Consider the following 72,089-nt stretch of genomic DNA (forward strand, 5'->3'; position numbering starts at 1 on the left):
CTTCCATTGCAGCACACTTCTGAAGGACTCCACAGATTTAGCCACTTCAAAGCTTGGCACTGTGGTCACTGCACGATACAAGTGAAAATAATATTTTTTTCTGAACTATAGAATATTTTTACTTCTGACATAAGGAGAACTTAATACACATTCTGGGCATTATTTCCCCGAAACCTTTTTGCAGAGGTAAAATAACATCTGGTGGAAACTAATCATTAGAAAGATATTCTGTTACCTCTAAGATAACCAAAGACATCTCAGCATGATCACATTAGCAAACTGCAGCAATCATTGATACACTATACATACAAACAAACAAGCAAACAAAGATGAGCTACTTTAAAAACTGAATTCACAATGACATAAGTTGAAGAGCACTGCAGAGTCCTTTATGCTGTGCTGTTACTGCCACTGCCAAAAATACATAAATAATTACAAAAGTGTCTTTCCAACAAAATAACCAAATGAGTATCAATAATTATTAGTCCAAGAAACTGACGACGGTATAGATACATTACACAGACGCCCAAAGCAGCATTACAGAAGGAATCAACATCAGACCAACAAACTGCAGCATGTATGTATATATATATATATATATATATATATATATATATATATATATATATATATATATATATATACACACACACACACACACACACACACACACACACACACACACACACACACATCTATAAATCTGTATTGTGAATGCAGCTTCAAATGCAGTCATTTTAATTTCAAATCACTGCTTTTAGAAGCTGAATTTATGACAAATTTATTCCCCTTCTACATTACAAAAGTATTACATTCCAGCTAAATAAACAAAAAGAAAATGGAGAAAACTCTGTGCAAAAAAGGCACCAATAATCCAGAAAAGCACCAAAGCCATGCCAGAACAAGTCCCAGATGGATTTTTCTGAACCACTCAATTACAACATAAATGCTAAACTGTCACTGCATTTTTGTCTATAACTTCATCAGATGTAAAACTCCATTAATAAAAAAAAACAACTCTACAATAGGGTTAGCTACAATCGAAAACACAGTGATGGTTTAGCATTTATGTTTTAATTGATTGGGTCAATAAAATCATCCTGGGACTTGTTCCGGCATGGTTTGGTGCTTTTTTTGGATTATTGGATTCCAACTAAATAATCATTGATCAAAATAACAAATGAGGCATACATCAAAGATACATTAAACACACACTCACATTTTATAGTAATTTAGTTATTTTTCTACTAAATTAATGTACAAGTTAACAACTTGCACTAAATAAATAAAGCTTTTCAGAGGTGCTCCTGCGTACCTAGGCAGGCTAATCTGCTTGTCTCTTGTTTAGTACCTCTGAGCACTGGAATGCCACACCACTAACAGCCTACTCTCATCCTTACATTCAAGAGCATCTTCTGAAAAATCAAGTTAAAAACATAAGACAAATACACATATTTTAATGCTCACAAACCCAGAATGATAATAAGTTTTTCAAAGTTTCACAAATTGTCATTTCCTGAAAACTGTATCTAAACTTGTATTGTTAGCCAGACTTGAGCTTTCGTATGACAGCAAGATACTCTTCCAATTGCTTGTTTATGGAAATATATACAAAAACATGAAAAATATGCTAGTTTAGTTATCAATGTAAGTACTGAAAATATTTAAAGATGCACAACTAACAAATAAATGCCATGCAATAATTCTCAAGCCACTTGCATCTGGAAATATTGCAAATCCTCATGATTACTAACAAACAAATAGCAATATATTTAGTATAGTGTAGTATACTATAAAAACATTGACAATATGGTCTTCTTGTCTTCCACAGCTGGGTTTCATACTATGCCCCTGAACAAAATGCAGCTCTCCCAGAATATGAAAATAAGAACAAGTGACAAACATTTCTACATGTTATTCTTGATTAGTAATCCGAATGTAATTTTTTGCATATATCTTGCTTTATAATGCTACCTAGTATTAGTAATATTACTGTTATTAATTGGGAAGTTATTCAGTCAAGGAAGCTCCCCCCCCCACCTCAAAAAAAAAGGACTATTGTGGATGTCATTAGGAACTATGGGTGTTATCTGGCAGGAAAAGTTATAATTAACTTTCAAAATTCTAATCCACTTTTCTGTAGACAGAAAAAAGATGTTATCTAAACTCTTTTCTTTCCCTGACCCCCACTTGTAAGAAGAACACAACAGTAGCAGACAAAGCCACAAAAAGCTGTAACAGCAACACACAAACCTGACCTAACAACTTTAGAGTCCATTAATGATTAAAGAAAATTACCAACATTTCATAACCTTACAACAGACGCGAATGCGATAGAACCGGAAATGGCAATTCAAAAAGTTAATATTGCTTTATAAGCACAAGCAAGAGGGCTAATATATGAGCCACAACTCTGTTTAATGGAATAAAACATCCCAATACAGATGCAGTCTGCAGACACTAAGCAATGAAGTTACATACTGTTTGTGTCCTGCCCTCCATACATTCAGTATTGCTAACCCTTTGGATTTCCATGACATCTCACGTCTTGTCTGCTGCTCGCCTCCACTTTACAATGAAAACCAGATAATTTACCTCCGTTTCCCCAGGCAACAGATAGATTATAAATTAAAAGTCACGAACAGGGCTTACTTTTTTTCACAAAGCGCTAACTACTGGTCTGGTGTGAAAGTGAAAGTTGAATTTAGCATTTAGCCAACAGGTGCTGGAAAGGGAGGACTGACAAGAGCTTTAGCTTTATTTTTTTACCTTTTTTTATTGTAATTTAATTTGCTATCCTGACTGTCACAGATGTTCACAGGTACGGTAGCGTGCATAGCATATGCCTGTCGACATTCATGGGTACATTCTCTCAATTGTAACACTTTGGTGGGATTAATTCAAAGGCAGTTATAAATTAAAAAAAAATTACCTCACGGCCTCTGAACACTGCTGCTGTTTTGAGACTCTTACATTCAGGACAATCCAAATTGCTGGACCTTCACAATTAAACAAAACTTCGCTCTTTCAGCTTAGCCACTAGGATTAATTCAATAAATGGCAAAATGTAAAATTTAACATTGTTTTTTTTTTTTTTCCTTTCATACACAAAGTCTTTGCACTCTGGGCAGTCACCAAATCTGCCTTTTGTCAACTACAATTGAAAACGCAGTTGAAACAGCTATCCAGGACAGTAGAATTTGATCACCTAACGACAACCTCCTATCACAACTATTATGCATCCTTGACGTAACCATTATAAAAAAAAGAATGTGGATAAATTGGAATAGGAAAATGTACCACTTTGGCTGTACATTTTTCCAATTTCAATTAAAAAAAAACACTGCATTTTTTTAAGTGAGTCGACTTATACCACGGCTCTAAAAAGGGGAAGGCGCACGCCCCCGCGCCCAGGCTTAAATCCGCCACTGCTCCTTGAATTATGTTATGCACTTAATTCACTACTAAAAATCAAACTGTAAAATACATACTGTAAAATAAAAAATAGAAAATAGGTAGCCCACAGATTAGTTAAAATTAGTTTATAAGTCATTTGTTTTATGAAGTATTAAGTACATATGGAAATATTGTTTATTTTCATAACTACTAACAAACAACCAGTAATATCTCAGGTACAGTGTGATGCAAATGGATATTGACAATGAACTGGCAATGAATTTACATGTCTGTTACCATGGCATATTATACCACATACATCAATAACATGTAGAGCTTTCAGTTAAGAAAATATGAACATAAATATGAAAATATGAATAATAAGTGGCAACTAGTGAGCACTTTGTCTACTGCAGCCTATCCTTGGTTAACAGTCTAAGTGTCATTTTGTTGATACCGCCTTACTCTTTCGGATAATGCCTATTATTAACTTGTAAGTTGCATAGTTACAGAAGACATAAGGAGCTGTGGGAGTTAACTGGACATATACAAATATGGCATTGTAGGCTCAAATGAGTTAACTCCCTGAATTTGAGCAGCAAGCTGCCTCTGTTTTCATCTGCAGTCCATGAAAAAGTTACTCCACTGTTACAGAATATTCCAAAAGCAAAAAAAAGACTAGCTAAACTGCTGCACTGAACTTTTAACAAATTGACACATTGCTTGAAGAAATGTTAGAGGGTGTCCTGGAATGAAGCAGTACTATGAAATAATCAGTAGAGTTCATTCAAGCAAACATCCCGTTTGTTTTGATAAAGATGTTTTGGCCCCTCATTTCTGACCGAGTTAAAACCTTGAATGTAGATTAAATTTTCCAAAACAAAGTTGCTTAGATAGTCAAAAAGTTCCAACTCAACTAAGGTAATGCAGCTTTTGTCAGGAAAGTGCACTCTAGGGGGCTATAAGCTCTGCTAATATGTGTGTGTGTGTGTGTGTGTGTGTGTGTGTGTGTGTGTGTGTGTGTGTGTGTGTGTGTGTGTGTGTGTGTGTGTGTGTGTGTGTGTGTGTGTGTGTGTGTGTGTAAGTGTGTGTGTGAGACATATTCACTTGGCAAAGTTTTGATGCATTTCGACTACAAGCTTTTTACTGATTTTTGTGCTGTGTTCAACTTTGTTCATTTTGCTTTAATGTGAATTCTTAAAAAAAGAATCAACAGCTGTCTCTCAGAGCCGAGTGAGTAAAATAAGTAATATGATTTCCTTAGGTACACACAGGTGCAGACACTATGAAACTGTAGTTGAGAAAACCACAGCTATATCCCAGATATATAAGGGTTGGTCATCACTTGGTGTCAAACATGTTGCTGCCTACTTAAGTTTTTTTTACTTTCTGGTTAGTGATGCATGTATTCTGATACTGTATTATGTCTTGATATACTAGTCATTCTTAAAAAAATCAGTAAAAATCTTGTAGTCATACCTAGTTAGAATTAACGAGAGTCTGTTTATTTCACATACACATCTTAACACATCTGCTATGAAAACTTAACCTTAGTAATGTGACTTCTACTGTATATACTGTATATAGTTTTTAAAGTTTTGTTTTCTCACTTCTGTTTGTAGTTTTTTTTTTGTTAAATTTTTTTCTTTTTTTGTAACTGTTGATGTGAAGTTGTTCTATCTCGCCGTTCATTCTTACAGATGGGTTCAGAGCCGATCCTCGGCTCCGAGGCGACCTACTACAAAGCTCGAGGTCTTCAGACAGCTTAAGGCCAAGTCCCTATCCCATGATGCACCGTGAGTTACCTCAGATCTAGTTTGCCGCTGCAATAGATTGGAAGTTTCCCAGCACAGCTCGGGCCAGTATAGCTTATTTTCTAAAAATCTTCTAAAAATTTGTCTTAAATATAATACTTAGTGTTAGTTATTGATAGTTACAACTTGAATAGTTTAATAGTTTAATATTAGATAGTTCTCTGCTCCCTTTGGCCTTCGTTTTTCTATAGGCCTTTACTATTCCCTTCCCTTCTTTGGTGTGCCTTTATAAAATATTAGCATAGTTTTATATACCTTGTAGTGTTGAATAGGATTCTTTAAACGTTAGACATCATGTGTGAGTGTATTTAGATAGTCATAGTTTACATTTTTTCATATACAGCATATTTGTTGTTAAGGGCTAATTACTGTAGTTAAGTTTACTAAAATTTGTGTGTGTGTGTGTGTGTGTGTGTGTGTGTGTGTGTGTGTGTGTGTGTGTGTGTGTGTGTGTGTGTGTGTGTGTGTGCATTCTTTTTGATACTACAGTCTGTTATTGTACACTTAGATATTTTGGTACTGTAGGTTTCAATATGGCTGACCAGGAGAAAGACAAACATCCTAAGTCTGGCTTTAAAAAATGTCCAAAGTCTGGACAAAAGATGTCAGTGACAGTCACGTAAATTGTGTTTATTGTCTCGGAGCCTTGCACTTGCAAGGGAGCTGCTCCATTTGCCATTCTTTTTCTTCTAGAGTATTAAATGAAAGGAAACATAAACTCATTAATAGAGGACTTCTGAAGTCTTCTTTTCATGAAGCTTTGAGCGACCAGGATAAATCTAGATAGTCTCCCAAGTCTTCTAAGGCTTCTTCATCTGATGTGACAAAATCCAAAAAAAGTCGGTGTCAGCTCCACAGCCCTTGGAGTTGTGCGTCCTGTCTTTTCAAAGCTGGTCCCCAGTTCTGGAACCAGTCTCCGAAGTACTAAAGTCTCCTGTTCTCCAATTGGTACCATCCCCCATACATTCATCTTGGTCCTCGATTAGCCTATCCGATTTGGATGTGGATCATGTGGTGCAGAAGCTGCTACAGGTACCAACGTTTGCTAATTTTTTATCTGCTCTGACCCAAGTGGTTTCAGAACTTTAGACTGTTATGCAATCAACTTCTTTTCCTCCTCTGAGCCATCCCGGTCCATCGGAGCCAGAGGAGTTGGACCTCATGATTGTGGAGCCTTCGGAGCCGACACCTGCTCCAGTGCCATTGGTTCCGTTTACTCAGACTTCCTCGGTGCCCATCAAGGAGTCTAGGAGCTGACACTCTCCAGTCGGGTCAAGGAAGGATAGTCGGACTGACCTGTTGGTTCCAACTTTGCCTCTCGGGGCCTCGGCTCAGATGAGTTCGGCTCCTACCTCTGGTTCAGAGCCCACTGCTCCAGTGCCGAGGGGATCGGTTGTTTCTTCAGATCCAGTGGTCCCTTCTCATCAGAACAGAGGTGCCTTTGAAGCCATGAGGAGAGTAATGTCCCCCAGGAAATCTACAACTTCAGGACCAACTATCTCCTCCCCAAAAGCGCCTGTGTCCACTTCTGCCTCACAGATCCCTTTGAAGTGTAGAGACCCTGAGCCTTAGGAAGCCCCATTGGGTGGCCCCTGCTCTTCTGGGACCTCACCAGAAGTTCCCACTGATGAGGTTCCCAGGAAGAGAATTTGCAAGAGGAAGCACCTAGACTCCCTGCAGGAGTCTCTCATGTCTGACACCGACTTAGATGAATCAGAAGGGTCCCCACAGTCCCCTCTGAAGATATCTCATTTTTAGATAAATTAGAAATCCTTAAGCAGGGGGGTGGCTGGAAGTCCACCAACCCTACTGAAGATGAGTTGGTTCTCCTGGAGGCTTTTGGGTCTCAACCCTCCACCTCTTGGGTGTCTCCGCCCTTCGATGAGCTCATGGAGCTGGTCTCACGAAGAGCATGGGAGTTTCCGGACACCATGGAGCCTGTCCCTAGGAGGCCCAGTAAATTTATTTCTGCCCCCCAGGATAAATCCTTTCTCACTAAGGGAGTGTCGGTTGATGCCATGGTGGTGGTGGCAGCCACCAAAAAGGAAATGTCAGAAACTTGTTCCTCTATCCATCCTCCTAACAGAGACTCTAGGATCATGGATAGATACGGGAAGGCATGTATAGTTCAACAACTTTTGTCATGCATTCACTGAACTATCGTACACATTTCACAAGACTGCAAAGAGACCTCCTAAAAGAGCTTGGAGATACTCTTCAGGATACGGTAGCTGAAGGAGCTTCAGACAAAGTACCTCCCAGCTTGCTGCCCTTAATTCCATAGTGAACTCATCCATGCGTCTCATCTCATATGCAGCTGATGGAACAAGTAGGGCAGTGGGTACAGGAATTGCTCTCAGGAGACACTCCTGGATGTGCTTATGTTCCTTTGCAGAGCCCTTTAAGTCATCCTTTGTCAACACCCCTTTTGATGGCTCGTCCCTTTTTGGGCCCAAAGTTAAAGAAACTTTGACCAGATGTAAGGAGGAAGGAAGGACTCTGCCTGCCGTCAGAGTCCGTTTTTCCACCCCTACTAGACCCTTACCCAAGGGTTAAAGGGAAGGAAAGATGTGGTCCTGAAAAGTCCAAGTAGCCTTTCTGGACACACATGGTGAACCCCCCCCCCCCTCCAGGGGCAGAGGAGAGGCAATAATGGAAGACGCCATGCTCGCGACAGAGGGGGTCCACAAAAGCAGGGTGACAGAGACCAGTTCTTTGGGAAGCTCTACCAGCGTTCCTGAAAGGAGGCCCGACTGTCTTACTGTGGAAGCAGTCAGGGGTTACGTATCTTTGTATCCAGACTCCTGGCTCAAAATAACAAACAACAAATGGGTACAAAGTATAGTTTCCAGAGGATATGTTATTCCCTTTGCCATCCCCCTCCATTAACAACAAAAATCTCGGACATTCCACCCAGTTACAGGGAACAATAGAGGTCCAAATGTTGCTATGAAAAAGAGTCATCCGACTAGTCCCAGCAGACCAGACAGGATCTGGAACTTACTCAAGATTCTTTTTAATTCGAAAAAAGACAGGGGACTAGAGACCTACTTTTGACCTCAGCAGACTAAACAGACCTGTCAAGAAAGAGAAGTTCTGGATGGTCATGCTTCAGTCGATACTTCCCTTCTTAGGGAAAGACAATTGGATGTTCTCGATAGATCTTCAGGATGCGTACTACCATATAAAAATGGCCAGACCATCCAGGGTTCATCTGCGTTTCCGACTGGGAGCTAATCATTACCAGTTTCGAGCCCTGCCCTTTGGTCTCACTACTGCCCCCAGAGTGTTCACCAAATGTATGGCAGTGGTCATGGCTCACCTGAGGCGTTTAGGATTCCAGGCGTTTCTGTACTTAGACGATTTGCTCCTAACCGCCACCACCAGGCATCAACTAATACAAGCCAGGGATACCACTCTTACTCTGCAATCATCTAGGCATTACCATAAATTCAGAAAAATTTTCCTTGTCACCATCGCAACATATCGTTTTTATTGGAGCAGAATTGGATACCACCACCACCACTTTAAAACTTCCAGCAGAAAAGATATTACTACTTCGTCAGCAAATCCAAAACATCATATCCAGAGACAAGGCTCCAGCATCAGAAGTGCTAACGTTGTTAGGGATGATGGCAGCTGCAATAATAGCGATACCATTGGGTCGCATGCACATGCGGATTCTACAATGGCCTCTGTTCACTCAATGGTCTTATCAAGAGCTCCCAATGTCTCATCTCATTATAGTAACAAACACATGCAAAAAAGATCTCCGGTGGTGGTTGACCTCTCTTCAAGTAACGAAAGGTCGTCCTTTTATCCTACCTTCACCATCGGCAACAGTGACCACGGACGATTCCCTGATAGGGTGTGGAGGGGCATTTTCAGGGAAGAACAGCCCAAGGCACATGGACCAAACAAGAGATACATCTGCATATCAGTGTCCTGGAGATGAGAGTGATACTCTTGACGTTGCAATACTTTTCGGACTCTCTCCCTCTGGGGACAATTGTGATTCAGACAGACAACATGTCAGTGGTCTGGTACTTGAACAAACAGGGAGGAAAAAGGTCATATCCCCTTTGTCGAGAGGCCCTAAGTGTATGGCAATGGGCTACATCCACCCAGCATTTTCTGACAGCAACGCACATCCCAGGGAAATCCAAGGGATTGTAGACAAACTCAGCAGGGCGATTTTGTTGCCTCACGAGTGGTCCCTCAAAAAAGAGATAGCGGAGAGGATATTCCGTAGATGGGGCCAAGCTTGCTGCAGTCTTTTTGCTTCCCACATGAACACAAAGTGCAGAAACTACTTTACCCTGATTCCCCCTCCGGGAGATCCCCCAAGGGATGTACTCGTACATGATTGGCCTCCGGGTCTCCTCTATGCATTTCCACCAGTTCCCCTGATACCCAAAGTACTTCAGAAAGCAAAAGCCATGGGAAGGGCTATCATTCTAATAGCCCCTTATTAGCCTTGTCAGATTTGGTTCCCCTTCCTTCGACTTCATATATTGGTAAAGCCTTGGATTCTGGACCCAGGTCCAGATCTTCTGACGCATTCGTCGGGGGCTGTTCATCCCTCCCTTCAGTCCCTAAAATTGACAGCTTGGCTGCTCCAGTTTCCAACATAGCCAGGTTCCATAGCCTCTCAAATGAAATGTAGCATATTTTAATATCTTCTCATAATCCTCTACTAGGAAGTTGTACGAATGGAGGAGATTTTCTATATGGGCTTCTCAGAATAACATTGATCCCTACCAAGCCCCCATTTCCACTGTATTAGAATTTTTGACATGATTTTCAACAAGGGAGCGGTAGCAGCTACAGTTCTGTTTCAGCTTGCCACCATCTCTATTTTTTATCTTGGCTTTGAAGGATTGAACATAATGTCACACAAGCTATTCAAAGCTTTCCTTAAAGGGACCTTCCATCTCAGGCCACCAGTGAAATCCCCTTATACCCCATGGAACCTACATTTTATGTTGTCACGCATTATTCTCCCACCTTTTGAGCCAGCTTCCTCATGTGATTTGAAATTCTTGTCTTGGAAGAATATCTTTTTAATAGCCATCACATCTACCTGAAAAGTATCAGAACTACAGGCCTTGTCCATAAAACCTCCATATTTTGTTTTTCATGCCGACAGAGTGTCAGTACGAACAAATCCTTCTTTCTTACCTAAAGTTTGTACTGAAGCTAACCTTAACCAAATCACAGATTTACCAGTGTTTTTCCCCAAACACTACTTAGAGTATATGCTGCACAAACTTCATGTTCATAGACAGCTCAGATTTTATTTGGATAGAACCAAAGACTTCAGAAGATCAAAACAACTTTTTGTTTCCTTTTCAGATTCTAGGAAAGGTGTGTCAGTTGCAAAAACAACACTATTTAAATAGTTATCTGATTGTATCACTTTCACTTGGGCGGTCACGGTGGTGCAGCGGTTAGCATTGTCACCTCATAGCAAGAGGTTATCCGGTTCGATTCTCGGTTAGGGTGCCTTCTGTGCGGAGTCTGCATGTCCTCCCTGTGATCGCGTGGGTTTCCTCCGGGTGCTCCGGTTTCATCCCACATCCCAAAAGACATGCAGTAGGTGGATTGGACACTCTAAAATTGACCCTAGGTGTGAGTGTGTGCATGTGTGGCTTCTGTGGAAGGTTGGGTGCCGGGCTGGCAACTCAACACTGTAAAACTCCACTGCCAATCATGAGTGGACAGATGATCCGCTGTGGTGACCCCTAACCGGGAAAAGCCAAAAGAAGAAGAAGATTGTATTACTTTCACTTACTCAGCTGCCAATTTACCTTTACAACACAAAAGTGTCCACATCCTCTGCTTTTTCTGCTAAGCTTCCTATAGACAATATTTGTGCAGCAGCCACTTGGTCAAGGCCTCATACCTTTATCACTCATTACAAAGTTGATAGGGCCTCCAGGGACAGGGCCTCCTTTGGTTCTATTGTCCTGAAAAATATACACCCGTGAGCCACCTGAGAAAGATGGTGCTTGGGATGCTACCCTTCTGTAAGAATGAACGGCGAGACAGAACAACTTCACATAAAGAAGTTATGTACTCACCATAACATTTTATGTTAGTTGTTCATCACACCTTCATTCTTACTTCCCACCCTCCTAACCCCTCCAGGGTTTTTCAAGGGCCGAGATGCTAGTTTTATCATGGTTGTTTAGTCTTTCTATGGTTTTCCTTAAAAAATTGATAGAATGGCACTTGGTATTGTTAGAGTCAGCAAACAAGATTTGCGGTAACTCAAGGTGCATCATGGGATAGGGACTTGGCCTCGAGCTGTCTGAAGACCTCGAGCTTTGTAGTAGGCTGACTCGGAGCCGAGGATCGGCTCCGAACCCATCTGTAAGAATGAAGGTGAGATGAACAACTCACATGGAACGTTATGGTGAGTACATAACTTCTTTTTATATTCATTGATGCTAAATGTACTTTTGTTTTTCCTTTTATTTGACTGTATATAAAAAAAAGCTCAATAAAAAGATTTTTGAAAAAAAAAAAAGTACAGTCTCAGTTTTCTTATGTATTAATTTTCATATGGTCATCTGCATCTTTTTAAATTTCTTTGAAGAGCCATCTGTTAAAATTTAGTATGCATACTGTTCTTACGAGTAATCCATTATGGATCTCATGAAATATTTAGAGAGTATAAAAATGTGCATCCACTAAAGACCCAGGAAAGAAGGAATTCATAATGTGCCAAGGGCAGTAAACAAATGATATGCAAGAACTTGGTAATGGTATGCAGTGATGACCAAGTGGCCACAATACAAATGTCTACAGTGGACACATTCTTTAAGTGAAACACTGGAAGGAGTAAATTCTGTGGCTGTGTTGCCATTGATGGTACTGGCCAATAGCTAGTTTGACCACTAACAGTACACAATGTTGTTAAAGTTTGTTTAGATAAACATCTGCTTGTCCTAGCAGGCCACCCTTACATGGAACAAATAAGATGAGCAAGTAGTCGGCCTCCTGAACGAATATACTCTGTTTAGGTAAAACCATGATGAAGCATATACAAGATGCAAAGGGGTCTTTCACCCCTGGATTCCACTCCCTCAAAGAATACAGGGAGATGGATGTACCAATTAAAGGACAGAAACTTTGTTAGTCCTAAGTGTCACCCAGCCCTTCTGAAAGAAAAGTACTCTGTTCTCTATAGATAAAGACATACAGCCCAAATATATGTTAGGTGGAGCTAGTTGTCACTAAGAACAATGTATTTTGAGATACAAACTCCATGTCTACTGAGCCAGCTGGCACAAAAGGTGGACAGACATGCCTGTCCTGTGGAGGAGTCCAATCCTTAAAGGGTGGCTAGATATGGGGCTTCCTCTTCGGGAACTGCTTAAGAAGCTTGTGCTAAGCCAGAATTCTCATTCACAAGCTCATTATATTCTGAAATGCCAGAAATATAGACCTTGACAGTGTGCTAACTTAAATGCTGATCAGACATGCCTAACATAATACAAACAGACCTGCAAACTCATTGATTCTGCTGGGAGATGACACATTTCTACTTAAATGAAGAGGAATAAAGATAAGTTTTGGCAGAATATATCTGCATAGATGAAGGTTTTCTAGTTGTCTCTTACACCTACAAAAACATAACCAGCAGATTCAGTAGGACTAAAAGAGCTAGTGGAGCATTCAGATCCTAAGGTATACAGGATCCCTAGCTCAGGCCAGGATGGCCTGTGTAAGCAGACAGCATTAATTAGTGATTGTCCCATCCCCCCCCCCGAACTTGGCTAATGGATAGAAGTTTGTGGATGTTGCTGGAAAGGCATACGAGAAATGCCCCCTCCAGTTATAAGGAAAACAAGTCTTTTGCTAACTTTTCTGTGTCCCACTAAACAGAGCAGAGTTTGGATATATTATTTTTCCCTTGTTACAAATGAGTTTTGACCACTGGAGTGGCCTGCATGCAGAAGGCTTTCTCGATACAATGGTCCTTGATTCTTTAGGGGTGAAGTTGTGTCTCAGGTAGTCTTCTACTATACTACCACATTTACTTTTCTTGAGACTTAGACTGTCACCAAGAAAATTACTTTGCTAGCGACTCACAGCAAGACCTACATCAGCTTTCTGTACAGTATGTACAAGTGTGTCTCCTCATTTATTTATGTACTATGTCAAAGCATTGTTGTAATCGCCCACCAAAAAAGTTTAACAAGAACCCCTGCAGCTGCTGTTATCCTGCATTGACTGTTGAGCTCAGACCGGGGGGTTAGGAATGAGCAGTTGGAGATAGTCATGCATCCCAGATTGTCTGGTCCCTTTCATTGATGACAACTGATGGAGACTGTGCACCAAATCAAGCTGGTTGTTCTGATTTGCCAAGCTGTATATAGCACTGTAACTGTATTTGTGTACATGAGTAGAAGCTTACACGTGCCACTGGGCCAGCTTTGTAGCCTCCATTTCAGTGGCATATCTGTTAAAATGCAATAAGGAATGAGTTAGGCTGTCATCCAAGCAGACCAGGGATGACCATTCCTGTCTGTTGATTAGCTCCCTCCAGCCTGTAATTAGAAGAACCATAAAGAAAATCTCTCGAGAGAGAGGAGAGCCCCCATAGGATGTTGTAGGGTACTGTGATTGGAAGGACAGGTTGACAAAAGGGTTGATTTTTCAACAGAGACTGGGGTGATAGTTAGCAAGCTGAAGCCTGGTAAGAAAAAGAAAATTCCATTAGCTTAAGTAAGTTGATAGGAAACCCATATTCTCAGGCAGTCCACCATGAGTGACACAGTGTGGGCTTTCCAGCCTGCCAGTCAGTCATCCATTATTATTTTCTGTGAAAAATGTGGCAGCAGAATGGTATCCCCCCCCTTCTAGTTCAGACTGTTAGAAATAGTCTACTAAGTTAAGACATGGTATAAAGGTCTGACACAAAGAGAAACTCAGTGTAAGTATGGCAACTATGTAGCCATTTGAACTTCATAGTCCATTACAATACTCTCAATCAGAGTACAATACTCTCATTCAGAGGCATGCCTCTGGAACCATGAAAGTAACAGCTGCCATCAACCCCAAAAGTGCAAGTCTGCTCATGTCTAATTTTGTGCTTGGAATACCAAGACAGAGATCTCCGAAGCCCTTTCCTACATACTAATGACCTGCAGAGGAGAGTGCCCAACTTCACAGTGTTGAAAGTGACCCTGTACACTTGAGATTGAACAGACATTTACACTTTTATGATGATCCAGAGATAATGTAACCATGCCTGAGAGTTCTGTGAAGGAGTTGACAAGACCATTTTGCATATGGGAAGACCAAAAGACCTCTATCTTAAATAGTCTGTATCAACAGTGGCAATATCTTGGTAAAGACTATGAGTAAAAGAAGAGCCAGGTAGCATTCTGTAATTGAAGTGGTGTTGACCTATAAAGAAGTAAAGAAACTTATGCTGATTTGTCAGTGAGCTTCCATCATATTCAGCTGATCTTTAGCAGTTAGTTCAGAGGATCACGTCTGTAAGCTGTTAATGAGTTTCTTCCTGTGGTCCAGGGTTTGATTCCCTCAACTTCCATATGCCTGGCATATAACTTTGTATATGTCACTTAACCAGACAGTGCTCCCAGGCAAAGTCTGAAAAAGGTCCATGTAGATCAGTGTTCTGTCACAGTTAGCAAATATCAATCAATCAATCACTCTCTGTCTCCCTTCCAAAACATTCATCTTTCTGGCATAAGTACTTCCTTCTAATTTTTTCCTCCACTTTTAACAAGTGGCCAGTTTGAAACTCTAGCAGTTTATGTAGATTAAACTCCTTCAATGGTCCATGCTTGCTGTCATTTGATTTCAGGAATCATTTGAAGGTTTCATGTGCCTTTTCACTTTCAGATATGGGAGCTTTCCTATGAAGGATGTTATGATTGAAATGGAGCTTGTTTTGACATGATAGCACCACTACATGTATTGGCAGCGTCTGTGCATGTCCTGCATGCAGGAGCTAAAAATATTTGAAGGACTGTACAGAGTGGTGGTGCTGCGATAGCGCTGTCGCCTCACAATAAGACACTGTCCGGTTCGATTCTCAGCTAGAGCGTCTTCTGCGTGGAGACATGTATGAATGGGTGTACTTTTGTTGAAGGTTGTGCGTCAGAGCTGGTAACCCGGCACATAAAAATCAACTACCAATCATTAGCGGACCGGAGTTCCGCTGTGGAGACCCCTAACCAGGAAAAGCCGAAAGACACAAACAAACAGAGAGAGGACTTTCAGGGAGGACAGCTTATCTGTCACCTACTACAGAGGAACCTTGAAGACAATAAGAATAATTGGTCAACTAACAGTGGGCTTAGTGGCATAGGGGTTTTGGTCTTGAGTATGCCCTAGATGAGATGAATTCAGATAGCATTGCAGATGTAAGAGGAGATAGACAGGGAGAGAATGGGAGTGAAAAACTGATGCTGGCTTGCTTAGCCCAGAGGGAGCTGGCAGAGTCAAACTACAGGAGATTTGCCTTTTGAGGGAAGGCCTTTTGAAGTGCAGTTCTTGAAATGGTGACTCTGGGAAAGTGTAAGTCTACCAGGGAATGCACTGCATGTCATCTGAACCTTGTAGGTGAGCAGAAGTATGCACTTTCATTGGTTTAGGGTAATAGGTACTGCACAACCCTGTCTGGCCAACAGAGGGTGTTAGGAAAATGAACAAAATCATCTAACCCCCTTGCTTGATGATGGTCACATTCCACAGCTGTCACGTTCTCCCTCTCATCCAGTTTCATAAGATGATGTTTATTAGGTGGACTGAACTGGGCCAAAAACAGAAGTGAATGGAAATCTTGACCACTGTTCCTAGTATATTGAGTGTAATTTTAGTGGGATCCAGTATGTGTGTCAGCATGGAATGAGATGCTTGACAGCTGTCATTGCTTCACCAATGACAGTTTGCATCTTTCATTGTAAGGCTTCTGCGTACTGGCAAAAGCTTGTGTAGTCCCAGTTGTGCCTTTTTTAGGCAAGGTCCAGCTGATGAACCTCCTAGCCTAACCTCCAAAACAAATCAGTCACTGAAACATTTCAAGATGTTGACCATGAGGCCTTCCTACATTTAGGGCACATTCATTTATGTGTTGTTACAGGAGCCTAGTTTAAGTGCACAGAAAGCAATCCTCCAATGTCTGAGTTTTGTGATTACCATTCATTTAGACCTGATGGAAAAAGCGTTTGTGTGTTCATGTTTGTTAGAGACCACAGTACCTTGAGACAGATTCCTACAGACCCTCAGCTGGAGCTAATACAGATCCAAATCATGCTAAACAGTATCAGCTGCCAGTTCATAACAAGTTAAAAAAAAACATCCATGTCTCCAGAAAATCACACAATGTTTTTAAATATTCTGGATGAAATCCCCATAAGTAGGAACTCTGATATCCTCAGTGATTTTAATCACCCAGTTATTAACTGGAGGACTTATACCAGCAACGTAGGATATGCACAAAAATTCTTAGATTTTATAAACAAAAACTCCCCAGACTAGATTGTTAAAATAAATAGAGAGCAAAATGTACTTAACCTGGTCTTAGCAAACTTAGTATTTGTATGTACCATCTCCAAGACATCCTGCCACTGGTTAAGTCAGACTACAAAACAGTAATCTTGTCCATCAGAATTGGAAACAGTCACACACCGTATTGCTGGTTGCGACTCTCTAATGGCAGAGGAACTGTATACTGAAAGGCATAATAATGTGGCGAGCTTGTTACACTGGAGATTGTGCAAACATTATGGTATTGAAGTGGCTGAAAAACACTGGAAACATGAGCCACAGAGAATCATAGAAAATGATGAAGTTTACATCACATGGGATCACCCAATACCAACAGTCCAAAAGATAGATGCTAGAAAACTGGACACAGTTGTCCAAGAAAGAAGACAAAAGTAGCACTGATCATTGAAATCACCACACCTAGTGACTAAATTGTCTTGCATACAGAGACAGAAAGTCATAAAATACCTCGATCTGCAGGCAGAAACGAGAGCCATGTGGAAGAAAGATACCCAGACAGTTCCAATAGTAGTAGGAGCAACTGGTCTTATAAAAAAGAATTTACAATCATATTTAGATATGTTACCAATTCATGTAACACCATACGAATTGCAGAAGGAGTCATTACTGGGCACATTGCTGGTGCTGCGAAGAGCACTTTTGGCTAACATCAAAGAGTGAGACAATACTAATTTCATGAACTTTAATCGCACATTGACTTAGGAATGGGGTCCATTCCAGTCATGGTATTAGAAACCCAAAAGACATGGAGAAATTAAAAAGTCAGAAACAAATATCACAGAATTCAAGTATTTCAAATGTACAAATCTACTACAAGTTTTTGATGACATCTCTAAACTCGAGAATAGCAGTATTACCCATAAAGTTGATACTGCAAAGAATTACACAGAAAAGTTCTACTTGCACCTGGACAAATGTATTACATTGGCAGTTTCAACTAGATTAAAGCAAATGGTAAGTTTAAAATCAAACCAACATGGTGGTTATCAAGCATTAATAAACTATGCAATAAAAGGAAGAACCTCCTAAACCTGTAAAGCTCAACAAATAACCACCAAATTAAGGAGAACATCAAACAGCTAAATAAGAAACTAAAATAGGACTTAAGAAAAATTAAGCCACCCCATAAACTCAAGACTAGCTACAGAAGCCAAATACAACTACAAATCCTTCTTTAAGTAAGTCAAGAAAAGCAAGAAGTAACACCTAACATTGTTATGAACTTATTCATAATGGTGCTAACTACTCTTATCTAATTGATATTGCCAACTTGCTGACAAATTAATTTAGTGCCAAATTTACCCCAGAGGTATCTCTTTCAAACCAACGTAATGCCTGATGGAAGACCTGGCAGATGCATTCCTTCACCTCTTCAGTCTGAGTGCACAATGCTTGTGTGGTAATGCTACTCCACAAGGTGGTCCCACCGTAGTTCTCGGGAATTACAGAACCATCAACTTAATAAGTTTTATATGTAAAGCCATGGAAAGTGCATAACTGACATATTTAACTATGATATCAAAAATCTTATCAGACTTGAACAACAGCAGTTTGGCCTACTCAAGGGTAGATCCTGTCTTATGAAACTTGTAAACGTCTTTGAGAGGGTTACATGGGCCGTAGACTGTGGACAAGCTGTCCACACAGCGTAACTTGAGCTTGCCAAGGCATTTAGTATCATACTGTCTGCAAGTATAACAAGCAAGTTGAAGGCATTCCAAATTAAGCCATGGGTAGGTGAATAGCCAACTGGCTTACAACAAGACTCGTACAGTAAGACTAAGTGAACAATCTGATGAAACTGTTAAGTGAAGGTGCTTATTAATTTTTCTATGTTGTTGTGATATATTAACTATTAATCACTTCATATGTGGATGTCTGCTTGCTACTGATTTTTTTGGACTGTGTTTATTGTAGGCCGAGAATTGTGAGACATCCCTTTTCTTTTTGTCCATATAGAAGGTATTCACTGTGAAAGATAGCTATCCTGCCAACAGGTCCTATTTATGTTTCGGTGATAGTTTAGGTCTTGTCTATTGATATTTGGGCTTAGACTGTCTGTTACTGTGCTTTTTCTCAGAATATTACCACTCATTTACCTCTATAGTTAAAAGCTTCTCATCTGACTGTTGCCTAGGTTGTTATAGAGACTGTCCATCAGAGTCATACTGGAAACCTTGTAGCAGCAGTATACGTTGTAATGTATTAGGCAGTAAATCACACTTTACTTAACACCTCTTTGCCAGAAAGATCCAATTGTAATTATAATGAACTAAATGAATAGTAAAAACACTAGATAATTAAAACAGTGTAATGCAATAGCCCATTAAACAGGTAAAACAGTGATATTTTATACAGTGAAACAATGGCATGCTGATCAGTCCAAAGCTAATATGAAAGCTGAGTACCTTAACTTAATGTCCAGCAAAATCATGCTGAACATACTAAGGAGATCTGTGGGATTCATTGAATAGCAAACACCGATGGATGGCAGCCAACATGAATTTACTCATGGAATATTGTACTATATCACTTTAATTTAGCTGTCTGACTGTTTCACTGGGAAAAGGATGGGAGCAACCCATTTGATGTGGTCTGTGTGGACTTTAGTAAATCCTTTAAAAAGATGCTATATACAACATTGGTGAGAAGGCTGAGAAGGCTAAGGGTATGACTAAGATGGTGAGATGGCTACAGAGTTTTCTAAAAGGGAGAGTGCAAAGTATATCAGTTTGGAGTAAGTTTCCATCAACAAAAAGGACACTGGCAGGGAAGCACAGAGGGCATAATTGTACAATACCTGTTCCCAACATAACTTCTTCAGATAATGATGCTCCTGCCTCAGGACTCATATGTCCATTCAACTGTATGTGGAAAACTGTATTTTTCAGTAATCTTGTTTGTAAATGGGGAAGTAGTGCCCTCCAACACCCATATATGTGAGAGGGGAGTTAAGGGATGCCAGCCCCCTTTACAGATGGTATTGCTATAAACACTAGCCACCCCCTTTGCTAATGGCATTTCGTAAAATGTATTTTTGCTCATGTAGCTGCACTGACATGTAATGTGAACTTCTTGAGTTATGCTATCTATTTCAGTGGGCTAGGCATAATAAACATTTGCTTCACAGATGGTCCTTGTTAAGGGCAGGTATGGGACGTAATATCACAGGAGTGGCCAACATGGTATATCTATTTGCAGTTGGCTCCAAGTTGGAAACTGTGGTGCCTTGGGAAAATCAGACCCCAGTAGTATCTGCAGAGGCTGTTGGATTATGCAATAAAGTAGCAACCTTGCTTCAGTACCAGAACTTGTAGGGTGATACCCTACTGTAGAGGCAACCATATTATTAAGCATAAGTGGGAAAGGGTGGTACTAGAATAAACAGAGGAGGATATGCAGTTTAGAGTCAGAATCTCACCAAGGTTTAATCATGCTGAGTAAAGAAAAAAAGTGATGAAAGAAAAGCAAGGTGTAGTATCCACCTGCAGGGGAGTGAACTCCAAGGAAGCCAAAGTCATTTTGCCCTGGTGAGCCAACAACCATCTTTGTTTCTGGAGATCATTCTGTGAGGGAGCTGGGGATGATGGAGAGGTTCCAAGAAAGCTGCAAGAATTATCATGGAGAATTGATGGTGTGTTCTGGGATGAAATACAGTTAATTTCTACACACTTTATGAAGGGAAGCAAAGAGCAGGTATGAATACAGACACATGGGAGATGAAAGGGGAGGGGAAGAGTAGACCTATGGAGGAAGAATGGAATGAACTGATTGGCATGACTGGTGGTAGAAGGAACCCTACTGAAAATGGACATGAAAAACTGAGTTTTTTCAGTGACCGTCTACTTGATTTTTATTATTTTGTAAAACTAAGTGTTTACTTCTGAAGTTTTGGACTGCTGTTACTCTTGCAGAATGCTTGATTAAATGATTGCTGTGATTTTGGAATAAACAAACAAGTACAGACTGCTGGCTACATTCACAATGGTGTCAACTACTCTTCTTGCATCCCTATTTTTGTTTCTGTAACTTTTCAAATTTGCAAACAAGCATACAGTTTTACACAAAGAATAATCATAGTCTGGGTAGTCTGAATGTGTAGCTAGCTCTTATGCATCTGTCCCTCACCATCTTTGATTTATTACCCACCCATGGTGCCTTGAAGCTCTTTGTAGCCTTGATTTTCACCATGTCCTCTGGCAGTATATTCCTGTCTAGGAAACATAGCTTTTATTTAGTCATTAATAATGTGATGAAGTCCAGTTTATGAATGAAAGCGTTTATCATGACTGAGTAAAACTGAGTTTTTAGTGGCAAAATTTACTAAGTATTTACTTCTGAAATTTTGTACTGCTGTTAACTCTTGCTGAATTCTCAGTGTTTGTGATTGCTGTGATTTTAGACCAAACAAAAATGTATAGACTGCTGGCTACTCTCACGTTGGTGTCAATTATACTTACATCCCTGTTATTGTTTTAATTGCTCATCTTGTGACTTCAATTTTGGATGTACACAGGAGTCCTGGTTGTGAGGTTGATATATCAGAACCAGTGGTGATCTTTTTTTCTTTTAGTTTTGCATTTGAAAATTTGAGATTTTGGAGCTGTTTTAAACTTATTGACATTTTTGGTGATGCCTTGTGTGTAATGGTTTACAGAGTCTAAATCCACATTTTCCTCTGTTTTTGCTCCTGGATTTCCAGTGCTGCAGTAGCTTAGAGTATATATATTCACTCTTTTCAGAATTTCAGAACTGCAGGTGCTGCCACCCTTTCTGCTTTTTCATACCTTTCTAACCTCAGACAGGCTGTATATAACTTATGGTCCATGTCTTGTGCCAGACAGATCTGAAAAACAGATGCAGCCGTTTGGATGTTTGAGTCTTTCTTTCCTAGTTTCGTATCTACTATCACTTTTGCCAGCACACACAACAGAGCTAGAATTAATTTGTTATATAAAGTAACTGGAGTGAAGAATGATAAGATGCCTTAGATGGTATGACTTTTTGTACCAAAATTATTATCAGTAAAACAGACCACATAACAGAAGGACATGATTGGAGATTTGTATAAAAAAATGAGTATCTAGTCTGTATCAAAATAGGTAGGAGCCCCTTAAAATCATTGCATTCTGAAGGAGGAAGTGGGATCAGAATTTCAACCACTGCGCAGCTTCAGAATTCAGAGTGCACCAGTGGCATCTGCTAGTAATTTAACTAAAATGGAGAACAGTTTGTTTTCCACATCTAGTCAGTAAAGGACACTAGTGAATGGTTAAGCTACTGATCAAAGGGTACTTTATGTTACTCTTAAGTGTCCTCTGGCTGTTTGAAGATTAACAAAAGTGAGTGCATCATTCAAGGCCACTTAAAACAGAGCTGCTTTTATAGAAGTTTATCAGGTACTTTGCACTCTCTAGTTTATTCTTCAGTGATTTTCAGCATTAAAACTGTTAAACATTCTCACTGCCAACTGTGGACTTGCATAGTCTAATATGATAAACAAGCACAACATAATGATTTGTTTCACTTTTCACTGGTTTTGTTAAGTTGTATTTGTGATATGAGGTAATAGGTCTACAACCTGCCTAATATGAAAACTCATTTTAACTTCTTAAGACTCTCACCTTTGATTTATACCTCTTTTTTCAAATATGTTTTTTAGTGAATTTTATAGAAAGATATGTAACTATAAAACCATTTATGCCTTTTGCTTCTTAGCAGTAGTATTAGACTGCAGTATAGGAAGCTGCCTACACTGCAGTATTTCTAGGGCTGGTCTAAGTAAGCAATCATTTATAATCACCTGTACATTACAATTGTGTAATACAAACCCTTAGAGTGTCTTACCTTGCTTAAAAAATGGGCAAAGGTGACTAACAAAGTTAATGTGTGCCCTTTTTATTAAACAATAGTAATTCAGACCTAGCAGCCTGTCAGACTACTGACAAATGATTACCCGTTTCATACTGCTACCTCCTTGGCACTTAAGGGCAAGTAGAGGTGAATGTATAAACATACGAATATGCCATCAGAAGGAGACTAGCACGTCAGTTTCATCTGTCTGCTGCAGATAGCTCTTGCAGCTGACCCTTTCTTTTCACTAACATTTTTTCCATCTTCTACCTGCTAATTTAAAACCATCTTGTCCCAAGTTTCGTATCTTTTGGTATTGTGTTCCATTTACCACCATGCTCTCAGTAAATTAGTTTTTCCTTATAATCTTTCTAAATTTAGTTCCAACTATTAGCTACTCTTCAACTCTTCTCTTACTCCATCCTACCGATAAGCTATCATTATGCTTCACGTCCCCTCCTCTTGACTTTACTATAACTCTGTGTCATGTCTTGTCTTTCCTGTCTCTGCTTAGCCACATTAAACATTCCCATCCTCTTTTTATGATAACTGATTCATTCCTTATCATTTTTGGAAGTTTTTTACAGTTTTTTCCACTAGCTTATTTTCTTTTATCCTTTGTTATCTCTAAAACTCAACACACTGATCCAGTTTTAGTCTCACAAAAGCCTTGCACATTAGAATTATGACTTCATCGTACCTAGACTTCATGCATTCCAGCAGTCTGTTTGGCCATGTTATTTGATTTTTCACTATCCTTCTGTATAATAGTATAAATAATACTTCAGGACTCCCCTGAAAAGGGGCCTCTAGCCTAGTAAGACTAACCCAGTCAACAACGGATAAATAAATAAATTTAAAAAAAATGGTTAGTTATTTTAGGCATGATAATGAAATACTAGGTATTTTTTACTGTTGTGCTTGCTAGTGAGTTCCCTTCTGTACTGTATTTTAAGATTTTTATTACCAGAGTACAATACTTTATACTTCATTATACTTCATCGCACTGGAATCTTCTGCTCATTTCATCAGCCTTACTAGTTTACCTTTCAAACTGTCTATTCTATCCTACAGAGTTGCCTCTGTCTTGATGTATTCAGTGAACATGTTAGTCAAGTCTCATTTCATACAGGTGATACTCAGCATATGCATGATTGCATTTGTTGGAAAGCCAACCATGGGATACTGAACTGGTCGCCTCATTCTCCTCTGAGTTTTTTTCCCTCTAATTCCTCTCAGAGAAATAGTTCATGAGTCACATTACTGTATTTGAGCCTGCTTCTATTCTCCATGATTTTCTCCATCAACCTTCTGTGTGGCACCTTAAAAGGCTTAAGAAAATAACATCCATCGTTCTCCCTGTACCCAGTTATGTTGATATCCAGTCATAAGACAGTAACTCTTTTAAACTCAGACTTCTATCTGTGAAACCATGCAGCTGCTCATTTAGCAGCCTTTTTCCAGACAAGAATTTTACTAGCATACACGTGAGTTCTTGTTTCACTACCTCCCCAAGAATAACTGTTAACCATAAGTTTTTTGGAACCTATTCCAGCTGCCCGGTTTGTAAAGGTACCACTTGTCAACTAGGGACTTCTTCCATTCTGGAGAAACTTCCACAGTGTCCAGGGACAGGTGATACAGTCTACCCTGACTGATGGTACCACACTACTCCTTAAAGCATTTTATTACTCTAGGTGATAGCCTATCTGATCTTTTTGTCTTGCTGACTTGCTTTCCTGCTCCAGCTTGCTTTTTGACTTAACAAGCTGCATTCCCATCTTGGAACTGCCATTTTTTTCTTTCTCTCCTCATTAAATAATACTGAAACAAGCTGTTAGTTATTTTAATTTCTTTCTTTGGTTTTCTGGCCATTTTACCCCATCTTCCTCCCGCACTTGAAGAGCTAGTGCCCTTTTCTTCTTTTCACCTGTGTGTGTGAAAAAAAAAAAAAAAACTTCTGTCTGCTGTAGCTCTTTCCATTACCACTTTGTCATTCCTTCCTCTGGGAGCTACACTTTACACTCTCTTGCTTTTTTTCATTTATTTATTTTTTTTGTCAATTCCCCTCCCTCCCTTGATATTTACATATAAATCCCTCTTACGCCTTACAGCACTGAGTACCTCACTATTCATCTAATTTGGGTATCTCCTCCTTATCACTACTTTTTGATATCACCCTTCTTTTCTTTTCTATTTTTGGTCTCATTCATCACAGCAGGGTTATATGCCAGTCCTCCTGATATTCACACAGACTAGATCTGTTTTAATTAAAAGCCATTGCTCTCTGCTGCCTGTCTATAGAGTGGTCGCAGTGGTGCAGCTGTTAGTGTTGGCACATCACAGCAAGAAGATCTCTGGTTCACTTCTCAGCTGGGGTGCCTTCTGTGTGGAATCTGCATGTCCCCCCTGCTGTCGCATGGGTTTCCTCCCACATCCCAAAAACATGTTGTAGATGTATTGGACATTCTGATTTATTTATTTATTTATTTACATTTGTTGACCGGGAGTTTCCGACTGGACGTAGGTCCATTTTCAGCGGAGGCCCGGGGAGAAAAGCTGCACAGTTAAAATAAACAGACAGTAGTTACATTGGATTACATAGCGATTAACAATATAACATAGCAATTACTTACAACATATTACCATATACAACAGATTTGGCCCTAGGTGTGAGTATGTGTGCCTTCTGTGGAAGGTTGGGCACCGGGCTGGCATCTCAACATCGTAAAACTCCACTGCCAATTGTTTTGCAGACCGTTGTTCTTCTGTGGCGACCCTTAACTGGGAAAAACTAAAAGAGGAAGAAGCTCTTTGCTGCCTGTGCTTGCAATATTATGAGTGGGCACTAGAGGGAGAGAGTGTGTGTAAATGCAGACAGCAGTAAACTAGTTTTCTTTGCTGTGTTCTCAGCAGCAGCTGGTTGTATCAACTTTTGTTTTAAGGTCTGTAAAGCAGTTATACCACATGCAATGGTGTAGCTAGGCATACTCAGTCTACTCACATGAGTACTTTTTTTCTGAGCATCTGTTGGAAATTTCAACACTCAAAAATCACAGAATGTTTAAAACTGTGCAAAAAATTACAGAATAGAGTTATACAGAGAATGCTTGTACGAAATGAATACCCCTCTAAAATAGCTTTGTGTGTGTATAAATGGTAACAGCTTCCTATGTATCCGGAGTAACATTTTGAGGGTTGAGTACATTTTTAAAATGACAGTTGCAAGGTGGGAGCAAGCAACAACTTTAAGTTTGAGTACAAAATGTAGATATCTGGCTACCCTGGCCGCAAGACCTTTTTGGCTATAATGTGTTATGTTTTTATTTTTTATAAAATATCTATTTGAAGACTTAAACCTGCTCTCATGTATGTTTGATGCAGTCTACATAATAAAAGATCTCTATTAAGAAACTAAAAAAGTATTTTTTACTGTATTTTGATATTCAGTGCAATACAAATAGAATCAGTCTAAGGGTTTCTTATTTTATTTTAATTTGTTATACTCCAACTTTGCTGTGATAGGCTGTGCCATACTGAAGAGATTTTCTTCATTTTGTTTCCATTCCCACAGTACATTTTTTTGCAATTACAGTGAAAGTGCTGTATGCCATTGACTTCTTAGGCAGTCTCTTGAAACAATATTTTTCTTTTTTCACTACATTACACTGATTTGTGTTTATTACTATTATGCAGCTATTAGCTGCTTTCCCCTCCTTAGCTGCATATAGAAGTGCTGCATTTTGCATAGCACGTTTGTTAAGCTCCTTGACAGGAACTTGTTTCACTGCACAGTTCATACCACTCAACTGTCCAGATTTTCACATAATGTCTAGATTTTAGCTAAAATTTATGGTTTTCTTGAAAATCACTGGGATGATCTGAGGAGTGAAGTCACCAAATAATGACACACATTTGAGTTTCATACTTCAAATCCCTCAGAAAATGTATGTTAACACAAACCCTGTTACTGTAGTGATTTTCTAAGTTTATAAGAGCTTGTTGTTCTTCTTTCAGCTTTTCCCGGTTATGGGTTGCCACAGCAGAACGCCGGTCCGCTAATAATTGGCAGTAGATTTTTACTGTGCCACGGTGCCAGCTCGACACCCAACCTTCAACGAAGGCACACCCATTCACACATGTCTTTCAAACACCACTCGACCACGGGGAGGACATGCAGACTCCACACAGAAGGCGCTCCAGCTGAGAATCGAATGGGGGAACCTCTTGCTGTGAGGCGACAATGCTACCACTGCACCACTGCGGCTAGACTTTTCTAAGTTTATAAGAGCAATATTTAAAATTTGTCCCTATTTTTGGGCCTTTGTCCCCCCATTTTGTTAGGCTTTATCCCGATTTCTTGCACTAAGAGTTTGAGAGGTGTGCTGTACATTTATCATATGTTGCTTATTAGGTTTCCCTGCCTACACCACCTATAAACCCACATGTATGCACAGCAATCTCTTTATATCTTTATAATGTTAATCTTTAGTTATTTAGATATACTGAGTAGAAAAGTAGTCTTTTAGAGCTCTATATAGTACTCCTTGTACCTCATTAGTTTTTTTTTTTTTTTGGTAGACTGTTAATTGTTATTCTGTCATAAACAGTTTGATATTTTTTATTTAAACATTTCTGTTGTGATTCAGTTTTGATGTAATGCCTGTTTATTTGTTATATTGCAGGAGCCCTTTTTGCAACTGTGGCCTGTTTGGAGAGCGTGGCAACAAGTGTTTTTAATTCTTTATATCCAGCAACACTACATTTCATGAAAGGCTTCATCTTCATGTTTGGAGGGATTCTTCTTCTCATTCCTGCTGCAATTATTGGGTAAAAAAATTAATTTTTGCTGTTACTGTTGTTTTGTGAATTTAATTCTTACATGACACAGAGATTGGTGTGGTGATTACAGATTTATAGTAGCTGAGTTTCACAAAACAAACACATAAACAAATAAATAAATATGATTCAAGATTATGGCGTATAGTGAGGAATCAAGGAATTACTAATTGTAAGTAATACCCGCAGGATAGATAGAAGAAGAGAAAAGTTCCTCAATCACCTCGTCAGTTGAATCATCTCTTTATTTTGAGACAGTAATAGTGAAGGCCAACAGACTGCTGAGGTGCATTGCTATATGTGTGTAGATTCTGAATTTTAAAGACACACATGCATTTTTGTGTTGCATAATTCAAAACAAGTATTCTTTTGAAATGTTACATTCAGGTCTTGAGGCTGTATCAAGAGAGGGGCATCATACGGGTTTAAAGTGTGCATCAGATGGTCAACAATGACAGAGGAATGAGGGAGAACATAAACTTTAAGGAAAAGCTTAGAGCACTGAGAATGTCCACAATGCAGGTTAAGGAAAGCTGTATAGACATTTCACATAATCAGGAACATGTTGGTGGCACAAAGCTAAATAAGAAGGCGGACAGGAAGGGCCAAGGAGTAAAGGTTCTAATGAGAGCAACATCTGGAAATCTGTAATCATAAAGTAGATTGTGGTGACCTAGAATGCACTACAGGTAGTGGTGGAATATGCGAATTTACAGTGGGGGAAGATGCCCAGGTCAAGTAGAAAAGGGCTGGGAAGTACATGAGAGCTGTTGCATAGGGTAAATTATAACACTTAAACAGATAATAATTGACCAAAGGACTACTTCTGTCACCATTTAAATGTTTGTACATTCATATTAATTACTGAGGAATCTAAGAACAAAGTATCATTTCCATTTGTTCTCTAATACAGCTTGTACTGCTAGCAGCTAATTAGCACTTGAAACATAAGTACATGAGAGTGGCTCTGCTTCTGTCCTCATTACCTTGTAGCACTCTGCTTCATTTTTACAATATGAATTTTGAGTTGTTTTTGCTTTCCCCAGTGTCACTATCTTTGGACTGGCATCATTCATTGCCCCATTCATTCCTCTCCATGTTGCTTTGGCCAGTCCAAATATACTTTCTATTTAGGTGAAGCAGTTTCCACAAGAGGTTTACCTTTTGACTTACATTATTAAGCGTGCAGGTGACAAGACAGAAGGCACTTGAGCAGCTGGCAGTCTATCATATATTGCATGTCAGTTTGCTTTCTTAGTTTGGGCAACCCTGCATTATCCTTGTAATAGCTGTAGTACCAGATAACTGTCTCCCATTCACACTTTAAACTGATTTACTACTGCTTTGCCGACTGCTGGGAACAAAGGTCATTGCTGTGCTGGACTCCCAGCAAGAAATGCTTCCACAATTTTAGAAATCAGATTCTCAGCTATTTAGCTCCAGGTATCCTCATCAGTCTTTATCCTCCCTGACCTTATTCTTTGATTCTAGTCATTGGTGGCATAGATGGATGCCTTGCATGTTTGTCACTTGACTGACCTGATTTCCCATATTTTGAATCAGAGCTGTGGTTCCTGTTATTAGCAGCTGCAGCAAGTAATCATTAGCAAAGTGAAAAGCAGTGCAGATACCATGTGATGATGGTGCAGTTATCAGGATCCTTACCCTGCCTTCTGTTGTGCCTTAGTCTCAGCAGCAATGTCTGCACATCACTATTTAAAGTGTAGCATTGACTTTACTGAAATAATACGTTCACTGTACATTCAGACTGTTCCTCATATAATAGCCACTTGTAAAATGCTTGTGCTTAACAGAGAGCATGCAGTGGGAGCAGGCTATATTTTGTCATACTTCTTGTTGACATTCCATGGTTCATAGGTTCATAGGTAGGTACTAGGCTATCAGCCCAAGGGCCTACATAAGCCTAGCCAGCAAGGTTCCATGGCTTATGCCACCCAAGTAAGTTATTTTCCTATGCCACTGTCGAGCAGAGACACAAAAGTGATCCCCGGGGTGTGTTTCCTATTTCCCATCCACTCATCAAGATTCTTCTTGAAGAGAGCTAATGAAGAACTTTGCTTGACATAGATGGGTAGCTTGTTCCAGAGTATAGGAAGTCTCTGGGACAGGAATCTATCCCTCCAGCATGTCCTGTTTATTGTGGTGACAAGGTTTAGGTCCCTAGAGCATGTAGCTCGGGGGGGGTTGGGATTTCTTTAGGTGTAGCATGTCTAACAGCTTTGGGTTTGACATAACTTTATATGTTAGTCAGAGATCACCTCGGAGTAGGCGATATGCTACAGAGTAAAGCTGGAGTTTTTTGAGGCGGTCAGTGTAGGGCATTTGTTTAAGGCCAGTAATCCTCTTTGTGAGGTACTTCTGTGGCCTTTCCAGCTGCTGCAGATGTCTTGTGAGGTACATTCCTAAAGGGGCGTTGTACTCTATAATGGGTCTAATGAGTGTCGAGTAGAGGGGAACAATTACCTCTTTTTTCCTGGATGAGAACCCTTTTATGATGAGGTGTACCACGTAGAAGGACTTCCTGACTACTGTGACGATGTGACTATCAAAGGAGAGACTACTGTCCACCTGGGTCCCAAGATCTCTTATCACGCATTCGGTGTTAAGTAGATTGCTGCCTGTGTGGTAGTTCATGAGTACAGAGTTTTTACCAAAGGGGATGACACTGCACTTTTTGGCATTGAGCTTGAGGCTATGGCTCTGATACCAGGCATCTGTTCTGTCTCAGTGAGGCCCTTCTGTAGGATGTCCACATCATTTGGGGACTTGACTCTGGCTCCTAGTTTGCAGTCATCTGTGAACTTTGTTAGTCAGATGCCTTCTGTGTTAGCCTGTACTTCAGAGAAGTAGTTACCAAACAGGAGAGGTCCCAGGACGGAACCCTGTGGTACTCCACTTGTCACTGCTTTGAGGTCAGATTTGGAGTCTGCAACGTTTACAGTGTGAGTTCTGTCAATGAGCCAGTTGGCAACCCATCTTGTGACGTAGTGATTTATACCTAGTTTAGTGAGTTTAGCTATAATTCCAGAATGGGGGATGGTGTTGAAAGCCTTGGCGAGGTCAACATAGGCTATGTGAACCACCTTACCCTCATCCACGGCTTTGGTGACTGCCTCAAAGAAGTCGATCAGGTTAAGAGTCAATGAGCCTGCTGATGCCCGTAGATCTGTTAGGTACCTGCTATTAACATCTACAGTTATTCTGCATTACAAAGCTAAAATGTAATACTGATTTTTGAAAAGTACAACTAACCCCATGGAAATGCATGGACACAGCTGCATATAATGCCATTAAGTAATATTTTGCCTTATTGATCTAACATTGTCTTTTCCATCCATTTCACAATGTTTGGGTCTCAATTTGACCTCATATCTGACTTTGGTCACTTCTAAGCTTTTGAATAAAGTGCTCAGTCTCCTCCCCTACCCACAATCCCTGTGTAGGAGCATGCTACCTCAGATATCAGTTGTCACCATAAGTGATTAATGGATCTTGGTGCTCAGAAAGACTTTATTGAATCTTCTTGGAAAGATAAGTATTTTTTTTTCTTTATTTGTGGTTGACTCCTTTATTTGTATTGTATATCCCTCCCTCTATTAGCACTTTGTATATTGTCCTTCTTTACTTTCAGTTTTTCTTCTTTTTCTGTGTTCTTTCCTCTGTCTCTTGATGTGGGGCTTGAAAAAAAATTGGAGATTTCTTTAGGGTAATTTCCTAAATTTAAAAGGGGCATTTTTTTGTAAGTGTCTGTAACTCTTTCCCTTTCTTTTGGGATGCTAGATAACCCTTCAGGATTAAAAACATGCACAGGTGGTCACAAAAGATTCCAAATCAAAAGGCAGATGACAGTTGTGTATATTGCTTTGAAGCCTTCATAGCTGGATATCTCCTCCTCCACCTGAAAGGCTTTTGGACATCGGGCCATAAATGAATGTAAAAGCAAACTAATGTTGAAGGGGCTCCTTAAGCTTTCCATAGGAGAAAATCCTCCTTCTGGATTGAGGAATTATGCTGTTGCTGCTTCTTCCTCCTCTTCTTCTTCATCTAAAAAGGTGTCTGACAAATCTAAACAAAGGATTCAGGCAGGGGAAAAGAGAAGTCAAAATCTGCTAAGAAAAGATCTCTGGATCCAACACCTTTGTCAGCTCTGGCTCCTAAAATTTCCAGACCTTCAGGGCCAATGCTGTTTTCAGATCCTGTTATGATTGGATTCCATATGCTTCCTAGATTCTCTGCTGCTTTGCTGACTGCTGGGAACAAAGGTCATTGCTGTGCTGGACTCCCAGCAAGAAATGCTTCCACAAGATGAGAAATCAGACTCTTACCTATTTAGCTCCAGGTATCCTCATCAGTCTTTATCCTCACTGACCTTATTCTTTGATTCTGGTCATTGGTGGCATAGATGGATACCTTGCATGTTTGTCATTTGACTGACCTGATTTCCCATATTTTGAATCAGAGCTGTGGTTCCTGTTATTAGCAGCTGCAGCAAGTAATCATTAGCAAAGTGAAAAGCAGTGCAGATACCATGTGATGACAGTGCAGAGGTCGTGGTCTCCAATCTTGCAGGACAGACCATGTTAGCATTCTAGACCACCTTCCTATACTTCTCTTATGTCAGCTAGGTCTTCTTGGAGCCTCACAGAAGCTGATGTGGGCAGGATGATTTTTATCAGCCCAAATCCATCTGGGGGTCCTTCCAGCTCTGTCCGCTGTCAGAGCCGGAGGAACTGGGAGAAAGGGTTGGGAGCGTGGCCTAATGGTTAAGGTGTTTGCCTTACAAACACAAGGTGCAGGGTTTGAGTCTCACAAGGGATAATTGGCTAGGCTTAAAATGGCTCGCAAAGGCAGTTAGCTTAGTACTAATCTATGAACCTATGAACTACTTCTTCCCCTCAGATTTTAATGGCTCCTTCTCTGATTCAACCTCTGTGATCGAAGTCCTTGGATCCATCTCTCGCCTAGGGCAGATCTGCATAGGAGCCAAGACACCATGCTTCCTCAACTCCAATGAAATAGTCTCTTGTCTCTGTCAGATCCATCTGAGTCTCAGAGCCAAACTGTTGGTGTCAACTCTGACAAGGTAGGATCAGATCTGAGGTCTTCAGAACTTTTCTTCCCTCTAGGAGCTTTGGCAGTTGATAGTTCAGCTCTGGCATCAGCCTCAAATCCCAGCTGAATGGCATCTAGGGCTAAGCCACATTCAGGAGATTTAGCTCTTACAGGAAGGCTTCCCAGATCCATGTCAAGCTCAGCATCTGAGGTTTTTGAGAGAATGCTGTCTCTACCTATAGAGAAGTTTACCCCCTCAGAATCAGATCCCCATAGCATTTCCCAGGGTCTGCAGCCCAGTCTTCTTTGTGTCTTTGGGACAGCCAGTTTCTGGAAGTCTTGATTCAGTTCTACTGGGAGAGACTATGTCAGCTTCTGAGTCCGCTCCTGAAAACCCACAGAAGAGGTGCACAAGTGCAGACAAAGGCTATAGGATTCTCACGAGGAACCTCTACCACTGACACTGACTTTGATGTAAGAGAGGGTTTTCCCAGATCTCCCCTTCAGGATGTCTCATTCAGAGAGATTCTCAAACTTCTTAGAAAGGGGGTTGGTCTTCCCATGTTCCTTCTCTGGAAGCGTCAGTTTTCCTTGAAGCTTGTGTGTGACACATCTGTTTCTTGGGGATATCCCCCCAGCTGATGTGATGGTAGACCTGATCTCTTCCCAAATGTGGAAGGAGCTGGACACAGCTGAGCCTATTATCAAGAAATCTGACAAATTTCTGGTTGCTCCTAAACACCATCCCCATTGGAACATGAGACCTGCAGTAGATTACATGGTAGTGGCGGCAGCCACTAAGAAGGAACTTGCAGAAGAAAGTTCCTCTGTCCTTCCGCCAAATAGGGAATTGGACAGATTTGAGAAGCATTTTTACACCTGATCTACTTTTATAGTGAGAGAGTTTAATTACTTGGCACACATTATGCATTTTCAGGGAGATTAGACCAAGGAAATTGCCAAATCTCTCCCGGGGGACTTGTCTTTGAATCATAGAAAATCTATTGATTCACAGATGTTCTTCGTATTTCACTGTTGAAGTCAGTACATTTGGGTAATCTGCTGGCAGGTTGCCCTCAGTCGGCCTGAATAACAAAGTCTTGGGTCCTGCGTTGGTTGCTGTCTCTTCTTCCATGACGTCAGGGGTATAAAACATGCAGCCGACGCCATTTTAATCAGTCATTCTTGCCGCACGGTGCCCGAAGCAGAAGCAGTTCACAAGTGCCGGTCGGCCGACTCCTAAAATTTTTCGTTTTCGAGTTTCAGAACCGAAGTCTTCAAACTAAAGCTAAGTACCCCATTGGGGAAACTTTTTCTTGATCCTTACCGATGTCAGTAAAAGTTAATAATTGTATTACTTCTGGGAAGTAAATACCTCATAAGGATTTTCATTTGTACTGTATTCCTTGCCTAGGCCCTGATCACAACATGCCTTGCTGTCGGTTTTGTGCTAAATGTAACCAACGCACTATTAAGTGTCGGTATATTTTTGCTTCTAAATACTTTGGTTCAAGATTTAACTATCCTGAAATGTCGTCGGTTAGCAATCCGACTACAGGAATTCACAAAAAACGCAAGGAAAAAGACAGAGACAGACCGTCGAGGTCCAAAACTGACGATGAAGCCAGTCGCCGGTTCGCTGGTACTCAGTGAGGCGCTTTCGCAGCCCCTGATGCCCGCTACTTTTGAGTCGTCGGCCTCTACCAACACCCATTCAGAGTCCAGTATGCCGCGAGATTCTGCAAGTATTGAACCCGCGGATGTCTCTCCCTTGGATGGGTCCGGAGCCGCTGAGCAGGCACCGGCTTCTGAGGGTGTTTTCAGGCCTCAACATTTGTATATTAAACCGACGCCATAATCAAAAACAAGGCCAAAACCTACTTCTATGTCTAAAAAACCAACACATGAGCCACGTGCTCAGGCCCCTATGTCTCAAAAACAAATGATCAAAATGGCTGAGGATTTAATTACCTTGATCTCAGGGGTTCCCAACCCCCCCGCTAAGAGGCCAAGGCAAAGCACTGATTATGATTCTTCAGATCAGGTTTCCATTTCTTCTGATTCCTCTTCTGATCAGGAATTTTCTATTCCACCTTATGAGGACTCTGATGCAGAGGAATCCATCCCTTCGGCTTCTCCTCCTGAAGATTTCTCTTTTGGAGAGACTTTGCATATTTTAAGGGAACATTTTCATTGGGAGAGTCAGGACTTTTCAGAATCCAAAAAGAGGCTTAGGGATTTTCTTCTTCTTCCTCAGCATAGGCCTTTGGCTATACCTCCTGTTTTAGACATTGTTGATGATGTTTTCTCAGAATCCAGCATGGCTCCTGATTCCCTGCCTCCGGCTCCTAGTAAGCCAGACAGATATTACAGGGTTCCTGACTCCCACAAATGTCTTTTTCAAAAATCCTGCTGCTGACCCTGAAACTATTTCTCAGGGTCCCAAGGGTGTTAAGGCTTCTACAGCCAAAAATCCTACCCCTTCAAATAGAGACTCCAGGGTGCTGGATAGATGGGGTAAGAAGGTTTATACATCTGCAACCTTGGCAATCAGGGCTTTAAACTGCCAGTTTCATATGCTTAAATATCAACAGCATGTTATGGGCTTACTGAAACAGAAAATGATGTTGATTCCTGATTGTGTGGAAAATAAAGAGTTACAGGATTTATTGCATTCAGTTGAACAAGTTGGAAAGCATACTTTGCAATGTGGTTTTGATTCCTTGGAGGCCTCTTGCAGGGCTGTCATAACTGGATCTGTGATAAGAAGGCATGCTTGGCTCAAGGAGCAAAATCTGCCTGATCATGTTAAAACAAATTCAACTGACAACATACTTCAAACAAGTGGCAACAAAAACCCAGCTATCTGCAAGACAAATTCTGCAGGCTTTGGGGTTCATGGCATCCTGCATTCTACTAATTCCATATGCAAGACTGCATATGAGGAAACTTCAATGGTACCTAGAAAGCTTATGGAGTCAACATTGTCACTGCCTGGAAACAATGATTCCTCTCATTCCCTGCCTGCAACAGGAGTTCCTTTTGTGGGCAGAGACATGCCACTAAAACAAGGGACTGTCATTCATTCTTCCCCCGCCACCCAAACCCTGACTACAGACAAATCAGACTATGCTTGGGGGGCCCATTTGGCAGGGAGAGGCATTCAGGGCGAATGGAGCCCAAATCAAATGCATCTACATGTCAACCAGAAAGAAATGCTAGCTGTACAGAATGCTCTGACAGCCTTCAAGGACTACCTTCATCCAGGACAACTACTGATAAAAACGGACAACACCACAGTTATGTGGTACATAAACAAGCAGGGGCTACCCACTCCTACCCCCTTTGCAGACTAGTCATGGCCTTGTGGAACACAGCCTTGACTTACCAAATACACCTTCAAGCTCAGTTCCTGCCAGGAAAGCAAAATACTCTGGCAGACGACCTAAGCAGAAATCTTATAGACCCACACGAATGGAAACTGGATCCAGAAATCTTCAGCATGTTGACACAAAAATGGGGGAGCCCAGACATATATCTATTTGCCTCTCCCCAAAACTATCAGTTGGACAAATTCTGCACAAGAACTCATCACAAAAAAGCTTGGAATGTGGATGCTCTATCCTTCAGCTGGAAAAACCTATCAGTCTATGCCTTTCCCCCTCCGCCTCTGCTCTCCAAGGTCTTACTAAAAGTCAAGCAGGAAAAACAAAAAATGATTTTGATTGCTCCGGACTGGCATCGCCAACACTGGTACCCGCTTCTAAGGAATATGTCACACCTTCCTCCATGGTACTTGCCTCAAACACCTCATCTATTGTCTCAGCAGAACTATCAAATTCTGCACACTCAGCTCCAAACTCTGAATCTTGCAGCATGGCTAATCAACTAATTTCACCAATCACATCTCTCAGTAAACCTGTGATGGATGTCATTTTGGAGGCTAGAAGGTCTAGTACTAGAAAATCTTATGCTGATAAATGGAAGAGATTCTGTGCTTGGAACCAAGCACAAGGAATAGAGACAGCAAAGCCCAATATTCCTCAAATTTTACAATATTTAACTGAGATGCTTCACAAGGGTCTATCTTTTTCTTCAATAAAAATCCATGCTTCTGCCATCACGGCTCATTACAACACAGAGCATCCTTCCTTTTCTCATCCCCTGCTAAAGCAGTACCTCAGAGGGGCCAAACATTTAAGACCTCCCAGGAGAGCACCGACTCCTGCATGGGACCTCAATTTTGTGCTGGAAAAACTCACCCTACCTCCTTTTGAACCAGCTGCTACTGCGGACATAAAATTTCTTTCTTGGAAGACAGCCTTTCTTTTAGCAGTCACTTCAGCTAGAAGGGTTTCAGAACTACAGGCTCTCATGGCAGTGGAGCCTTTCATTATCTTTTATCCGGACAGGGTGGCCCTCAGGACCAATCCTTCTTTTATGCCTAAGGTGGTATCCAGTGTGGCTCTTAACCAGACCATTCACCTGCCAACATTTTTCCCAAATCCGCAGAACAAGGGGGAGCGAATTCTGCATTCATTGGATGTGCACAGACAACTAAGATTCTACTTAAAAAGGACAAAATCTCTAAAGAAGTCTGAGCAACTACTGGTGGCATTTGCTGCAGGAACAGAGGGGAAGGCTATATCAAAGCAGACTATTTCAAAATGGATAAGCCATTGTATTAATTTCTGCTACTTGCACCATGGTAAATCTGTGCCCAAGGGGATCAGATCCCATTCCACCAGGGCTGCTTCTACTTCTGCAGTCTTTCTCAGAGGGGTTCCTACCAGAGACATTCTAGAAGCTGCTACTTGAAGCTCAGTTCATATGTTCACAAAACATTACCATTTACCTCTCTTTTCTAAATCCAGGGCAGGCTTTGCCACTGCAGTCCTGCAGGGCCTTATAGCTGCTCCTAATGCTGTTTAATTCCATCCTCCCATCCATAGCTTTGGGATTCTACCCAAATGTAATGACTGCAAAAGTGAAACACAAAGAACATAGTACAGTTGTGTACACTTACCATAAATGTAGATGTTAGAGTGTATTCACTGTTGCAGTCCGGGTTACCCACTTGCCAGCCCCATTTTCTTCTCTGTTATTATACCTCTTCTTTCCTTCACTATGCTCAAAAGCCTTTGTGGTGTATTTGCTTTTAGTTGAAGGTAAATTTTTTTTGTGTTCTAAAATACATGCACATATATATATATATATATATATATATATATATATATATATTTTTTTTTTTTTTTTTTTTTGCTCCCCATTGGGGGGGCACCTGGCAAGAAAAACTGATTAAAGTGGCGTCGGCTGCATGTTTTTTACACAGCAACTGACGCAGGACCCAAGACTTTGTTATTCCGGCCGACTGAGGGCAACCTGCCAGCAGATTACCCAAATGTAATGACTGCAACAGTGAAATCACTCGAACATCTACATTTATGGTAAGTGTACACAACTGTACTTTTGCTACCCTGTAGTCCTTATCCAATACCTCTATGAACCTCATCTCTAATGCTACAGAGGGTGTGGTGTATCTACAGCAGCCTGCACAGGTATTTCCATAAGAAGGCATGCCTGGATGTGGTTATGTGACTTTGTGGAAGATTTCAGGATGTTCTTCATTGATGCCTCATGTGATGAATCAACACTTTATGGTCCCAAGGTTAAGGAGTCCATCTCAAGAAGTGAGAAGGATGGTAAATCTCTGTCTGCCATAGGGATCAAATTCTCCAAACCTCAAAAAACCTTCTCCAGAAACCAGAAGTGAAGAAAGAGAACTTGGTTTCATAAATCCTAGTGTTATGCATTTGATACTTCTAGAGGAAGAGCTCCCTGAGTAGAGGAGGAAACTCTTGCAATGAATATTGCCCAAGGAGCAGACGTGACCTACAAAACCAGGGGTTCAGAAGTCCTTTCTCAGAAAAGCCTTTCCAATGCTCCTGAACAGTTGTCTGACTGTCACACTCTGGAGAGAGTTGGGGGTGTTTATTTATGCACCCAGCAACCTGGATGTCCATCACTCAAGACAAATTGGTGTAAACGATCACTACCAGAGGCTATTTTATTCCCTTCCTCCCCGCCCAAAAAGAATTTTTGATGTTCCACCTTCACAAAGAGAAGAACTGCTTCAGTAATAAGGAAGCTGTAAAGAACTGAAGTCATCCAAGAGACTCCTCCAGACCAGATAGGATTCAGAATTTACTCTAGATTCTTTTAGTGCCAAATATAAATGGGGACCTAGGGCCTATTTTGGACCTATGCTGCTTGAACAAGTTTGTGAAGTAAACAAAATTCTGGATGGTCGTGGTTCAATCCATTCTTCCCTTACTGAGGAAGAATGATTGGATGTGTTCAATAGATCTTCAGGATGCATCCTACCACATAAAAATGGACAGATGCTCCAGGAAGTACATTTGCTTCCAGCTGGGAGCCAGTCATTTCCAGTTCAAAGCTCTGCCCTATGGTCTCACCATAGCGCCCTGGGTGTTTACCAAATGTATGGCAGTGGTAGCAGCTCATCTACAACTGCAAGGTTTCTAGGTATTCCCTTGTTTGGATGGCTGGTTCATCACTGCCCCTATCAAGAATCTACTCTTTCAAGCCAAAGGCTCCTTGCTCCAACTGTGTAAAGACCTGGAGATTACAGTGAATCTAATAAAATCCAAGCCACAGTCAGTTCATCACTGCGGTTTATTGGAGCACTTCCGGACACAAAACTTCAGACAGCAAGGCTTTCACTGACAAGAGTTGTATCTCTTCACCAACAAGCCCAGGATGTCCAGTCTCATGGGAAGCCACCAGCAAAACCAATTATTTGCCTTCTAGCTCCATGACAGCCTCTATCGTAATAGTTCTGCTGGCCAGATTCTACATGTGGGTACTTCAGTAGACTCTGGTGGCTAAGTAGTCAGCCAGGAAACAGCCATTTCTTTTCAAGTGTCAATAATGAACATTTGCAGCGTACACATACACTCGTGGCTGGAATCTCCACATGTCCTACAAGGATGTCCTTTCATTCTTTCTTCCCCCAAGCCACAGTAACCATGGACACTTCCCAACTGGGTAGAGGGGGACGTTATCTGCGAAAGACAGTCCAAGGCACAGGACATGCTCAGACACACAAACATGCACCAATGCATGTCTTGTGTAGTGGTTTACATCATTATATTGGAGATGAGAGCAGTTCTCTTAGGTTGCAGGCTTTCCAGGACTCTCTCCCCTTGGATGTGATTTCTGTCCAGACAAACAACATGTCAGTTGTATGGTACTTCAACAAACAGAGAGGAACCAGATCTTACCCACAGTGCAGGGAGGCCATGAGAGTGTGGCAATAGGCAATATCTTCTCAACATTTTCTAATAACAGTGGATATCCTAGGGAAATCTGATATTCATGTGGATAGGTTGATCAGATCTGTTCAATTCCCTCTTCAGTGGTTACTTCAGTTCATTAATAATGTAGTAGATTCAGCCTGTTTTGCAAGCTTTTTGCCTCTCCCCACAACACCAAATGCAACAAGTTCTGCTGTCTTAATTCCCCGAGAGGGGGGTCACCCAGGGACGCTGTATCACACACTTGGCCACTGGAACTCCTGTATGCCTTTCCTCTGACACTCCTGATGCTAAAATTTCTACAGAAAGCATCTGCAGTGAAGGTCACAGTCATCCTCAAAGCCACTTATTGGCCCAGACAAGTGTGGCTTCCTTTCCTCTGGTCTCATCTAGTCCATCCTCTCTGGTTACTGGACTCAAACTTAGATCTTCTTTCTCACCCTTCAGGGTAATCTCACCCAAACATTTACTCCCTCAAACTGACCGCATTGTTTCTCCAATTCCAACTCCAATGATTGTTTGACAGTCCAGGTTTTCATTTTCAGTTGTTAACATTTTATCCTCTTCCCAGAAACCCTGTACTAGGAAAATTTAAAGAACAAATGGAAAAGGTTTTCTATTTGGGCAGTTAATAATAATGACCCTTTCTTAGCTCTTCTTCCAGCAGTTTTGGACCTCCTCACCCATCTTTTTCATTGTGAAGCTAATTACTTCACCATCAAAGTTCAGTTAGCTGCAATATCCTTTTCCCATGTGAGTGAAAATCACATGCTCATAGCATCTCTTACATTATCCAAAGCTTTCCTTTGAGGAACTTTTCTTCTATGCCCACCATCTAGAGATCCAGTTCCTCCTTGGGACTTTACTATTTTACTAAAACCATTGACTGGTCCCTCATTTGGACCTGCTGCTAGAGTTGACCTACAGATTTTGTCATGGAAAACCTTATTTCTGGTTGGTAGGACTTTTGCCAGGAGTTTCTAAGCTGCATGACTTGTCCTCAAAACCTCTTTGCCTGATTTTTCACAAAGACAGAATATCACTGAAGACCAACCCCTCTTTTCTTCTAAAGGTTGCTTCTAAATCATCTATTAGTCTGTCCATAAGTCTTCCAGTGTTCTTCACAAATTTTTCAAACAAATGTGAATATACTTTGCATTTGCTAGATGTTCATTATCAGTTATGTTTTTACTTGTGTTGGACATACCATTTCAGTACATCTGACCAATTATTTGTATCCTTTTCTGCTGCTAAATTGGGAAAAGCAGTATCCAAATTCATCCTCTCTCGCTGGTTGTTGCAGTGCATATCATATGCCTATCAAGAAAGAGACTTGTCACTTCCTTCAGTTCCAAAAGCTCATTCCATTAGATCTGTGTTTTTATCTACAACCTTTTTTTCTAGTCTACCAGTTGAAGACATTTGTGCTGCACCTGGTTCAAGGTGTATATTGTCATATCACTCTACAAATTGGATATACAGTCCAGATCTAGATCCTCCTGTGGTTCAACTGTGCTCTGAAATATGCTTCCATAAGACAATATGCTTCCATAAGACCACCCAAGTAAAAAAGTAGCTGTGGACACTCTCCTGTATGTTGAGGAATGGATAGAAAAGATAATATCAGATATGAAAGCTATGTACTCACCATTACGGTAGATTTGTGTTATCTGTTTCCGTCCTTCAGTTACCCAATCACTATCTCCTTTTCCCTTTTTTGTGTGTACAGTTTTGGCTACTGCCACATTCAGTTTCTTAAATTTCTATTTTTGGCAGGCAAGCTTGCTCTCTACACAAGGATTATGAGTGGGGTAGGAGCCTAAGCACTAGATCCAAAAGCTAAGAAGTGGCCAAAGTTGGGACTGAGGTCAGATCTAAAACCCATACTTTGGGGAAGGATAGAAACAGACAGCACAGATCTATCATTATGGTGACATAACATTTGTTTCTATGTAAAAGAACCTTGCTATAGATGGTGCTTTTCTTTCCCCCCATAGTTTTCAGTAATGAAAATCTAAAAGGATTTTCAAATGAAAGTGTGAAGTTAGCAAGAATGCTACAGTTATTTTTTACTATGCATATTAACTTTTATGACCAAAATACTGCAGATGTAGTATGATTTAGAGAGGACATTCCTAAGTTATATTCTGCTGCCCCTTACTGAATCCCAGTACTGAGTAAATTTTATGCAGTGGTCCTTGCCAAAAGAGAACGTTTGCTATAAGCACGAATGCACACACAAACATGCATGCGCCCGTGCACGCACACACACACACACACACACACATACATATATGTTTATATATATATATATATATATATATATATACACACACACACAATACGTATTTATATTTTATATATATATATATATATATATATATATATATATATATATATATATATGCACACACACACACACACACACACACACACACACACACACACACACACACACACACACACACATGTATGGCTACCCTGCAGTTTATCGAACAAACATTTATTCAATAAATGAAAGGGGAGGTTCAAATTACTGAATATTGGAATTGTTGAATGTTCAGTACTTTGAACATCTGTTTGTGCAAAACCGGTAAGCGGAGGTTTGGATAAGTAATGGCGTAGCTTGTGGGTGTGTGTGTGTGTGTGTGTGTGTGTGTGTGTGTGTGTGTGTGTGTGTGTGTGTGTGTGTGTGTGTGTGTGTGTGTACGCATATGCACACAAGTATGTACAGGTTATGGTCAGGGTAAAGGTTAGGTAAGGGCATAGCTTTACAGCGTATGTGCAAGTGTATACAGGTTAGGGTAAGGGGATTAGTCTAATGTTTTGAGTGTGTATGTTGGTGCATGTTTATGTGTCTGCACATGTCTTGTACAGTGGTAGGGTTACAGAAAGGGTTTTCTTAAGGTAAAGTGTAGGGTTAGTGTTAGGAGCAGGTTTAGGGGTTAGCATACGTTACTAAGGTGGTGCGGGAGGGTGAAGTCCTAACCTTAATACACCCTCAGCCTCTTACTGTAGCCCTGTACATGATCTTAAAAAAATACTTTCCATAACACTACTAATGTTCAGAAAAATTTGGGTTTAGTGTTATGGATGAGTTTTAGTGTAGGGTAGCCCAAGGAATTTTTTTTTCTTTTTGCAATCTTTTGCAGATCTGTGTCAAGGATTTTCTTTCATATGTATTTCTGAACTTATTTGTGCCATTATTTTGGCTTGTATAGTAAATACGTTTGATAATTTATACTGTAATCATGTATGGGTTACATACAAGTTGTCGTAACTGGTTGAATGAGGGAAAAAGCCGTACATCAAATAAAAAATGTGATCTAATGTATTAGCTTTTTTTTCCTGTTTGAGGTCACAGTACAGAGGGGATTGGGGAAATTGCCCTTTCCCCACTGTACTGCAATCTCAGAGTTTGCATGTATAATTACAGGAGGGTGTATGGAGCTTGCCCCTCTGCAAAAGCAGTGTTTTTTTTTTCATTTTTGATAAGTAGCTACTTAAGCAATTGTGTTTGATCAGTTGCCATTTGAGGTTTTGAGTTTTCAATGTAGTGTCATACATATGTGTGTATATATGTACAGTGGATATAAAAAGTTTACACACCCCTGTTAAAATGCCAGGTTTTTGTGATATAAAAAAATTAGACCACAATAAATTATTTCAAAATTTCCTCACCTTTAATGTGACCTATAACCTGTACAATTCAATTGAAAAACAAACATCTGTTTGGGGAAAAATATAAAAAATAAAAAAACATATAGTAAACTGGTTGCATAAGTGTGCACACCCTTAAACTAATACTTTGTTTAAGCACCTTTTGATTTGGTTGAGGCAAGTTAGAGCAGAGGTATATTTGAATAGGGAAGCAATAGAAGAATAACAAGGATTTTGGCTGTAGCCTGCAAAGAGAATAGTTTTGGTCTTAGTAGTGTCAAGATGAAGCCCAATAATTTGATACATTAACAGGAGTACATCAAAGCTGGGTTGTGGTTTGTGGTTTGACATTGTGACATTGATCTTTGCTGTTGTATTACTTGCAACAATGACTGTAGAGTTATTGGCCGGTAGAACCAGGCTTACTTCTTCATAGTAATTGATGGTGCCATTCACAGTTATAGTAAAATGGAGGAGTCATACCTCTTGATCTCTTTGCACAAAAAGCTGGACAAAGCCAAAAGGCAATGGGGGAGGGGGGGTGTACAATGACCGGAAAATAAGGACAAATTTTAAATATTACTCTTAAAAACTCAAGAAGTTGCTAAAATGCAAGGTTTTGTGTCACTATGCATTTTTGAAGGATATGCGGTCTGAAACTATGTGTCTGTTATTTATTAGTGAATTCAGTACTCAATGATTTGCCAGAAAATCTCATATTTTACAAGGAACAGACCAAAAATATGAGGCAAAAACCTAGGCATTATGGGAAAGTGCAGACAGTTGAGAGGAGTCCTACTCACTGACCCCAAGGTACTCCCAAGTAATAGGCATTGATTGCAAAACAGCACTGTTTCATCTGATCAGTTGATGCCTTTCTTCAATATAGCTTTTGGACATTTAATGGCATGAAGGGAAAGGCTGTAACTTTTAGTGGCCATGAGAAACACTGCATTGTTAAAAGGGTCACACATTTTGGAGCGGTTCAAGCAGACAGATCCAACAATTTAGCTGTGATTTAGTTAGTCACACACAACTCTGTAAGATCTATAAGGCAATATTAGTGTCATAGTTAAGCCTGCAGAAACTTGTAAATTTAAGATAAGATAACATTTGCTTAGATGTTGAAATTGTTGTGAATCATGTATTTATTTATTTAGAATTTTTGACAATAGAAATGAGAGAGCTAAGATGATAATTAATGCAATTAAGTATCCTCTTTTATGTATGGATATAGTAGGTGTTTCTCAGTAGTCACTAGGAACAAGGCCTTCCTTCATATATCTGTTAATTAATGTTGAAATGGGATAATCAAGACGTTTGCTGAATTTTTGAAGAAAAGAAAGAGTAGGCTGCCAACTCAAGCTACCTAAATTGCAATGTATGAAGGGGTTTATACATGAAATTGTTTTGCAGGTTAAATGCAGGGCAGTCAAATTGTGGAGAAATATAGCAGTAATGCACGAGTTATGTTCTTTATCTAGGTACTGGGGGTCTGTTTTTGTGTATTACAAAAACATTCTGCAGACTGAGTTGCAGTTGCAGCTTCAGTGTATATGTTACTGATCAAAACAGAGTGTCTTTACTAGTAAGAATTTGCTTTTTTCATTTGGTTGCAAACTTCACAAAATTTGATGAGGTCAACTGTTAATTTATCTCTAATCTTACTTTAGATTTTTCAATCTCCACGACAAATCCATTGATTTGTGATGTGATCAAATGCAGGTTTTTAAGCTTATATTCTTTTGCATAAGGGGACATGCTACTTAAGATAATCAAGAACATTTAAACTGAAATAATGAAAAGTATTATTAAGTTGCACCTGGTATAGTATGTTCCAGTTCACAGTGTACTGAATTTGACAGAAACATTTAGCTGCATAAATCAGTTCATTCTTCTTGGGTGAGATCCCTATGGCCAATTCATTTCCAGGGAGATGAGATTAGGGGCTTTTATGTGTATGTGTAGTTAAATATATATATATATATTTTACTTTGAGCCCTAACCACACCTCTGTGCATAACTAAATATGCACAAGAGGTTAGCATACAATGTACTCTGTAACTGATGTCAGTACCTCCATGTATGATATAGTCAAATCCCTTCCTCTTTGCAAGCTACAACTCCATATGAGTCCTGGTCTCCACCAGGACTTGAAACCTTGACTGTGTACAGACATGCCCTTCACAGCCCCCCCCCCCCAAGAAAAGGTGACCAGTCTAAGGCTCTTCATTTGTGTCCTTCCCCATGCCTGGACTGTAGTCAGATATTTATCCTTCTGTGCCAATGGATCTGGTTAAAGGTTCTCATATTTGTAGAATTGCAAAACCTTTGCAGCTTCTGCATTTTTCTATGGTCTCACAAATGAGATGTAAATAGGTGGTCACTGTTGGAGTCTGCCGTAATACCTATTAATTAGATATTGCTTGGTGCAGCTGTAGTATCCAATCAATTGTGTTGTCATAGCCAGATATTTTGTGCACCTTGTTATCAGATTTACTGAGTGAGGCCATAGAACTGTAATAATGAATGACAAAAATCATCCAAAGAGTTTTCAGTCAAATTTAGTTCTCTCATAATGATAAACCATGTATTTTCTTGGAATGTAAGCCATTGAAGAGTTTCCTCTATTTGCATGACCTTGGAAGAATACACAGATGGGATACTAAAAAATGAGTTTAATTTATTAACTCTAATTTGGGTCAGGATGATTTCTCTTTGTGGAGAGTATATAATCCATTTTTTTCGGTATTAAACAGGTGAGGTTGTCATAGTACAATATGACAACACATCCTGTACCCTGTGTTTTCTGACTGCAGGTATTGTAACTGGTGACTTGACTTCTGAGTCGGTGATCATATTTTCTAGATTCTTTGGTTGATACAAACTAACCGTACCATGGATGACATGAGTTTTCTTTCTCATTCTTTTAACAGTGGTAAGCAAGGTGTAGACTCATAGCAATTTGCCAAACACAGTTTGCTGGATCACTTGCTATTACATGAGACTATGGGGTTGAGAGGAGGCGTAATGGTTAAAGTTTTTGCCTCACAGACACAAGACATACAATTTGATTTTCTCTTTTCTGGGGTGGGTTTGGCATAATGGTTAAGGTCTTTACCACACAGACACAAAGTACAAAGTTTGATTCTAACATCTGGTTATTGGCTAGGCTTAAAATGGCCCTTAAGGGCAGTTAGCCTAGTATTCACCTATGAATATGTGAAACTGTTCTCAGTCTGTGATGTAAGTATTTTTTACAGTGGTGACAGTTGAACTTAAGGACAATATATTTATGAAATGTCATAAAGTGTGTCTTTTTTATTATTATCAAATGAGCACAGGTTTTCTTAAATGTGTATCATAGGTAACATGCTCCAGTCTTATGGGCAGAAAAGGTTTCAGATAAGGAAAGATTATTTTTGTTGCCCAAAGTAAAAAAGCAAGCAAGCACCCAAAGGCTTAAGAGCAAGAACTAGCCATTAGCTTGGTATAACATTTTGCTACTAAATGATTAGATCATAATTCTAGCTGGAAAGATGTAAGTGGAAATAACCAGGATGTCTATGTAAGTCAGCTTAGCTTAGTGAGGGGAGGCTGGCTGGGGAAAGTGGTCTTAACAATCCAGGCCTCTGCTGTCTACATAAGCCTTTGCACTGGAGATTCGATGCTTTTGAACTGTAGTGTTGGAGAAAGCGTTTAAAAATTCCATCGACTGCAAGAAGATCTAATTAGTCAATAGTTAAGGAAATAAATGCAGACTGTTTGCTGGAAGGTTTAATAGTAAAATTAAATGCAAATACTTTGGCCACATAATGCAAAGACAGGATTTATAAGAGACTGGCTTTGATGGGAAAGTTCAAAGACAAAAGAAAAGGAGGCATCAGAAGCTGAGATGGATAGACAGCATTATTAAAGTAATGCATATGAATGTACAAAAACTTTAAGTAGCAGTTGAGCAACAAGACTGGTATACTAAAGTCCTTGATACCACAAAGAATAAGATGTGACTAAATGGCTAAACAAGAACAACACTGTAAGTTGTTAGGTGAATCAGAAGAGACCTTTGTAGTCCCACTAAGACATTTACTGGAGACAACATATGTTGTGTTAAAACTGGCTCCATGAGATACATGGGTAGAGCCCTGACTGGGTTTGATTAACAGCTCAAGAGTTGGAGGAGCTGGCAGGGGAGAGAGATGGCTGCAACATGGTGAAAAGTTGGAGGCATGTATTGAGGGATGTGTGCTCCACCTCAAAATCCCTTGTGAAGACAGTTTGATTACTTTTATATAAATGTAAATGTGCCTGTGTCACAAGTGATAATTCAATGAAGGGGTTTAAAAAATCCCTTGTGAAGACCAGAGATGAGCTAAATGTATCTATCTACAAAGGGATGGTAGAGCAAAAGGGGGTTAAGCATGGGCAAAACTCTTACACCACCTCATTGCTTGTCCATCTCTTGTTTGGGCTGTTTTGGACATATGTGGGAGAATGTTACAGTTTAAGGAGAAAGTTACAGTTTAAGGAGAAAAACTCTGATTAGTCACTGGTTGAAAAGTGGGGGAGAAAAGTTATAGAAAAATCATGTCAGTATGACAGAATTTTTCATGACATTTTAGAGCATAACAAAAGTAAAATAATCAGTGACACTGTGATGTTAGTACTGCATTAAACATCAGGAAATTGTTAACCTTTTTTAATTTTCTGTTTTGAAATGTCCTTTAAGTAACAAGAAAACATGAAATGGAGAGAAATAATTACAAATAATCAGAAAGTGTCACAGTTTACTGACCCTGTCTTAATTCTAGCACTGAGTCTTGTGTTTGTTGACTTTATTGTAGATGTAGTCAAATAATAATTCTTCTTTTTTGATCATTGACCGTTGTATTTTATTTAGACTGATACAGTGCTGTAAGACTGAAGGGCAGTACAGACGTTTTACAGATGATTCTTGAATCTTCTGGAGTAAAGCCTGATGCCCAGATTCCTGTGGGTCAGAAAAGACAAGGACATTGCTGGATTGCCATTTTAAGGAAATAGATTTGTACTGAGCCTTCCTGAGGTGCCTGACCTGGAGGTGACACTTCGCCTTTAACTAAATAAAAAAACTTTGTGCATAAAACAACTAACAGCGACAACCTGTTTTTCTGGAAAAGTATGGTTTTATTCAATGGTTATAAGAATTATAAGTGAAATGTTACTAAGAAAAATACAAGCACACACAGCTTACTTTTAACACATTAATATCAGTTTCAACTGACTTTTACTGTTTTTAACCCTAAAATGTTACATTGGAAATACTATTATTTTAGGAAGTGTTCTGTAATTCTAAACTAATCCAATTTTCTTTAAACATACAGTTGTCATGAATTGTGTGGCATTTATGCAAACTATGTGCAGGGAAGACTGTTCATTGAGGAAGACCATATGTAGCACAAGTGCTGGAATATTGCTAATCATCTTTACTAATAAAATACTACTTTGTATTAAGGTTATCATTGTGATCGCTTCTGTCTTTGGTTAATGGCTGGCTACCACAAGCATCACCACTAATTGTTATGAGCATATATTTTAATATGCTGATGAATTCTCAATTCTCCTCGCTGTATTGCTAAGTGAAATGGTTCCATAGTGCTTAGTGGTAGGTCAGTTTAATCTGTTTGCCTATGCAGTGCTAAATTCTTTGCTGAGTATATGACTCAAATGCAGACATCTCATAGCAAGGATAGCTACAGTTATTGGCATGAAGCACCCTTTTTGACATCAGAGCAAACTGAGTTATCTCCTATTAGAAAGATTTGAGTGCTGTGACCAGTTTGCTTCATAGAAGAAGCTATTGTAAAATTTACCCTTCTATTAATAAAATGCTATATAGTGAGTATACAGTGGAGAGTATATAGTGAGTACTTGAGTCCTGCATATTTTGTCATGCTATCCTTTCTGTCCCATTGCTGTGAAATTATGTTATTTGAAAGCCCATTAGCTTTTATATATATTTTATTTTATATATACTATAGTTTATTTATTGGCATTAATAAGCACTTGCATGAATGTCTACTGTCAGATACATTATTTTCGCTGTCATATAATTGATATTACAATCAGTATTGACATCAACCCCTTTTTCCCAGTTTGTATATACAATTGGGGTATCACATCTGTAGTCAAGGGTGCAGGAACCATAGGGCAATGGAGGCAATACCCCCCCACACACACACACATACATACATTTTCCACAGACTCATGGACCATGCCATTATCTGAAAAAAATCACTTATTCAATTACAAAAGTAGAAAATAAAGAAAAATAGCTTGATTTCAATAAAATGAGCTTGTTTCTTTATTTTCTGTGAAAACAGTTTGATTACTTTTATATAAATGTAAATGTACCATTGTCACAAGTGATAGTTCAGTAAAGGTGTTTAAAAGTCCCTTTTGAAGACCACAGATAAGGTAAAGGTATCTGTCTACAAATGGATGGTGGAGTTAAAGGGGATTCAGTCACAGAAGCATTGGGAAAACTCTTGCACCACCTCATTGCTTGCTCAGTCCTTGATTTACAAGCTAAAAAAAGGAATCATGCACATTGGTCCTGCCCGCATGTGCATCTTACTGGCTGGCTAGGTTGCAGGTGCAAATACAGTGCAGTGACAATATTGTGTTGCAGCTCAAAATCTTTATAAAAAGCCCGGCAGTCTGTTCCTTTGCCATCCTGTTTTACAACAGGAAGTTGTAATCTGCTTGAAGAAGACATACTTCTCAAATGTCTATGATTTCACCTCATATTTTCATTGTGTCCTTCATATTTTTTTTATTATTTTCTGGTCACAGAGGATTGCTGTCAGTAATGTTAGTCATTATAGAGTTTCATCATACTTCACACTTATTGTTCAAAAAATGCGGGTAGATAGGCATCCTGATTATCTTTGTCAGTACTGAATGCTTTAAAGTTACAGATAAAAAATAAACAAATAACAGCTCATGGAAAGATTATTTCTTCAAAGGAATCTGACTGTTTATGAGACAATATTCTGTTTATGTCAGGAGAAATAAATTGTGTTTCAAAGCATGCAACTTCTTTTCCAAAAAAGCATCAAACATTGTGACTCTTCATGCTAATGTTTATACTAGTTTTTTTGTACATACACATAGCAATGTTACTGAAAGACATACCATCCTCTTGACTACAGTACCTGTAACATTATCCAATGTTGGAGAACAGTGCTTTACATATTTAAGGAGTTGAACTCATAATTTCATCTTTTTTACTACAACCCTAGTATTTGTAGTTAGCTTTAGAGTTTATACTTTCTGTATTAAATGCTGGTGAAAGTGGGTATTTAGTAACATGCAATGTTAAGTTGTCAATCTCGCCTTCATTCTTGCTTTGGGGGGCCGGGAGCCATCCCTCCGACTCTGCTTAGCTTTGCTTCTCCTTTTTCCGAGACCAGCGCGAGGCAGCCCCCCCAGCCCCATGCAGCATGATGCAAGGTAGTTCTCATTTGCTTTTGCCGCTTAGAGGTTTTCTTTTTCTTTACCAGCTCTGGTAAGTTTTTTTTTTTTGTTTTTTTTAAGCCCTTTTTTGTTTTGATAAATCCCTCTCTCTTTTAATTTTTTTAGTGTATCTAAAAAACCCTTCCCATCCCCCCTGTTAGGTGTATTATTGGTTTTGTTCAAATCACAGGTACTGGCCAGATCATGACACAGAGAGAGTCAGGGATACCCCTTCTGTTCCTTCAGCCTCTACTCTTATCTCCCTCTCCCTTAGAGATTCGGTCGGGGGCTGGTCTCTCCATGAGTCCTCCGAGTGGTGTCCGAGACCGCCTCCGCCAGCGCTCCTTTTCCTTGGAGCCTCGGGTGAGAGCTCGGCCGGGACATATCTCGCTCCGGCGGTCCTTTGGTCCTCAGCCCGGCCCTGCTGGTGGAGCATTCGAGGTAATGAAGAGTGTACTGGCCCACTGGTATCAGTCAGCAGTCTGTTCCCTCTAGCTCCTCCCTCCCTAGTGTGACATCAGGTTTCCCCATTGGGAATCTTCCGAGGATTCTCCTGATGCCTGATGTTGGAGATCCTCCCAGAAGAGGGACTTGAGTAAGGGAAGGCATGACCCCCGAGTCTGTCACTTCGGATACTGACTTTGATGAGTCAGAGGATCCCTAGATCCCTCTCTGAGGATGTGCCATTCAGCCAGTTACAATAGACCATTCAGAGCCGGAATCTACTTCAAGGTTCTTTTGGTCCCCAAAAGACGGGAGACTGAGACCACAATATTGGATCTCAGCAGAATCATCAAAATTCACAGACGCCAGGGAGATTTCCTCGGCCTTCGGGGGGGGTCCACACTTCAGTCAGAGCCCCTGCCCTTGGGGTCTCACCAGCCCCCAGAGTGTCACCCAAATGCATGGCAGTGGTCACTGCTCACCTGAGGCACGGAAATCCAGGTGTCCCTGCGTCAACGACCTCTGCGACTCACCAGCCACCACCAGGCCACTTATCAGGATATACATTATTACAGGGATTACCTTTTAGACCTTTTGGCATCTCAATCCTGCCAGTCTATTACCTTCATAGGCTAAACTTAAACACTGTTCGGATGTCAGCCTACCCCTACAAGAACAAAGAGTTTCAGACATTCAGACATGTCAGGATCATTCTGGCAGCAAGAAGAGACAGGGCCAGAATGGTTCTATAAAGGTTAGGTCTCATGGCTGCGCGCGCATTCTTCTTCCCCTGCTCGATTCTATCATGTCTTCAGTGTGGATGCTGTTCACACAGTGGTCATACCAGCACTCAATCACCACGTCACCAGATTCTGGACACACAGACAAACACAACATCTTGCTTGGTGGTGGATTCCTTCGCCTCAGGTTCACCAAGCAGGTGGGCAACCGCTCGAGTACCATCTGCACATAAATATCCTGGAAGATGAGAGTTTACGCTTTTAGCCCAAAGCCCTCAACGACTTCTTCCGGTAGGACAATTGACAGTCAACACAGACAAGCATGTCTGTAACAAACAGGGCGGAAACAACAGGACCCCTTTGTGTCCTACCCTAGCGAGAGACTTTGGCAATGGGCGATGGGCGCTCTCTCTCTCTGTCGGTTTCTGGCAATGATATCCCCAACAAAACAGCCCAGAGACGCTTCTGGACCCAGGATTGGCCCCAGACTTTATTTTATCCTCCATTTCCCTCCTGATCCCTCAGGTGATCCAGAGCTACCGCTTTTGAAGCCAAATTGATTTCATTGGCCCCTTACTGGCCTGTCTCAAGTTGGTTCCCTCCTCTCCATCAGGCATCTGGACCCAGTGCCAGATCTACTGATTCACCATCCGGTCAGCTGCACTCGTCCTTCTCTCTCAACTCAACCTCATGTTTGTTCCACTTCCTCCTTTAGCCGGCTTCCTTTGATCTCTAACCTAGTTAGAGGTTAGAATTATCAGTAGTTTCACTAAAATCCTCTACCATTTACACAAACAACAAAACGTTTCTCTATTTCTCTTGCCAAGCTATCTTTTACTGTCTTAGCAGAGATTTTTTCATGCAGGCTCCTTCTTCCACAGTCAGAGTTCAATTGGCTGCTATTTTTTCTTTTTTCATGTCGGAGATCAGATCATAATATTATGTCCCATAGGCTCTGCAGGGCCTTCTTGGGAAAATTTTCCTACTAAAGCCTCAATCAGGAATCCTCCCTCCTCCTCAGTGGGATCTAAATTTAGTGCTGACCTTTGATCTTCCCTTCGAGTAGCCAGTTGTTTCTTTCTTCCCTATCTTATCTTCTGGAAAAAATTTTATTCCTAGTGGCTATTATGATCCAAGAGTCTGTCGGAACTTCTTTCCTCTTCTTCGTTCAATTATTTTTGAGAGTATCTTTGACATTGATCTCCTGTATTTTTTCCTAACTATTCAGATAGAGCGAACAGTGACTTTGTCCAGATGGTTTCTTCGGTCATCACTGAAAATTTATAATCAGCATCAAAAAAACAGCTGCTCAAAACCTAAAGCAGCACATTCAACTAGGAGTTTAGCTACTTAGCTTTTCAGCTAGACTGCCTTTGACTTTATTTTTTGCAGCCACCACTCACACTTTTGTTCCCCATTACACTTTTTTACAAATACAAATTGGACGAGGGACAGACTTAGGGACAGAGTTTGTTCCTCTGGTCCTTTTCCATTTGTTCCCACAGGATAGAGAGGATAGGAGTGCTAGGGCTCAAGCAAGAATGAAGGCTAGAATAGAAGTTAGGCTTAAGTTGTTATTACCATAACGCTTCCCTGGCCTGACAGACCTTTGTATAAGAAACTATTATGCTAAAGACCATTCAGACCTGGTCCTTTTTTTTCCATCTGTAAGTTCTTTCTTCCTTCCCTTATGCTTTATGGCTTATGTTTATTGCCCTTGTCAACAATCTGGATACTCTGGGTACTGCTGCAATATGGATATGGGGCTGCCTGCTGCTTGTAAAAAGGAGTCTGCTAGCAAAGGTGTTTAGAAATGAGAGAGTCGATCGGCCCAATCAAGCGAAAGAAGGCGAAAAGAAGACAAGACAACATGATGGAAGACAACATATAACAATTATTTCTGAGCAACTGTGTTAGACCATTGTGACTTATTAGCATGGAATCCATGCAAGTGTCCCAGATTACTCAACAAATCATTTCACTTTCTCCTATCTTTCAAATTCATTCTGTTATGTGAAGTTCATCTCTGCTGATATAACGAAATTCTATACCAAACTGACCATTTATTTTTCAGGAAACTGAAACTGGTAAGGATGTTTTTGGATAGGGGTACCCAGAAGATATGATAAATAATATGAGGATGGAAGTAACAAAAGGGGGAGACATGATAAATTTAAAACATTTCTAGGTAAGGAGTTTGAGAAAAATAATACTAACGTGTATAATGTCAAGCCTAGGAATGGATCATATAACTTAGCATTAGTACTGAAATATTTTCCAGATTATTTAACAATCAAGAACATTATTAAGAGTAGTGTTCAAGAGAGGCAGTAATTTTAAGAATAAACTTAAAAATAATAAGAAAAGTCAGAATTATTTAAAACAATTAACTCCTTAGGAATGAATAGATGTGGAAATTGTAATCAATGTGGATATATTTTAGGAGATTAGTTATTCAGGGTGAAGTTATCAATCTAGCAATATCTAATTGTATGTCTAAAGGAGTTGTATATATTAGTACTTGTGAAGCTTGTGATGCTTTTTATATTGGCAAGACTGAAAGAGCATTAGCCAGATGTATTTATGAGCATATTATGATATTAGGAAAGACCGTGATAATAATACATTGTACAAACATTCAATTTTATGTCCAGGTCACAATAAACATAAGTTTGCTATGTTGGAACAAATTCCAGAAAATCCACATGGTGGTCCTCGGAAAACATTAACTGAATACAGGGAACTACAGTGGCAACTTAAGTTAAATGCAGGTGTGGTACCTGGCTTAAGTGATAATATTTCATGGATTTCAGTCCAATATATATATATATATATATATATATATATATATATATATATATATATATATGTATACACACACACTGTTTTTACTTGTACATATTTGCATTAAGTACTTAGTCTTTTATTTATTTATTTATTCATTTATTTTAACTTTTCTATGTAAAGGGTGATTCATTGCTTGTCAGGTTAATTTTAAAGGATCAGTGGGCACTATTTATTGTTGCACAGGTTTTATTGATTAGATGAAATGTTGAATTATTAATTGCGCAATTTTATCCTATGGTTTGCATCATATGATTTCATGAAGTTGTATTTTAAGAAGTGATAGTACTGTTTTAATTAGTCCTGATGAGGTCCTGCAATATGAAAGTAAAAGTGCTTTACTCTGACATAAATTTTGAAATTTAATTTGGTGTACTGCATCTGATTTCTGGGCTTTTTAGCTATGATTGTCTAGCCAGAATGTGTTTTTGGTTATTGGTGACTTTCTGCCTGGCTGACCTTTGTGGTTTTATATTTAAAAGAATACTTGATTAACATTAAAATAACATCAGAGAGCACTTTCACAATTTCTTAAATGTCAGTCGTCTGGATTATCAGGAATTTTTTAAATTGCCATGTGAATGACTGTATTTCTAAGTCAAGCAGGGTGGTTTTCAAATTCACAAACATTTGCTGATAGTCTGCTCCTTTGGACTCGCAATATTTCCAGAATGGATGTGTTTCTTCAACAATAACTTCTGGGTTTAGTGGTACTGTGTACGTGTTTAGGAATCATTAAAAATACCCTTTATTCAGCAGGCTTCTCTGAGAATTGTTTGGGCATCCTTGCTCTATAGTATTAGTTTTCAGTATGTCTGCTCTGGTGTTACACAATTAAGTTTCTGTACACATTATACTTCTATTCAATAGTAGATTTCATTTCTAAGCCACAGTGGTGCAGCGGTAGCGTTGTCACCTCACAGCAAGAGGTTCTCCCGTTCGATTCTCGGCTGGTGAGCCTTCTGTGTGGAGTCTGCATGTCCTCCCACGGTCAAGTGGTGTTGGAAAGACATGCGTAAATGGGCTTGCCTTTGTTGAAGGTTGGGCATCGAGCTGGCACCTCGGCACCATAAAAATCTACTGCTAGTCATTAGCGGACCGGAGATCCGCTGTGGCGACCCCTAACCGGGAAAAGCCGAAAGAAGAACAACAAATGTTAGCATTTTTCAGTGCTACCTCTATTAATGGTTTTAGTATCAATAGGATGTTCAAGAATGCTTTTACAATTCCTGGATGTTTTAAACGCAAAATTAGCCCCCCTCCAGACTTTTAAACACCTCTTCATTTATTTTCAAAATATTTCAGTTGCTAGAAATAATTTCCTTAATGTGTTTTGAAGCTGTGTTAAATGTAACTACCAATGAGTTAATAAATTTGTCACTGTCATATTTAGTGTTTCTTTTCTAACCTCCTTTGATCGAGTCATCTAGTTATCAGGAAATATTTTATATGCCCTACTAATTATCCCTTTTAACACTAACTTCAACTAAAAACTACCAGAGTAGGTCTTTCACTTAGGTCTACCTTATCCCTTTCCCTTTGCCTGTACTCTGTCAATCCGTGATAGGGAAGGCAGTGGCATAGCCTCCTGTCTAGGAGTGAGGGAGACTGCCCCCCAAAATAAAATTAATAGTTTTCACTGAATGTGCTTTCATTAACTTGCTTTGGCTGACTGCAAGTCCATTCAGTTTTGCTTTTGTGAACTGGTAGAAAGCCCATTACAATAAGCAAATTATTACTAGTGTATTAGCCTAGCCATGCCACTATAGCTTTAAGTATACAGGTAATTAGCCAGTTTTTTTCACACTCTTAAGATGCAAAACTATTTCTGTATTTGTCTTCATCTCTTGCCTCTTTAACGTGTTTATGCACCACCTTGCAAACAGTCTGCTGTGTTATACTGTTACTGTAAGTTTTTGACCATCCACCTTAAATCCCAATACAGTGCTATATTTTCAATGAATTATGAAGATGCTTGTTGGTTGTAGAACAACTTCTAAGACTACATCATCTTCTGTTTTCCACTTGATATGTGCAATATAATTACATTACTGTAGCATTTATTCTATTCGAACACTTCCTTTTATCTTATTCAGGGTCACAGGAGAGTTGCAGCCCATTCAGACAAACAGTGGGCATAAGGAATGAAACCAGTCCTGGATGGAATGCCAGTGCATCAAAAGATTCACACATACACTTGTGTGTATACACACAAAAAGTCTTTCTGCTTTTCCCAGCTAGGGGTCGCCACAGTGGATCACCGGTCCTCTAATGATTGGGAATGGGTTTTTATGGTGTTGAGTTGCCCAACCTTCAAAGGAGGCACGCACACACACACACACACACACACACACACACACACACACACACACTTACCTGCATGCCTTTAAAGCTCACTTGATCACATGGAGGACATGCAAACTCCACACAGAAGGTGCTCCAGCCGGGAATCGAACTGGAGAACCTCTTGCTGTGAGGCGACAATGCTAATCGCCGCACCACCGCAGGTTGTTTTTACACAAAGACCTGTTTTGATCTGGTCAGTTACAGCAGAGTTTATCCAGTCAGATAAGTGTTTGTACAGGGCATTTGTGTACATTTGTGCACAGTGATTATTGATGTCTGTGATTGTGGGTGGTATGAAGCCTTTTATACCATCTCTTAGTAGGTTGTAGTTAGCTTTGGTAACATTTTTTTATCATTTTTGTTCCTGTACGGATGTCAGTTCCAGTAGTTACTTCAAACGAGACTGATCTGTGGTCTGAACTAACCAGGGAGGGCATCACACATGGGGAAGTATAGTGACCCCCATGTTGGTGAGTGCTATGTCCAGAACTTTAGAGCCTCTAGTGGGGGTGCAGACTATTTGTTCCTCAGAATTTGTGTTAATAAATCCAGGAAGCTCTGAGCAAGCGTATTTTTGCTCATGTATGTCCCCCAGTCTATGGAAGTTCGATAGTTGAAATCTCCCATGACTAAGGTGTTGGGTTGTATGGCGAGGGATTCCAGTAAATCGAGGTACGTGGTGTGGTTATCCTAGTTCATGGTTGCAGATCTATAGTAAGAAATGATGTGGTAAGGTACTTTCCCAGTAGTTAATTAGACATGGAGTAGCTCGAGAAAGTCATTCTGTTTGAACAGTCTCCAAGTGTATTTGGTTTTAATGAAGATTGATACACCTCCACCTTTGGTTCCTTCATGCTAATTTTGAGGTCTGAACATGTGGAAGGTGCTCTCAGCAACTTTGAACCATGTCTCGATAACTGTACAGACATCAGCATACTCTAAGGTAAGGATTGCTTCCAGGGAGTGCAGTTTAGTGTTTAAACTCCTAGGATTAATCAGCATGGCCCTGAGTTTGTATCGATTAGATTTTGTTACATTGGAAAATTTTTTGTTTTGACATTGCCTAAAAAGGCACTATGGGGGAGGCAAGTGCCTTTACCAGTATCCGAAAGCCTAGGGGGGACAAGTGCAGAACATCTCTAGCAAGGTAACAGGGTCTGTCTACCATATCCTCCCAGGCTGACAGATACTGGATCTCCCTGTACTGACACCAGAAGCTGAGCCAGTTGTTGAACTCAATCATTTTTTTTGTTTATGTTGTGGCATCATCCTGGGTGAGGGTAGGATACTGCTTAGGGCTAGGGACATACCTGTCTGGGACACATAATCAGAGAGTTCCTCCATGTCTCTCTTCATCTACTCAAGAGAGGTGTATCTCAAGTCATTCACTCCAACATGGACTATGACAGAGTCATAGTGGTACTTGTTGAGTTACTTGAGTGCATGCGTGATTTGTCGGATCCTGGCATCTGATAAGCAGCTGACCATGACCTTCTCCTTGTCCACTCTGGTGAGGGGATCATTGTGTCTCACTATGGAGTTGCCTATGACCAAGACATTTGATGTGTTTTGCCTTAGGGACTTATTTGTTGAGACATCAGTGTGTGTTTTAATATGTGTAGTTTCTTTTTGCTTAGTGGTGAGTGTGGATGGTGTGTGTTTTGGGGTCTCTGTTCTTTTGGTAGGCTTTCAGTGAGTACCTCTGCATATGTGGTTTATGTGTCATGACCTTATTTTGTGTGAGAAGTGAGATCTGTATGAGAGATGGTTTGTATACTGACAACCTGTTCAATGTCTAGTTTGTTTTTACGGGTGAGAATTGACTCCAATTCCACAGTATAGTTACTTCTGTCACATACGGTGTTAGATTGCTTTAGGAGTAAATGGTTGTCAGTATACATGATACAATTGATACATTGCCTCAATATGCCTATATCAATCAAGCTAGCAGGAGGAATGATGAAGAAACTGCCCATCCGTCGTGCACAATTCTTTTGAATGTGATATTTGGGAAGGAAGTAGGCTAGCTGGACATAGTCATAAACAGCAAATATGAAGCAGTAATTAAATTAAATACAGTTAAAGTGCAGTGCTGGCTTAAAATACACTTAATCTTTAAGTTTTTTTTCAGTGGACCCCTTGGATTTTAGTGCAAATGCACTCCAGACTTCTGGCTAAAGTTTCCAAATGTTGGGCAGCTCCGGTAAACTGAGCGCAAACCTGCACAAATGCAAGGCTTATATACAGGCAAATTTAAACAGTTTTAACACAACTACCAATGGGAAAGCCCCAGACTGACCCTTTCTCCAGCAATCCCCAACTCAGAATGGTCCTGAGCTACACACTTCTGTCCCAAGGGTGCTGGGAGGCCCTTTTGATGTAAGATGGTTGGTTTAAGAGCACAGTGATACCAATCTAGATTTAGCAGGTCTGAATCTAACCTATGCTATGTAAGGCAAGGAAACACAATTTCTGAATAGCAAGGAGTAAGGGACAGTCACTTACAGGTCAAAGTGAGAGTATTTAGTAGTATACTATTAGATGACCTGCAGTAGTATCACCCTGTGCATAAACTGGCAGACTCGGGAGAACTTTGGCAAACTCAGAACAGCTTTTGTAGAATATTGTTAAACCAACCTAAGAGCAGTACAGTAACAAACAGATGGAGTTTCTTTAACAATTTGTAATTTCCTTTAAAAATACTCTTATCCTAGGAAGATATGTATTAACATGTCAGTGATATAAATTTCTTTTGTAATTTCAATATCTTTTTTACTGACTTATCACAGATTTCAATAAACCCTTTAATGGATAAAATATTCTAGAATAGAGGCCACAATGTTACTACATCAAATTTCTGGATTTTTGAGAATTGTTACAATAAAGATCACTCTCTTGGTAAACAGAAGTGGAGAAATGAAACAGCCCAGAGTTAAAATGAAAACACATTTTCATAGATAATAAAACATTATGTCATTGCAATAATGTTTAATGTTTCAGCGAAGGCAGACTGTTTGCATCAGATTTACTGGAACAAGACTAATTACAAGTTGGTCATTGTATAATATGATAACATAGTATCTGCAGGAACATCACGATCTGACAGTGGACATGTAAACCAAAATTCATATACCCCAAAGCAACCAGTATCATTGTGCGTACACGCACACACACGCATACACAGACATACCCACGCACACACTAGTCACTATGGAAGGGGGGTTGACTTTACAGCCCCTCTCACTGGCATGCACATCCTGTTACTTAGATATTCCCCAAGTGAGGTGCATAAACAACTGTCAGAAGACTAATATGTCTGTCTGTTGGTCACTCCCACATTAAAAAGCAATACCAGTGTTGAAAAACGAAGCACTGCATGTTTTTATTTTGGTGTTAGCAGCTGCACCCATTTCTTTCCATAAAAAAATATTTGCAAATAACTTGTCGACACTGAAATAGTAGCACTAGCATAAGCTTAAATAAATATCAGTAACATTAATTCTAGCAGTGGAAAACTGCTGACATCCTCAACTGCACTGCATTAGTTCTTGTTCCTTTAATTATTTTAAAATTTTGAACAGAATATTTCTGTGTTTTTCATGGGTAAAGATCCAACTTGGCGATGATCTTTGTTTCTCTGTCAGCTGAATGAAATCATTTACTGTTCCATAATAACAAAAATAATTGAAATTTTTATTGCCAGTGATGACTGAATTTGAATATGTTCATTTTGTAAATACTGAGTATCACACATAATTTGAAGTAAAACAACCTTTTCACAACATGTAATTATTTGCTTAATGGATGACATTTTAAATAGTAAGAATATGGATGAAGTGTTAATCCACTCCATCTGTGTCAGGTTAAAAATACATAGCCAAAAGTTTTCCTTAAGACATTTAAACTTTTTATGAAAAAATTGTTATCCTAGGATTATTTGTGGTTTCATACTTTCAGCTATTAAGCTGCTGGTCTGCTGGCTTTTAAGAGATTTGACAGGCTACCCTATATATACTTCCCATATACTTGTCAAGATTAATTTTGAAAAGAAGTTAATGACCTATTTCTTCAAAATGTATAGAAAAGTTTAGTGTTGTGAAATGTCTCTGTCATTTTTTTCCTATCACTGACAATGGGTTCCTAGATCCGCTGTTAGATCCTTCTGTGACGTCCTTCACGCATATACTTTCAAACAGAACCAGAACAAACTTTGACTTACACACCAGAAAGAGGTAATTTCTTAGTGACTGATAGAAAACTGAATATAATGCAAGTTCCTGACACATTTTTGAATGATTCAGGGTTTTTTTACTTTATCTTTCTACTAAGAAATCACTGCCTCATTTTCATATTTGCAAATACTCTGTGAAAACAACAGATGAAATTACTTTCAAGAGGAATGCAGTATCTCATTGCAAATGTATTTATGATTATGTCATATCTTTTCAAAGTTTCAATCTTTTTGTGCGATTTTCTTTCAGCAAATTGTGATGCTTTTTATCAAAGGTAAAATCTTGCTAGATTTATATGTTAAAACTTAGTTTTTAGTATCATAAAGTAGATTATCAACAACTACGTGCACTGTGTGAAATTTATCTTTGTGTAGATCAAACAACAGGAGGATTACTCAGAAAAGTTAGCTCTGATGCATTCTAATAGTGTTTGTTGTAGTGCTTTTGTAGCACTACAGAGTTAATTAGTAATTCAGAGATAAACGAGGGGTGCATGGACCAAAAACTCATTAATGGCTCATTTGCCTGTCTCATGGAACAACTGTGTTAGCATTTTCCCTAACATCTTAGACAACACCAACAGTCAGACTCGCACATAGATGTGCACATGCATGCACACATACATATACAAACACACACACACACACACACACACACACACACACACACACACACACACACACACACACACACACACACACACCAACCATTTGAGATTTTGGGGCATGCAATGCCAAGTCCCAGAATGTGGAAAATGAATGACCAAAAATCTGTATTTACATATACTAACTCCAGGATTGCCATTTCTCAGAATATTCCGTTTTATCTGAGGTATTGCGATCTCAGAGTTGGTAACTATAAGTTCAGAGGGGTGGGGGGGGGCTTTCTCCCACACATCAGTGAGGGTACAGAAGGCTTGCCACCTGCAGAAAACAAGTTCAAAAGACAAGAGCAATGTTTGCTATTCACTCTTCTGTATTTTTCATCTTTTGCTTCCACCAGGACATGGCACTGAGAGTCCCAGCATTTCAATAGGGACCCCCCCACACACACACACATTTTGTTTTTATATATATATATATATATATATATATATATATATATATATATATATGCACATATATATACACACACACACACACACATATATATATATATATATATATATATATATATATATATATATCTACACAGTGGATACAAAAAGTTTACACACCCCTGGTAAAATGCCAGGTTTTTGTGAGATAAAAAATGAGACCACAGTAAATCATTTCAAAACTTTTCCCACATTTAATGTGAGCTATAACCTGTACAATTCAATTGAAAAACAAACAAATATGTTAGGGGGAAAATATAGAAAATAAAAAAGGTACAATACGTGGGTTGCATAAGTGTGCACACCCTTAAACTAATGCTTTGTTGTGTGTGCACACCCTTAAACTAATACTTTGTTGAAGCACCTTTTGATTTAATTACAACATTCAGTCTTCTTGGGTACACACCTGCCATCAATTAAAGAGACTCTGATTAACCACAAATAAAGTTCAGCTGTCCTAGTAGGATTTTCCTGACATTTACTCAGTTGCCTGCTACAGCAAATGCCATGGTTCTGAGAGAGCTTACAATGCATCAAAGGGATCTCGTAGTTGAAAGGTGTCACTCAGGAGAAGGGTATAAAAAATTTTCCATAGCATTGGATATACCATAGAACACACTGAAGACAGTCATCAAAAAGTGGAAAAAATAAGGGACATCAATGACATTGCAAAGAACTGGACATCCCTCGAAAATTGATGAAAAGACAAGATGAAAAGTGGTCAGGGAGGCTGCCAAGAGACCTACAGCAACACTGAAGGAGCTGCAGGAATTTCTGGCAAGTACTGGTTGTGTACTACATGTGACAACAATTTCCCGTATTCTCCGTATGTCTGGACTATGGGGTAGGGTTGCAAGACGGAAGTCTTTTATTACACAGAAAAACATCCAGGCCTGGCTAAAATTTGCAAAACAATACATCAAGCCTCCCAAAAGCATGTGGGAAAATGTGTTACGGTCTAATGAGACCAAAGTTGAACTTTTTGGCTACAATTCCAAAAGGTATGTTTGGCGCAAAAATAACACTTTGCATCAACTAAAGAACAGCAGCCACATGGTGAAGCATGGTGGTGGCAGTATCGTGCTTTGCGGTTGCTTTTCTTCAGCTGGAATTGGGGCTTTAGTCAACATGGAGAGAATTATGAACAGTTCCAAATGCCAGTCACTTTTGGCCCAAAACCTTCAGGTGTGTGCTAGAAAGCTGAAGATGAAGTTGAATTTCACCTTTCAACATGACAATGACCCCAACCATACATCCAAATCAACAAAAGAATGGCTTCTCCAGAAGAAAATTAAAGTTTTGGAATGGCCCAGCCAGAAACCTAAATCCAATGGAAAATCTATGGGGTGACCTGAAGAGGGCTGTGCAGATGAGATGCCCTCTCAGTCTGACAGATTTGGAGCACTTTTGCAAGGAAGAGTGGGCAAATATTGCCAAGTCAAGATGTGCCATGTTGATAGACTTATACCTAAAAAGACTGAATACTGTAATTAAATCAAAAGGTGCTTCAACAAAGTCTTAGTTTAATGGTGTGCACACTTTTGCAACCAACTTATTGTACATTTTGTATTTTTTTATATTTTTCCCCTAAAAGATTTTTCAATTGATAGTTCAGGTTATAGGTCACATTAAAGGTGGGAAAAGTTTTGAAATTATTTATTGTGGTCTCATTTTTTATATCACAAAAACCTGGCATTTTAACAGGGGTGTGTAAAATTTTATATCCACTGTGTGTGTGTGTATATATATATATATATATATATATATATATATATATATATATATATATATATACATACATACATACATACACAGTCAGACAGGCACTCAGTCACAAACATACACTGCTACAGTCCCCATCATGCTCCTATACACAAAGACACACACACAGCCTCACAGTACTTATCTGCTGCAGTGATATCATCCCTGCTGTTATCATAGATAACAGTGGGAGTATATCATAAAGCAGTACATATTTGGTCTGAAATAGTGTGATAAAGCTTGTCTTTGATACACTATACTGTGTATTTTGATCCCAGTGTAAGGCTGTAGAACAGAGTAGATGGTAATTTAAATTAGTTGCAACCCCGGAATGCCACATTTGCATGCAGCATTATCCAGCAGACATGTACTTGCTGGAAGTTTCATGCCACTGTAATGCTACAGCAGTCTGAACCATTTCATCACAGTGCACATAGCAATTCTGATAGTGTGCAATATGTTTCAGAATACTTAATTAACATGTGAAGAATTAGTCCTTTGTGAATTATCTAAAAAAAATTTATCCAAAACTCTTCCCATTTTTCCAAGAAATACAGAGCAATAATAATGGCAACTGGGGTCCAGTGTTTAAAAATACTTTAAATGATACAAAGTGCATTCATATGAGGTACATTTAAAATTCTGAAAAGTGAATTTTTTTTCAGAATACTATGCTATAAAAGCCATAAATCATTGGTGTTTTACTGGACAATACTGTGTATATTTCTTGGTAAAACTGGATTTTGAATGATGAAATTAATTTTGCCTAGTGACTGTGCCCTTTATATTCCTATGCCACTAAATTAAATCTATAATAACACAAAAAACTGGGTGGTGATAGTCTGTTCTATCCCCTCTTCCTTATAAATTCCTTTTTCCCTGGAGTAGATGGTGATTTTCATTCTTCAATCATCACAATACATAGCTCCATGAGTAACTGCCAGTCCTAGAAAAACTTTTCTCCCATTCTTATGGTAAGGCTGCTTTTATGCAGCCATGGAGGAAAGTCATCTAAGTAAGGGAGTGAATTTGTGAAGTCTTCCATAGTATGTAGTATGAAGGCTTTCTACTTTTTAGTTTTACCTTTATTATCATGTTTTAAGGGATTATTTTTACTGGAACAAGGAAACCTATAAATCAATTGCTTTTCTTAAACCCATTTATAAAAGTAGGGATGGGCAATAGCACAAAACTATCTATAACTGAGTACCTTACAAAGGATTTGTATTTACTTTGATTAGTGAACCAGCATCTGAATTTAGATAATCAATGAAACAATGTGAGGTATTGCCATCTATGCCAGGAAAAGTAGGGGAGTGGATGTGTAACATATGCCAGCATAATTAGCTGGCATTTTGTAAAGAATTATATGTCATTTGTATATCAAATTATTTGCACAGATTATTGTGTTGAAAAATGTATTTGTAAAGTTGCTTGTGTTAAAAATGTACCAACAGTGGGTCCTGACTGTATTGTAATTGAATTAAATGTATATGTTTTACCAGCGGATACTGGAACAGAAGAGCCTAATTTCATTCCAGCTAACTTTGAAAAATAGTTTGAAATTAAATTAAAGATGCTATCTTACAGTTCTGATTGCAGCCAGAGAGTAAATGTGTGTGCCAGAGAATGGTTTATTAACTCCTGTAGAAAGAGTGGAAGTGTTTTATTGTTTTATGACTTTCAGAAGCTGTAACAGATCTTAGCAAAGCACTGTGTGTGTGTGTGTGTGTGTGTGTGTGTGTGTGTGTGTGTGTGTGTGTGTGTGTGTGTGTGTGTGTGTATTATTGACACATATGTGCTAAATCCTGGCAGCTTCTAGCCAAGGGGGCAGTGTGGGAACCAGAAGTCATATGACCAGATGTGTGTGTGATGTCATTCTGTAAGCCATCTCTGTAATGATATTTTAATACTAGATGAGACTGAAGTCTCATTGCACTCTGTTTTTGGAACATTTTGGAACCTGACAAAGAAGGAAGACCACTCATCTACTTCATCTTTCCTTGCTCTAGTAAGTGAAAGTAATTCTTTAGATCAATCAGGAAGATATAGTGAGATTAGTTAAGTACTGTTTGTCTGTAGCTGTGTGAACCTATTCATCTGTGTTATTTTAATATTTCCTGTTATTAAAACTCTGGTGTTTATTGTAAATAGATGTTTAGTATTTTCATGTTCTTTTATTATTTATTACTAAATATATTTAAACTTTTCATTGTGTCTGGTCCTTTAGAGAATATTTTAACCTTTGAGAGTACTTACATCTATTTGGTGAATCTGTGGCCACTCCTGAAAGCCTTACTGCACTGGTCAAAACACTACCATTTGTATTAGTATTAATTTCACTCAGTATAATTGGGTAACCTTGTAAGAGCCTTAGAGTATCTGGCTTTGGAGTGTCTGGTGGTAGTAATTGTCTTACAGTATGGGCAGAAGGGGGCATATCTGTGGCACACTTTCACGTGTGTGTGTGTGTGTGTGTGTGTGTGTGTGTGTGTGTGTGTGTGTGTGTGAGCTACTTGGAGCAAGGACATGACGCACTGGTTTTACAGAGAGGGTGCTAGAGGACTTGGCTTGGACACTCGACTGAGGATTCAACTCTACAACTGTACCAGTGGGGAGTCTTATTGGGGACCTGGAGAGAGCATGAGAGGAAAAACCCAGACCTCAGACTGTGTGTGTTCTCTGTGTGATCTTAAGGGAATTTGTGCTTGATGCAGAAAGCTGCATCTGGAAATACTGTGTATATCTATTTTTGTTCCAAGTGAACGTCCCTCTCCAGTGACAGTGGTGAGGATTAAGGCTCATTGATTACTGGTCCAGAGTGGGGATGTCACATTCAGCTCCAGAATAACCTTTAATACCTAATATAAATTGAAGTCTGCACTAGTGTAAATCACATTAGAACCTTACATCAGTTAAATAACATATTTAGCTTTACCCTTTTCCCAAAACTGAACTGTGGAAATGATCTGAAATATGCTCCTTCATCAAGTCTGCTTCCCTGGAAGATCCTTGTCTGTATAGCACATTATAATAATTTCTACTGTAATATTAAATGTGCAAGCATATCTTGTATCTGTGATGGAAAAAGAAAGTAAGATTTTTTACTGCCAAAAATATTTACAACAAGTAAATGCAAACTGTACTAAGCTGAACCTTTCATATTTAAAAATAGATGATCATCCACTACAATGGCATACATAAACAAAGCCCTGACTACAGTGCTGTCAACATGGGTTTGATTAGCAAATTAAGAGAATAGACAGGCGTGCCCATCCGAGGGGGAACATGCTGAATGGGCGGGGCACACAGAACAATAGGAGCTTCCTGGTGGATGCTGGGAAGCCAACTGCATAGTACTCAGTCAAAGACACAAGGCAGCTTACCATTAGCAGCACCATGTGGAAGTGCAGAAGTGTGGAGGAATCATCTGCTCAGTGCATGTTGTCTGAGATTAGCCACAGCACCCAACAGGAAGAAATGGGGTAGAATTAAAGTATAATTCCCTGGCTGATGGTAGGACAGCAATGACTCCCTCCACAGCACCCTTAGGATTTGTGTTGGCCCAAGCAACAAATTCAGTAACAGCCCAGGGGATGATTGGAGTGGCTGGTAGATCCATCATGGATGTGGATCACTGGGACAGCTGGATGGTTGACACCATGGGAGAAAAAAGAATGCAAGAACACAAAAAAAAATCGATGATAATCATAAAGCATAACAGTCAATAAAGATATGATTACACTGCAGTAGTTACATCATAAGTGCAATTATACTGCATTGAGTACACAACCATTGCAGGTCAATCACTACAGGAATGCAATTGTCAAAAAAAAAATAATTCAGACAAAACTCTCATAGCCCACAGATTACATAGAATAAAACAAAGATATTGGTCAATAATGAATTGCAGCACTTTCAGTGTTCCTAGAACAGCATAAATGTCCCATTAAGCATCACTCTCATGATCATAAGATGGTTATCTTAGAAGATTCCAGTCATGTTAGTTATGTAACTGCTGGCACTGTTCTAGCTGTTAAAATGGTATGTGTCAAGTTATATGGAGTGTCTGTTTTTAAAATAGCAGAGTTTTAGAATAAGTATCAGCTCTGCATAGCGTGAAATTTAAATGACATTTTACTGCTCTCCCATCTAGATTTCAGAATATATTAACAATCAGCTCTCATATTATTATATTTAAATTTTTTTGCTCCTCCCTCTCATTAGGTAAATTAAACAAAACCCTTCAATCACTAAAGAAGACATACACTGAAGCAAATGTCATCTCTCCCTTCAGAGAAAAGAGAAATGTACATTTACAAGAAGAATATACTGTCTTTTCTTTCAATTTATATTTTCAACAGTATAGAGTTTGCAAGTTTAAACCATCCATTACACGTAACACTCACAAGCAGCAGCACTGAAAACTATTGTTTACAAGGATTAAAATATCACTGTATGTTCATAATAAAACACACTGAAAAGGCAACAGAAGTTCTAGAACAGAAAATAATATAGTAACTTATTTGGAAAATGCCATGGAGTGGTGGTGGGGGTCATACCAAAGTTCATACACTGTCATGCAGGAAATGCCTTCTTTTGGTGCATCTTTAAACATGTTCTACAGCAAGTTCATTATGCACTACTCTAGAGTATTGCTTTTTATTTAAGGCAGGGTTTCTTCACATAAGGCAAAGGACGAGGAGCAGCATAGGATAAAGAGGCATTTTTTTAACATTTTTAGCATCACCATTTGGAGTAAAGACAACATAGAGGTCACAAGCCACAAATGCTCTTCTAGACATTTAAGAAGTCATATGGCATATCTTTTGTTTTGCACATGTATGGTCCAAGACAGAGTAAGCCATGTCTGGTACTAGTTACAAAACAGACCATTTACACATTTCTTCCTTGTCAGAGTGAAGATTGAAAACCGTAATCCAATGACATCTATCTTTGCATTCATCTGAAATTAGCTTGCATTTATAGCAACTATTATGCAGTTTTGCCTTCTGAAAACTCATTAGTTCAAGATTCTTTCCTCCTCTTCTTTTTCTGAAATGGTTCTTTTTCCTGTCAGCATCGGAGTATGCTAAAAATATTGCATGTTTAAAGATGCCAATATAATGTCTTACAGTCCACGAGTATCATATTTTTCATGGTGAAGTTCCTTGTTTGGTTTCCTGAGGGTAGCTGATTATTTTGCCATATATGCTTTAGTTCTAGAAGAATAGTTGCCAAATATTAATTGTTATCCTGTTTACCTATATACAAAAAGGAACATAAATTCCTTCAGTTGAACATCAGCCCAACTCCAACCTTGTGGGTTTCTGTGTAAACAGTCATTGTGAAGTGTGCCAACAGCAGAAGCTGTTAACATTGAACAAGGCATCTTTATATTGCATGTCCTGAGTAACTAACTTTGACTGTAATACTAGCAGATTATACATCTGTAGGAGTTACAGCACCCCGTGAGTCTGATGTTTGTTTGCATCTTTAAAATACTTATCTGTTGCATCTGCAAACATAGACAATATCATGAATACATGGGGAATATTACTGAAAAAAAATTTTCCTTTAAAGACAATTCTCTGCACTAGTTAGTACCATGATGTGGCAAAACTCAGTCTGCAGTGCCTTCTGCCAATGCTGACTGGTCTCTGGATGGGCGGCCCTTCAAGAAACGAATTATCTTCTCAATTGTCGCTTCTTGGTACTCATGAGACCACCTATATTTGGGAAAGAGAGCAGAAATTAGTATTGATGATACAACAAGCTGAGAGTTTTATGTCACTAATAGGGCATATAAGTCAAACTGCAACAGAGGTTGTTTATCATCTTGATTCACTATGCCTTACCAATGTAAACAGTCTGTGGTTCTAAATCTCTTGCCTGTAGTACAAAATTTTGTTTTTAGACAAACAGTGAAATGTAAGAGTGGCAAGTGATTTATGTCAAAAGCTAAACATTTGTCATTTGAAAAGGCAGTCTGAGCAAAAGGTAATGCCCAAAAGAGATTCAAACAATTTGTCAGAATAAGCATAACCTGTAAACAAAATGTGGATAAAACAGGGTAATAGAAATGGTGTCCATGGATGACCAAAGAGGTCCTTATGGATGTCAAAACAGGTCTCTATGGATGACCAATATGTATTTCAGCCAATGAGCAGTTCACAGAATCCTGTACGTTCAGTCTTTAAATCCACAACACTATCCACCTTCCAAAAAATTTATAAAGTAGATCAAAATGCTAACCTCTAATTGGTCAAGCTTTCTCTTGTGATGTTTTATAGAAGCTCAATCCCATCCCTCTAGCTGGGACTGCTTACAAACCCCAAGCCCTAGCAAAACGCATACAAGTCAGCCAGCATCCACAAAAGATCATGCTTTACTAACATGGTTTATGTCTTTACTCTCAGTAAAAAAATCTTCAGATGGGCCCTGCAATAAAAACTTGGCTAATAACAGCTATAAGAATTTTTGTTTCTGTGATTATCAGACTCTCCCTATACATACATATTAATTACTAAACATAATGACCACTCCCAGATTTGATTACAAATGATGTTCATCATTAGATCACTGTTGCAGTAGCCCAAGTTATATGGGGCATATCCTGCCAAGGATCGGAAAACTGGCCTGCTTCCAAAGCTTTAAGGCACTTTCCACATGTTCTCACTGTTGTACAGTTCAAGTTGAGCAGTACAAAATCAGTGGTTAGGGTGCCAAACTCAGAAATGTCTTGCTATCAAGCATTGCTCTCTGCTGTGGCTTAAAGGAATCAACTAGTGTTTATTCAAAGCTGGGCAGATAAGTACCCCATTAGGGAATACTTCACAATTGTAAATTTTTTGTAAGGAAAAGTTTAACTTGTTTTATCAAAATGTGTTGTTGGGAATAAAGACTAGTGGTTCATTGGCTGTCACTAAAAAATTTGCCTCATATTTTATTTTTTTTTTTAGTTAGGATGGTAGTATGATATGGTAAGGCTCCTCTAACCCCTTGTCAGACACATTTTTTCAGCAGAGACATGGACCTTTGTCCTGGCTCCTCATTTGTTCCCTCCCAAATCCACAAGAAGAGAAAAGTTGTATATGAAGCTTCAGTCTTGACCCTGAATTTCTCTTCTACTCAGCCAGAGCTGATTGGCTTCTCTGTGGCCCATACCTCAACTGTCCAGATTTTCACAGAATGTCCAGATTTTTGCCTCTTATTTTGGTCTGTTCTTCATAAAATGTGTGGTTTTCTGGAAAACCATTGTGTATTGAAGTCACTAAATAATACTAAATAATGACAGACAGTTTGAGTTTCAGACTTGATATATTTCAGAAAATGTATACTGATACTGAATCTGTTATTCTATCAACTTTCTAACTTTATAGCAGCAGTATTTCAAATCTGCCCTTATTTTTGGCCTTTGTCCCCCCCACTTTTGCTGGCTTTGCCCAGATATTTGGTGCTGTGAGGTTGAGAAGTATGTTGTGGTCTTATTAGGTTCCTAATACCATTCATCAGTTTTTCTCAGTCCTTCTTGTGTTGCTCCTCAGAAAGCCACTAAGGGCCAAGAGGCAGACACATCGTCTGTGGCTATTCAGCTGTCCTCT

The 72,089-nt window shown here is 39.5% G+C and overlaps 1 protein-coding gene and 1 long non-coding RNA gene across 2 annotated transcripts in view; one reads left to right on the forward strand and one right to left on the reverse strand.

Moving 5' to 3' along the window:
- The first annotated feature begins 27,333 nt into the window (after nucleotides 1-27,333).
- On the forward strand, nucleotides 27,334-49,023 carry LOC122787596. Its single transcript, XR_006362581.1, has 2 exons — nucleotides 27,334-27,446; nucleotides 48,426-49,023. It is a non-coding gene; the product is annotated as an uncharacterized LOC122787596 (long non-coding RNA).
- A 19,211-nt stretch (nucleotides 49,024-68,234) lies between these two features.
- SARM1 (sterile alpha and TIR motif containing 1) overlaps nucleotides 68,235-72,089 on the reverse strand; it is a 321,533-nt gene continuing 317,678 nt past the window's right edge. The window contains exon 9 of the mRNA XM_044054392.1: nucleotides 68,235-70,214. Within this exon, the coding sequence (XP_043910327.1) occupies nucleotides 70,109-70,214 (106 nt within the window). The 3' untranslated portion in view covers nucleotides 68,235-70,108. The remainder of the gene's footprint in view (nucleotides 70,215-72,089) is intronic.

This window comes from Protopterus annectens, chromosome 13.part0 (assembly GCF_019279795.1).
Source record: "Protopterus annectens isolate FY-2018-M chromosome 13.part0, PAN1.0, whole genome shotgun sequence".
NCBI lineage: Eukaryota > Metazoa > Chordata > Ceratodontiformes > Protopteridae > Protopterus > Protopterus annectens.